This window comes from Onychomys torridus, chromosome 2, assembly GCF_903995425.1.
Source record: "Onychomys torridus chromosome 2, mOncTor1.1, whole genome shotgun sequence".
NCBI classification, from domain to species: domain Eukaryota; kingdom Metazoa; phylum Chordata; class Mammalia; order Rodentia; family Cricetidae; genus Onychomys; species Onychomys torridus.
In genome coordinates, this window is record NC_050444.1 from 146,985,844 (window position 1) to 147,043,008 (window position 57,165).

The 57,165-nt window shown below is 48.9% G+C and overlaps 2 protein-coding genes across 3 annotated transcripts; one reads left to right on the plus strand and one right to left on the minus strand.

The window, feature by feature from the left end:
* Window positions 1-8,895: 8,895 nt before the first annotated feature.
* On the plus strand, window positions 8,896-15,760 carry Tent5b (terminal nucleotidyltransferase 5B). Its single transcript, XM_036177445.1, has 2 exons — window positions 8,896-9,177; window positions 14,318-15,760. The coding sequence occupies exons 1-2, from the start codon at window positions 8,896-8,898 to the stop codon at window positions 15,335-15,337; spliced, it is 1,302 nt and encodes a 433-aa protein (XP_036033338.1). The 3' UTR covers window positions 15,338-15,760.
* A 3,147-nt stretch (window positions 15,761-18,907) lies between these two features.
* Trnp1 (TMF1 regulated nuclear protein 1) lies at window positions 18,908-25,701 on the minus strand. Of its 2 annotated transcripts, none has more exons than XM_036177446.1 (2): window positions 24,764-25,701; window positions 18,908-19,609 (listed from the first exon to the last, which is right to left on the minus strand). In XM_036177446.1, the coding sequence occupies exon 1, from the start codon at window positions 25,582-25,584 to the stop codon at window positions 24,907-24,909; it is 678 nt and encodes a 225-aa protein (XP_036033339.1). In that variant the 5' UTR covers window positions 25,585-25,701; the 3' UTR covers window positions 18,908-19,609; window positions 24,764-24,906. The 2 variants fall into 2 exon arrangements, with proteins under 2 accessions (XP_036033339.1, XP_036033340.1); XM_036177447.1 differs by lacking the exon at window positions 18,908-19,609 and adding an exon at window positions 20,783-24,259.
* Window positions 25,702-57,165: the final 31,464 nt, after the last annotated feature.

Consider the following 57,165-nt stretch of genomic DNA (forward strand, 5'->3'; position numbering starts at 1 on the left):
TTTTATCATTGTATAATATATACATATATTAAAGTACAGCCTGTACCCCATAAATATGTACAATTATGTGCTGATAGAAATATTAAAAAGAGAGCAGGGCTGGTGGGACACACCTGCAATTCCAGCACTCTGGAAGTGGAAGCAGGAGGGTCAAGAGCTGAGGGCCAGCGTTGGTTACTTCGTGAGTTCAAGGCCAGCCTAGATACATGTCTTAAGAAATGAAAGAAAAGAGGAGGGAGGGGAAATGGCTTAGTGCCCGCTGCACAATCATGAGTACCTGAGTTCAAATCCCCAGAACCCATGCAAAAAGCTGGACCTGTCACCCTAGCAGTGTGGGAGGCAGAGACGGGAGGAACTTGTTGATTGCCAGAAACACAGAAACGCAAAGGGTCTGAAGACATTCCTTTAAAAACCACAAATGACCAATCAACACTTGAAAAGACATTACCAGCTTTAGAAAAATGGAAATCAAAACCATCACGGAAGCCGGTGAGACAGCTCAGAGGCTAAAGGCTCTCAGCATCAAGTTTGACCACCTACGCTTGCTGCCTAGCTTCCATATAATGGGAGAAGGGAGCCAAGTCCTATGCCCTCCACATGCAAAGCCTTCCTCCCCTCAATAAACAAACACAGCCAAAAACATTAAAACAATGAGATACCAGGCCGGGCGGTGGTGGCGCATGCCTTCAATCCCAGCACTTGGCAGGCAGAGCCAGGCGGATCTCTGTGAGTTCGAGGCCAGCCTAGGCTACAGAGCGAGATCCAGGACAGACACCAAAACTACACAGAGAAACAGTGTCTTGGAAAAAAACAAACAACAACAAATGAGATACCATCTTGAATGACTAAGATGGCAATATTAAAAAAGACCCATAGTAACAAGTGCTGTGGAGTGGGTGGAGAAATTAGAGCCGTCCTACACTGCTCATGGGAAGGTGGATGGTGGGACTGCTTTTGGAAGACAGTCTGGCAGTTTCTCAAAAGGCTTAACAAAAATTGCCTTAGCAGCTCTACCTCTGAGAACACACCCAAAAGAAATTAAAACATGTAACACAAAAACACACAAAGAGATGGTTCAGCGCTTAGGAGCACTGGCTGCTCTGCCAGAGGACGGGAATTCAATTCCCAGCACCCACACGGCAGCTCACAATTGTCTGGAACTCCAGTTCCAGGGGACCTGACACCCTCACACAGACACACCAGGCAAAACACCAACACACATAAAATACAAATAAATAACATCATTTTAAAAGAAAGAACTTAAAAAAAAAAAGAAAGAAAGAATTAAAAAAACCTCATTGATGCATTCACAGCATTCATAATAGCCAGGAAGTGGAACCGACCCAAATGTCCATCAACTGCTGAATGGGTAAATAAAACACGGACTATCATGTATCAGTAGAATATACTTGGCTTAAGTAAAGGAAAACAGAACTGGGGTGTAGCTCAGTGTGGTGGGGAGAGAAGATGGGGGGGGGGGAATCACCTGCCCTGGAAATAAACAAGGTCCTGTTAAAGCTACACTACAGGTGATTTATTCTTTTAAATATCATGTTTTTGCTTTATTTTGCAGTTTACATATGAATCCAATATGTGGCTTTTGTCCTATGACTTTTTCTTCTAATATGTATGCTAGCAGAGACTGCTCCTACCAGCAACAAAGACAGGTCAATGCTCGAGTGGTACACCAGGCCCTCACACCTGCAGCCATTCCAATCCCTGCACCCTTCCCCTGTCACTCACAAGGTGTTCCTTGGCCAGGAATGCCAATAGGCATCGCCTGATGTTCCAACCCTGAACACACAGCTTTGAGGTCCTGGATTGAGGGTTTTTGAAACTCGCTTATGCCTGGTTCCCATTTATAAGTACTGTGATCAGCCAGGCAGTGGTGGCACACACATTTTATCCCAGCGCTCAGGAGGCAGAGGCAGAGGCAGGTGGATCTCTGAGTTCCAGGCCAGCCTGGTCTATAGAGTGAGTTTCAGGACAGCCAGGGCTACACAGAGAACCTTATCTCAAAAAACCAAAAGAGAGGGAGGGAGGGAGGGAGGGAGGGAGGGAGGGAGGGAGAAACTGTGATCAATTGGTAATGCTCCCCTTGGCAGACTTGGAGCAGACTGATGGGAAAGGTTGTCACAGGCTAGGAAAGGGACAAGATCTGTGCTCTGTCTTAGGTGGCCATGCTACCACCCAGGCTGTATTGTCTCCCTGCCAGGTGGCCAAAGAGCAGTCTGAAGTCTATGGAGCTCACAGTCAGTTCTACAGGGACTAGACGGAACAGCACCCCCAAGTCTCAAGCTAAAGGAGATCATTCCTTTAATGAGCTGTCCTCCGGAGGACACTCTGGCAGGGGTGTGCCCTGCAGGCCCTGGTGGCGTGAGCATGGATGTCATGACTGGAGTCTGCCGTGTTATCTAGATGAAGACAGCTGACTGGCCTTGACTTGTGAGATGCAACTCAAGACACTACTCACACAGAGATGTCCCTGAGATGAATCCAGAACTTTCCAGTCCAAACTAAAAGGATTTATATTCCAGTGCTATCCAGAAGCCAAGACTGAATAAAAGGACAATTGTGGTGTTTTCTGTTGTTGGTTTCCGGTTTTGTTTTTAAACAGGGTTTCTCTATAGCCCTATCTGGCCTAGAATTCACTATATAGATTAGACTGGCCTTGAACTCACAGAGATTTACCTGCCCCTACCTCTTGAGTGCTGAGATTAAAGGTATGCACCATGATGCCTGGTGCAATTTTAAAAAGCACACTCTCAGCAGAAGACACACGAGCGAGCACGTGTGGAGAAATGTTTCTAGGAAATGCCAAAGTGGCAAAGGAGACTCAGACTTTGGCCCTGCTTCCCCGGATGCTGCCCCACAGCTGAAGCTAAGAGGAGTCGTGAAAGCTGATAATCAGGTCCCCGTGACCTGGGATGTGGCATTGCTCCATGAGGGGTCCGGTGTCTGCTGAGCTCCTCCAACCTGTGCTTGTGGGCTCTGGCTGCGTCTTCAGCATCCTTTCCTCTTCCTCCTGCTGCATCCTGACCTTTGCCCAGGCCCGAGGCTGCTGGTCCAGGAGCACTGATGTTCTTCCTCCTTCATCTTTCTGTTCTCTACATCACTTTGGGGTTTCTACTTGTTCTTTTTCTTCTGCACAGGGGGTGCGGGGGGGGAGGAAGCTGTAACATGAAAGAAAAAAGAGAGAGAAAGAAAAAAGAAAGGTAAAAAAGAAAAAGGAGGGCCAGGCGGTGGTGTCACAGGACTTTAATCTCAGCACTCGGGAGGCAGAGGCAGGCAGATCTCGGTGAGTTCAAGGCCAGCCTGGGCTACAGAGCGAGATCCAGGCCAGCAAGAGAAACCCTGTCTCAAAAAACCAAAAAGAAAAAAGAAAAGGAAAAAAGATAAGAAGGAAAATTGAGGATTAGATATAGCAATGTGACCTTAACCCCGACAAAGGCAGTTTAGGTGAAAGGGTGAAACCAATTGTCTCTCTCATACTGGGACCACAGGCATGTACCACCACACCCCAGCTTTTTGGGAATTATGTCTTAATGCAGATTAGAACAATCCAGTCAATGAGAGAGGGGAAGTCAATGGAGGAAGTCCTGCCACAGGTGAGAAGGGGCCTGGGATGCTCGGGAGGAGCAAACAGGTACATCCTTGCAGCAGGAAGGGAGGCTGAATCCAAGCGCAGAGGCTGGGATGGGTGGACCAAGTGTTGAGGGAGGAAGGAAATATCCACTGGATTGGTCTGTTTTCCTAGGGAAGCGAGAAGCAGGGTCATCCCTTGAGAAGAGGACACAGGAGGAGAAGCTGGAGTTGAGGAGACACAAGACCCTGTTCTCTAGGACTGGAGAGAGAATGATGGCTGAGTCACATGGTAGGTGGTGGGCCTAGTGTTAAAGTGAGGTCAGCTGTGGAGGATTGGTCAGGGTGTGGTTTTGCCAGGTGCAGGCGATTTAAAGATGGGGGAACAAGATGGCGCAGGGAAGTAATTACAGCGATGGGCACGGACTCTGAGCTGGTTAAGGGGGAAATCAAGGACGTGATGGAGTCCAGGAACAGTGAGAGAAAGGAGGATCAGTGGATTGAAGGAACTGGTGGTGGGTGAAGACGCTGATGGCGTTGGGATGTGTATAAATAGAAGAGATGATAGGTGAGGTTGATATCAACAGTGTGCAGCGTAGGGGCACAATTACCAGTAATGACAATATCCATTACCTTGGCCATGAGGACATGAAGTAGGCTGGAGGCCAAGAGCCACAGGAAGAGGGGATGGGTGAGCCGCCACTGTGTGATCACCTGTGTGTAATTTGGCTTCCCAAAGTCACACTCCCAGGTGAGATCTCATTAGGACTTAAGCCTGCGGTTCAGACAGACCTGGGTATGAAGTCTCTCTTTCCAACTCTGAGGCCCCCCACAAATGATTTCATTTCTCTGGCCTTGGTTTCCTTTCCTGCCAAGTGGGTGCTTGCTCTTGTATCATGAGATTATGTTCTGAAATCTGATGAGGTGTGGTAAGCATAAGGCAGGGAGCATGCTCAGTGGTGTGGGTTTTTTAAGTAGCCACACATCAATTCCCAGAATGCTTTTTTCTGGGGTGCACTGTAGCAATCCAGCCTCTCCTTTCCAGTCCTCAAATGAGATGGTATGAACAGGAGAGCCTGCCCCCACTTCACCCCATCTCACAGAATAAGAAGCTGGGGTCCAGACAGGCGAAGAGATTGCTTTTTATCACTACGGCTCTATTAACACAGAGAACAGTTCCCTTTTGAAATCAGCTGGAGTCACACTTAAGAAGGGAAACGTGTACAAGTACCTGGTGGAGGCTCACCTACACCATCCCGAAGCCGACTGGACTCGAGATGCACCTAGAGTGCATGCTCTCCATTTCCCGGGACACTTCAAACTTGCTTCTAATGGAAACAAAAGCTCTTACCGAGCACACCTGTGTTCTCTCTCTTGGCTTCCTACATTCCCTGGGTCACCCCCAGCCCCAGTGGGCAAACACGGAAGGCACCAGCTTTGCAGATGGAAGTGTGGACAGAAGGGTGACTCATAGCACAAGGGTTGGCTAACTGAAGGAAGGAGATAGATGCTTTGAATTTCCTTGGAAAACTTGATCAAGTGTGTAAGAGGGGTACGACTCTGGCTTGTTCCTCAATGATTTTCAGCCTCGCTGGTCCACCTGGGGCAAATCCCTCCTGCTCTCTATACCTCACTTTCTCCAGTTTTAAAATTGAGAAGACAAAGACAGTGAATGCCAACAGCCGGCTTAGCCAGAACCTTCAGGCGGCTGGGACTACGTGGCCTGGTATCTCCCTGGCTGCCCTGGCTGTTGAGGGACAAACACGGAGAGAGAGGGCAGAAGGGGGCCCGGCAGAGATACACCATGCCAAGAAGCTGCCCTGGTCAAGCACCTCAGGGGCCACCCCTCTCGTCTGTTCTCTCCTGTGGCCCTATTTATCTTACCTTAGCCCGCCATCTGACATGTCTTGTATAGTTCTCTGTTGTCTTTCTACAGTTAAAAGTTCTAGAAGGACAAGGACTTTGCGTGCCCCATCTCTGGATCCAGCCTAGCACCTAGTACCTAGTAGGTTCCCCTGTGTATATATGTTGACTAAAGAATGAATAAATGGGGCTGGGGATTTAGCTCAGTGGTAGAGCGCTTGCCTAGCAAGCACAAGGCCCTGGGTTCAGTCCTCAGCCCTGGGAAAAAAAAAAAGGAAAAAAAAAAAAAGAATGAATAAATGAGCTGAGCAGCAATAGTGCACGCCTTTAATCCCAGCACTCGGGAGGCAGAGGCAGGCAGATCTCTGTGAGTTTGAGGCCAGCCTGGGATACAGAGCAAGATCCAGGACAGGCACCAAAACTACACAGAGAAACCCTGTCTTGAAAAACAAAACAAAATAAAAAACTGTATAAAAAAAAAACAATGACTAAATGGATGGATGGGTGTTGTGGGTCGTGCCAGGGCTGTGTCAAGCATGACCCTGTGACCTGTGCCAACTTCCAAGAGGAGGGGCTGGAAACAGTCAGGAGGCCTGAATTCAAGCCCTATACTGCCAATTAGTGGTTGTATGACTTTGGGCGCATCACTTGACCTCTGTAACCATACTGTCTTCATCTGCATATCTAGAGAAATGATCTCACCTGCTGAAGCATATTCTCAGCAATGAATGGTCACATATGTATTACGATTTGGTGCATAGTAGAGGTTTAGAAATGTTAATCCCCCCCCCCCACACCTTTTACTGGTGTAGGAGAGAAAGCGAGTGGCAGAGCTATGCTGTAGCTTTGGGGGGGGGGGGTTGGTTTCGGTGCTTGGGGATTAGATCCCAACCCTTGCAAACACTAGGCAAGTATTCTGAACCACTGAGCCAAATCCCTAGGCAGGAGAGCGTTATGGCTGGACCTCAGACACGTTCATCAGTGGCCTCAGGGGTCTCGGTGAGCCCAGGGTTCAGAGAGAACTCAGCCAAAGGAGCTGGTTTTTACTTTCCCCTTCTATGGCACTAGAGGTTGGAGCCTGGCTTCCAGCATGCTAGGCAGGCAGGCAGGCATTGAGCTACATCTCCAGCTCTCCTTTATTATTATTAGTTTTTGAAGACAGGGTCATGGGGTGGTGGTGGCGCACACCTTTAATCCCAGCACTTGTGAGGCAGGTGCTGGCGGATCTCTGTGAGTTCCAAGCCAGCCTGGTCTACAGAGTGAGTTCCAGGACAGCAACTGTCTCAAAAATTGAGAGAGAGAGAGAGAGAGAGAGAGAGAGAGAGAGAGAGAGAAGTAAAGGAAGAAGCAAGGAGAGGAGGAGGAAGGAAGGAAAGAATAAAAGGAAGGAAGGAAGGAAGGAAGGAAGGAAGGAAGGAAGGAAGGAAGGAAGGAGCAGAAGTGGAAGAAGCAGAAGAAGCCAGGGTCTCACTATGTAGCCTTGGCTGACCCAGAACTCAATATGAGTAACCTTGAGCTTCTAACCTTCTCTGGGAGGCTGGGATTACATGCTTGGTTTATACAGTTCAAGGATCAAACTCAGGGTTTCATACATGCTAGGCAGATTTACACCAATCCAGCCACACCCATCCCTTTACCTGCCTGTGTCCATCAAAAGTATATATAACAAATCAATGGGCTGTCAAATGACTTGGGGATCCAGGTGGGGAAGGCGCAGGCGCATGCCTTTAATCCCAGCACTTGTGAGGCAGAGGCAGGTGGATCTCTGCGAATTCCAGGCCAGCCTGGTCTACAGAGTGAGTTTTAGGACAGCCAGGGCTACACAGAGAAACTGTCTCAAAAAACTAACCAAGCAAACAAGAAAAGATATCTCAGGGAATAAAGGACCTTGTCACCAAGGCTGGGAACTTAAATTTGATTCCCAGATACCGCCTCCCCGCACCCCCCCCCCCACACTTACACACAGTAAAGAAATGTAAGGAATGGTGGTGGCGCACGCCTTTAATTCCAGCACTTGGAAGGCAGAGGCAGGCAGATTTCTGAGTTCGAGGCCAGCAGATCTGAGTTCAAGGGCAGTCAGATCTCCATAGTGAGTTACAGGTCAGCTAATGAGACCCTGTCTCCAAAATATAAAATAACAAAAAATAAATAAAAGAGTAAATAAATGGGTTGGGGATTTAGCTCGGTGGTAGAGCGCTTGCCTAGCAAGCGCAAGTCTCTGGGTTCGATCCTCAGCTCAAAAAAAAAAAAAAAAAAAAAAAAAGTTAAAATAGCAACCGACTTCACTGGGAAGAATACAAGAACTCAGATTCTTCCAGCGGAGCACATGGTGCCTTTTCTCGGGGGTTTCCCAGAGAGGGAACCAAGGGCAGCATAGTGGTGGGACTTCTGGAAAGAAGAAATGTGTGTTCTGGTCTGAGGCGGGCCAAGCTGTGTTCTGTCAGACTCTGGGGTGTAGTAGCTGCTTCTAAGTCCTGATTCCTCCTTCACTGTCACGTTACTCCTCAGCCTGCCTTATAGGAGGATGGGAGGATATGGAATTTGTTATATTATTAGGAGAATGAGAAGGAAAAACCCTGCAGTTATGAATCAGGGTGACTCGATTACGACTCTTCCTCCTCCCCGCGACACATATATTTAAAATCTGAAAAACAAAGTGGGCAAATTCAAAAGTAGCAATAAGTCTCAGCCTCTTTGGTCTGTAAAGAGAGAGGGGGAAAGCAGAAATACCCATCCCAGAAAGGCAGAGAGAGGATGCTGCATAGACTTTTTTACACCTCCATCAGGACCAATAACGGGCACTCACACGCTATGCGGTGATTGCTAATAACGCCCTCTCTGAGCAGATTTCACCTCAGCTAAAATGGAACATGTACGGCAGGCATGCTGTGGTTCGAAGGGCCAATCAAGGCAATAAATTGGGAAGCAGCCGTCTCATTAAACACTGCAACATTGCAGAGACCTCCCTCCTCCTGCCGCTGGAGGGCGCTGTCTCTCTAAGTCCCGGCAGGCTCGAGCCAATCGCGTGTTGCAGAAGTTCTTTAAAGCCCAAAGGAGGGAATTCAGCCCGGGAGAAGGGGCGGGGAAGGGGCGGGGAAGGGGCGTGCCTTCCAACCAATCAGAATCCCTGGGAGCCAGCACTCCCGTGCGAAGCTCTGTTGGCCAGTGGTAGGGGGTGGGATGAGAGGCGGCGGCTCCCGCTGTGCGACAGCTGCGCCGACCAATGGGAGCGCGGCCCGTTGCCTATAAGAGTCAGCCGGGCCACAGCCACCTGGCTCTAAGGTCTGTTAGTCCTAGCCGCCGTCGGAGGTGTCCCCTGGGTTTGCCTCGCCGCCCCCGGGTCCCCGCCCCCCGCCCCCAGCCTCGGCCGGTGCGCCGCCACTCTCACTGCTCTTCTCGCCTTAACCATTCCCGGGATTCTGCCGTCGGGGCGCCGGGGCCGGGCGAGTGATGCCGTCGGAGAGTGGAGCTGAGAGCCTGGAGCGGCCAGCTGCGCAGGAGGGGATGGATGCGGCCTCGGCAGTGGCCACGGCTGGGGCGGCCGGCGGCGGCGGCCCGGACCCGGAGGCCGCCTCGGACCCGGAGGCCGCCTCGGCCTCGCCGGGGCGGCACCAGAGCCGACTGAGCTGGCCACAGGTGAAGCGGCTGGACGCGCTGCTGAGCGAGCCGATTCCCATTCACGGGCGAGGCAACTTCCCCACGCTGAGCGTGCAGCCCCGGCAGATCGTGCAGGTGAGGGGGCGCTGGCAGGGTCCGGGGGCGGGCGATGCTCTGCCGCGAGACACCTGGAGCCTGCGATTGGCTCGGCAACTAGGGAATCTAAGGAACGGGAACCGGAGCCACCAGCTCCGCTCTTCCTGTACCCTATTGAGCTTTCCTGTCCACAGTCTTGGGGAGTCCCTTATTCCCTGGGAACCACTCACCACGGCCCTGCCTGGGAGATGAGGAAGGCACTAGATGGGACGTCGTCCCATCTTGCAAGCAAAGGCAAAAGATACGGGTAGCCGCCAATGAGGAGTATGTGTGCTTGGTTCCAAAATAGCTTCCTTCCTCTACTCCACATTCCTGGACCTCCTGCACCCCCAGGATTCTAAGGGCACTCTGTCCTTGTGTTCCCACAGCCCTTGGCTCAAGAAACCTTGGCTAGGTGAAACAGCTCAGAAATCCTTGGGAAGACTCCCTGCCTCCCACGTGCTTCGGCCAGACCGGAGACCCCACCCTTGAAGATAGCATCAAATTTCCATTTTAGGTGTTCCTCTTCCCTTAAGACTGGAAATGAAGACCAGTCCAAGGTTCAGACCCCAAAGCACCAGCCCCCTCTTGAGGTTCTGGCAGCCGCTCCCTCCATCAAAATCCAGCTTTTCTTCTACTTAACCCTATATGACCTCAACTTACCCTTTGGGGTTATAGCCTGAGCACTACGGTGTTCTGAAATACGAGAGGATGCCCGCTCTCACCACCACCCCCCCATTCTAGCTGAGGCCTCAGGTGGGACGGTGAGCCACCAAAGGCTACCTACCCAGTGAGGTGGAGATCAAGCTTAGGGAATCCTGGAGCTCCCCGGGAGCAGATGGTTGAGGTTCCAGAGTTTCCCACCTCTCTCCTGCCTCTCAAGCTCAACACCTAGATCTTAGGGGCATCTCCGGATAATGGAAACTAGAAAAGTCTAGCGATGCTTCCTATGTGTTACTGCCAATCATGGGCTTTACACACAAACCAGGTAAAACGGACATCCCCCTGCTACTGTATCAGACAGAGAGGGAGGGTGGCTGCTGGGGGATGGTCTCACCCTCCCTTCCTAGGAACTAAGAATGAGATGGAGGGGGTGGAGGCAGATTCTCCTGGGCTGACTCACTGGCTGTCCCAGTGCAGCTGGTTAAAGCATTCCTCGCTTGCCCGCTGTTGTCTGGATTATTAGTAAACCCGCTTTGGCTTGTTTGTTTTGCGATAGGATCTTCCTATGTTTTGCCTGGGCTGCTCTCAGATGTGTAGGCTCAAATGCTTCTCCTGCCCCAGCTTCCTGAGTAGCTGGGGTTACAGGTGTAAGCCATCACTAGGCTGGCTTTTCTCTTGAGGAAATACCCTAGTCCCAGGCATGAAGGGATGGAAAGGTGGTGCCCAGCGTGATCGCACCTCTGCTGAAACAAGTATCTAAACTGACCCTAAGGGCACAGGTGTGACTGGGCACCAACCTCTGTCTCCTAGTCATGTGAGGGAGACTGAGTCAGTGGGAGCCCATTTCATGGCTCTAAACTATGTCCTAAACTAGGAACATCCCAGAACAGGGAACTGATGGCTGTGGAGCGGAGAGGTGGCTGAGGCCCCAGGGCTAGACCAAGAAGTCGGGTGTCTGGGTTCATTGTTTGATCTCTCTGCTGGGCTTAGCAGCCCCATGGAAATGGATTCAACTACTCAGCAATATCCTTGCTGGTTCCAGACTCCCAAGAGAACACATGCCTTCACCTGCCTGTGCAGCCAGTCTGTCTCCTGGTGGGGACCCACAGTGAGCAGCTTTAAAAGCTGTTGGGATGTTAGGGGTGGGAGGAAGGGAGGAGCTTTCAGGGCTTCTCCCCAGAGTTCAGTTGTCTCATGGTTCAAGAACCGGAAGCCTTCTACCTCTGTGCTCAACAAAATCTTCTCTACAGCAACCATCTGAGCAGCTAGAAAAACACACCCTTGCTTGTGCCTGGCTAGAGGGACCCTCCTCCTCCAGCTCTGGAGACCAGGTTCTAGTTCAACTGGGCCATCCACTGTCTTTGTGACCTTGAACGAGTCAATTGCTTTCTCTGGCCCCAGAGAATTGAACTAAACAATCTGCTCTCTCCAGCTGCAGCCAGAGGGCTATGTTCCTGCAAGCTTTGCAAGTCTTCAGTCTTCCTAAGGTCGGTCTCAGCAGACCCGGACAGAGCAGTTTGGGGAACTGGGTGCCTCAGCACAGGAGAAAGGAGGCTACAGTCACTGCCCCCTCCAAGCTGTCCTGCAGTCCTTGGGTGGGGCGGTATCCGGGGACCGCCTGTCAGACTGGCAAATAGTCATACCTGAAAGAAAGAACAGCCAATGGCTGGCTGACACAACTGGCCCCATGGCCCTGATGTAGGGGTGTAATGAGGGATTGCTACCTACTCACTCACCTGGCCAGATGCCGTGCCCTGGGGTGGGCATCAGCTGGGAAGCAGACCTTGACATTAAGGGCCCCAATTAGCTCACCTGATTGGCTAGCTGGGAACAGTTGCCAAGGTGTACAAGGAAAGAGCCACATGCTGGCTGCAAGCAACTGGCCCTGCTTGGCTTAAATACATTCCCAGCCCTGCCTCCCCACCACCAACTGTGCTGAGCCTCAGTGATTCCAGGTTCATTCTCACTTTGAGAGGAAAAGAAAATGTGTGGTGGTGTACCTGCATTTCCATCACTTAGGAAATGGAGGTAGGAGGATTAATTACAAGTTCAAAGGCAGACTCAGCCAGTTTGAGACCAACTTGGGCTACCGAGAGGATCTAAAATACACACACACACACACACACACACACACACACACACACACACACACACACACACATACACACACATATATGCATGTGTATGTATATATATGAGATAGATGGATAGATAGATGGATGGATGGATGGATGTGGGGAAATTGGTTTAATTTTGACATCTGGTCTTGCTATATATCCCAGGTTGGTCTCCAACTCTCAGTAATCCTCCTGCCTCCCAAGTGCTAGGATTACAGGCATTCTCCACCCTGCCTAGCTGAAGTTTTGAAAAGGCAGGATTAGAACACAGTGTATAGTCTGCAGCTTCTGAAGCCTAGGCCTGCCTGAATGTGGTAGAGAGAGAGCAGGCTCTGCTGGTGGTTAAGGGGCCAGCTGCAGAGAGTGAGTTTAGCCTACATGACCCCCAGGTTCAATCCTCACTCAGCAGCAAAACAAAAAGACAGGCTTGGAATTGGCCATTCTTGGGTTTAAGGATGTGACTTCATTCCTGTGAACCCAAGTTTCTCCATCTATAACATAGAGATCATGAAGATCTATCCCTGTAGTTTCTTGTTTGGTTGATTGGTTGCTTTGGTCAGGTTTTGGTGCTGAGGATGGAGCCCAGAGCTCTACACATCTTAGGCATGCCCTCTTGCAGCTGAGCCGCCACACCCAAGTCCCCTCCCCCACCACAGGTTCTGCTGAGGTCCTGCATCTGATGCTTACTAAATACCTAACCTCGGTACTCCTCCCTTTCCCACCCCCATTACCATGACAACCCCTCCCGGAAGTCTTCCTGGAGGGAGCCGCCCGCCTCAGATTGCCCCATTGCGGCTTGCCTCCTCAGCATTTACATGCATTCTTCGCAGTAATTCCCTGGGAGGCTGGAGAACAACCTGCCCCAGAGCCCGCGCTGACTTGGCTTGGCAAGGAGGTGGGGTTGCAGAGTCACCGAGGGCAGGAATGCTGCCTAGTCACTTTCGGGACACTGTGAAGAAGGGTTTGGGGTTGCCGAGAAACCAAATGTCTGTATTCACCCCAGCTTCACTTCTCTCCCACGGGTGCTACTGCCCAGGGCTCTAGCCAAGAACCAAGTTCCAGAAGACTGACAGGTGTCCCTGTCATGCTCCCACGCCATCAACCCTGGGGCTCCAGGTGGAGTCCTCCATATTTTCCTGCCTCAGCCTTCAAAGTGACTGAGATTACAGGCCTGCTCTGTCACCCCCAGCTCAGCCCTGTCATTTCTGAATGGCCTCTGCTCTTGTAGTATTTGCTTCCCTGGTTCCTTGTTTAAAAATAAATGTATGTGTCATAGTCAAAAGAAAGAATGGGCAGGAGAGAAGGCCCAGCAGTTAAGAGCACTCGCTGCTCTTACAGAGGACGGGCCTCTATCCCAGCACCCACAGGGCAGCCCCACAACCACCAGTTCCAAGAGTCTGATGCCCACTTCTGGCCTCCATGGATGGAGCACATGTGTATATGCAGGCAAAACACATATATGCATAAAATTTTTAAAAAAGTAAAATCTTTTAAAAATAGCCAGGCGTGGTGGAACACTTCTTTATTCCCAGGACTCAGGAAGCAGAGGCAGGCAGATCTCTGAGTTCAAGGCCACCCTGGTCTATAGAATGAGTTCCAGGACAGCCAAAGCTACACAGTGAGACCCTGTCTTAAAAAAAAAAAAGAAAAAGAAATACATAAAAATTAAAAGATAAATAAAATTAAATCAAAATTTTAAAAATTCAAGAGAGCATAGATGGACTTGTGAATCTAACCAATGTAGGTTCTGGTCTTAGCCTGCCCACTCTACAGCATTGGACATGTTTTTTGGTTTGTTTGTTTTTTTTAATACCCCTTATCTGTTGACTGGGATAGTAGTCCTCCAAACAGATTGCCATGGGAGTGATGAGTGAAGGCATAAGGGGTACTAAGCGCCTGGCATCACACCAAGAGTTTGTCTTGCCATGTTAGGAAGGTCGGATAGCACAGTGGGAAGACCTAGACTCTAAACTGGATGCTCAGCTCTATATTTCCCAGCTGTGTGACTTTGGACAGTTCTCAGGCTGCTCTGGACTTCTATTTCCCAACTTGTGAAGCAGGAATATACCTTGCCTCATCAGGTTATTATGAAGATTAAGTGAGGTTGTATTTTAATATAAAGTGCTTAGTAAGTTCTCAGCTTGCATTTGTTATTTTTATTGCTCTTCTGAGTCATTCCTTTCAACTGGGCCCTTCTCCAGATTGGCAAATCAAGGCTTTGTAAGTTAAAAGACTTCACAAAGACACAAGCTGGTAAGAGGTCCACAGTGATGGGTGGTAGGATGATTAATCCTGGAAGGCCTTGGTGCAGACCTGAGAGGCCCAGGCACCTGACCTTCTCCCCCCCCCCCCCCCTGCAGGTGGTCCGCAGCAGTCTGGAAGAACAGGGATTGCATGTGCACAGTGTTCGACTGCATGGTTCAGCTGCCAGCCACGTGTTGCACCCCGAGAGTGGCCTAGGCTACAAGGACCTGGACCTGGTGTTCCAGATGGACCTGCAGAGTGAGGCATCCTTCCAGCTAACCAAGGCGGTGGTCCTGGCTTGTCTGCTGGACTTCTTGCCAGTCGGAGTGAGCCGGGCCAAGATCACGCCACTGACACTCAAGGAGGCCTATGTGCAGAAGCTGGTGAAAGTGTGTACAGACCTGGACCGCTGGAGCCTCATCTCACTATCCAACAAGAGTGGTAAGAATGTGGAACTCAAGTTCGTGGACTCCGTGAGGCGCCAGTTTGAATTCAGCGTTGACTCCTTCCAGATCATCCTGGACTCCCTGCTGCTCTTCAGCCAGTGCTCATCCACACCGATGTCAGAGGACTTCCACCCAACCGTGACAGGCGAGAGCCTCTATGGGGACTTTGCCGAGGCCTTGGAGCACCTGCAGCACCGTGTCATTGCCACACGCAGCCCTGAGGAGATCCGTGGCGGTGGCCTCCTCAAGTACTGCCACCTGCTGGTGCGGGGCTTCCGGCCCAGGCCCAGCACTGACGTCCGCGCCCTACAGCCGTACATGTGTTCCCGGTTCTTCATCGACTTTCCGGACCTGGTGGAGCAGAGGCGCATTCTGGAGCGCTACCTGGAGGCCCACTTTGGCGGAGCAGATGCAGCCCGCCGGTATGCCTGCCTTGTGACACTGTACCAGGTGGTCAATGAGAGCACGGTGTGCCTCATGAACCATGAGCGCCGCCAGACCCTGGACCTCATCACCATGCTAGCCTTCCAGGCCCTAGCTGAGCAGGGCCCTGCTGCCACTGCTGCCTTGGCCTGGCGACGTCCAGGCTCTGATGGGGTTGTGCCAGCCACTGTTAATTACTATGTGACCCCCATGCAGCCTCTGCTGCCCCGGGCTCACTCCTATCCCACCTGGCTGCCTTGCAACTGACTCTGACCCTGGCCAGAAAGGAATGAGCTTCATGGGGGTGGGGCAGGGTCATCAGGATGTGACCAGACACAGGCTGCCTGTGCCAGCTGGACCTGTGAACAGCCCAGACCTTTCCTGCAGGGGGCTCCTTTGGACTTAGGGCCAACTCAGGTTCTTGACAGGAGGGCCGTCTGGTCACTGCACCACACTCTTGGACCTGCATGATGTGGGCCACTGAGGCTACTTGTCTGGAAGTCTCAGTAGCAGCACCTTGGGTGGATTTCCATGGCCAGGATGGGGTCAGCCCACAGGGACCTAGAAGCTCCTACACTGGCTGAAATATGATATCATGCAACAGGAACACTCACTTGGGGTCTAGCTGAATGACTCAGAGCCTCGTGGCCCAACCTCGCTGACCATTAGGAAGGAAGAGGTCAACTAAGGCATGAGGGCAGCTCCTTGGGTGTTTGGAGGGATGGGAATTCAGTCTACTGCGACTTGTATGGACTTCTTGAGGTGCTGAGATATATAGTGGACAGGTTCTAAGCAGCCATGATAGGGATGCAACCCTTACACCTCTCAGTGTGTCACCTTCTGCCTCCCTGTAACCCCACTGTCTGCACACTCACGTTGGAGGCTGTTGGGTTCAAGGTGGCTGCCGCCGTCAACTCCCCCACCCACTTGCTTGGTTATAGGGTTTTCACATGGGGAGGGAGGCATACCCCGGCTCTTTGCCCATTTCTCTGGACTTGTGTTGCACACTCTTCCCACCAATAAAAATTGTCTACACTGAACATAACTGTATGCTTTCTCCTGGGGTAAGGATCTCCATGGCATAGGATGGCACCACCTCCCTAGGCTGTTTGGCTTGTATTGTGGGAGGAGCCAAGGAGCGGCTGTGGAGTGTCCCTACTGTCCCCAGCTTGACAACTATGAACTGGGAGTGTGGCTGGTTTCCGTGTTGCCTCAGCAAGTCTAGACCTCATGTGTTCAAGGAGATTTATATATCCATCTCTCCAGCCTGAAACTGGCCTTTGAGCAGGTCTGCCCACTCCATCTCCCCAGCAAACAAGCAGGGTGAATCTGAATGGGAATGGAAACAGGCTGGGGGACTTGGGAGGCTCCCCAGAGTCCAGGTAGGGCCTCCCTAGCAGGTGGACATGAGCAAGCGTTAGCTCGTTGTAAACAGGTCCCCTGGAGAGGGGCTGCGGTCTCTCTGAACCCAACAGTACCAGCTTTTGGGGAACTGTTCCCTCAGGGCATTGGCCACTCACCTCTGAACGCTGCCCACTGTTTACCATGCCTCTTTGATCTGGGGATCGCAAAGCTTTTTAACATATTCAGCCTCATTAGGCCCCTCTGAAGTGGTGACTTTGATAGTTCCAGTCAGGGTGGAAAATAAGCCAGCAAAGGAGACCCCAGGTCATCAGAGGGAGTCCTCACCTGCTCTGGGTTTGGCTAGGTGCCAGTTCCTTTGGCTCACGCCTCTAAATGGTTGGAAGGGTAACCGAAAAGGCTTTCCTACCCCACCCTGCTGTGGTCACCTAAGGGGCTGAGAGACAACTTATCCCACCTCCTGATTTAGCCACAATCAGGAGCCTGAACCTGAGCTGGAAACAGTGTATACACAGCAGGCTCAGTGGGCTGGGGTGAGGGTTCACCTGGATGCGCTTGGTTCTGAGAAACCCAGAGGTCCTGGTCTTTGTGTGTGTGTGCATGCGCGCTGTCTGAGCTCAACCGTATGCCTGTTATGGTTCTGGGTTTTAGGATCCCTACCCTTGTGACAGTTACACCCTAATAAGGTAAACAGTGTGCTCTTAGAAGGTCAGCAATGCATAAAAATGTAACAAGGGACTTTAATCCAGACGAGGTGCCCCTCATTGAAAGATGGTATTTGATTGAACAGACTTACAGTTTCTGGGAAGTGAGCCATGTAGCTGTCTGGAGAAAGTTTTCTGGGCCAAGGGAACTTGTCTGTGAATGTACACGTGCCCTGGCAGGCATGTCTGAAGGAGGGCACGTGTGCCTGAGGATGTCTGGCCGGTCCTGTGTGGGTGTGGGTACTCTCTGGAGCCAGTAGGCACACATGCATGGATGTGAGGAAGTGCTGGGGGTGGGGGTGGCAGAAGTGGATAGCAACATCTGTCTAGCATGATTTCTTCCATGCCAGATGCCATGCTTAGGTATGCCCAAACACTTGGGAGTTGCATCCTTGTAACAACTCCAGAGAATAGTATTATTTCCATTTTAGAGACAAAACAGAGGCCAGAGTGGTCACAGAGGTTTGTCAGACTCCAGATGTTGCATCCCACCCCTGTCCTGTACTTCCACACAAAGGACAGTAACAAGTCTGTCTCCTGTGCCTATGTGGCAAGGCTCAGGCTATTTTCTGTATGACTGGCAGAGTGTAGTAATGTGCCAAGACATACATTTTCTTGATGTATCTGTGCCAATAGTCATGGCTTGGGGTGACTGTCTGGGGCCTGTTGTGGCAACAGTGCACCAGTAAGCCTGTGGGTGTGGTGCCTTGTTTCCGGGTGCAAGAAAAACACTCTGTACCTGACACTGTTCTTGTGGGCCATCTAGGGATGCTAGGATGCGTAGGCAACAGGAATTTGGAATCAGGACAGCTGAGAGGAGAGTACATCCTTTAACTGCTGTACCAGCAACCACCCACCTTCCACGTCCCTACCAGTATACAAGCCAGAGGGCCAAAGTCACAGTGACGGAGACCCCCAGGCAAGTGCACCGTCTGCTGGCTCCTCCAGATCCACTACCCCTCCTTCTGCTGGGGGGCCCTGGGGAGGCGGTTGGATGGCATCAATGGTTCCCTTGTTCCTCAGTTTCCTGGTGTTTTTGACAGTGAGAGGCCCCAGCAGGATCCTGGAAGGAGAGGGTGTTTACTCTTCCTCCTCCTCCCAGGCTGTCACGGTTCACACCCCTCAAGCAATGGCGTCACCTTTAACACTTGCCTCCAGGAGGCCCAACAGTGGGGGCTTCCATTCCTGTCAATCACTTTCAGGAGCTCCCTCGGGAACCCAGGGCTTTCCATATTCTAGGCAAACATCTTATTACTAAAGTTACATCTCCAATCCTTTTTTTTTTTTTTTTTTTGAGATGGGGTATTTCTGTGTAGCCCAGGCCAGCCTTAAATTCTCCCATCTTCCTGCCTCAGTCCGAGTGCTGGGATTACAGCCATGTGCCACCAGTCCCGGCTCCCCTTTATTAGTTTCTTAGGTACATCCCACACCTGTAGAAAGTCCATTTTAAAAAAAAGCTCTTCCCAGTTTAATGTACCTGTCTCCTGACTACCTCAGTAGTCTCTCACGGGCTGTCCTCATCCACCACCACACCGCCACAGTATCCCAACCTCTGCAGGAATCACTCACATGCACGGCTACCTCTGGGCTTCCTCACCACACCCTTGTTACAGAGACACTACCTGAGGGTCAGTTCTGAGCCAAGTCAGGGGACAAATGGGTCTGTAAGCCCGGCCCCAGCCCAGACTGCCAAACCAAACAGAAGCCCTCCAGAAGCCGTCAACTGAAGAGGCATGACCCACCCAAAGGAAAGGCACAAGGACACTGGCGCTGTGAACCTCCAAACCGCACGTTTCAGCCTCACATTATTAAGATTTATTCTTCCCGTGTGTGTATATAGTTGGGGACTGAGTCGGTATACAGCCACTTTACAGAAGCCTCTAAGTCTCAGGCGGTGTGAGTAAATGTGCCTCCTTCCCTCACCAGGGTATGTGAAGTGGATTTCCTTTGTGCATTTAACTTTGCTTGGAAGTGTGGTTGCCGCCACCTCATCCTGAGAAAGAGGTGTCCCCCTAGGAGGCAGCAGCTGATTGTCTGCAAGGAGCCACAGGTATGTCCTCACTCACAAGGGGAGGACAAGGACAGTGGGTGAGGGAAATGGGGTTTCCTACGCCAGTGATTTGCCTTACATAGGCCTTCTGGAGCTATGGACATAGAAGTGATGATGGGGACCCCAGCCACACTGGGACGCGTCTAAGAACGAGGAGTCTATCTTTAAAAAGAAATCGGGCCATGTGTGCTGCGCTCTTGGCTAACTGACACCGGAACAGGTCTCTGTATAAGCAAAGTCAGATGCAGTGTATGGAAAGCAACTGAGAGCATAGCAAGATCCCAGGCCCTTGCCTCAGGAAGGGCTCCTGAGAGGAGGGTGCGGAGACTGGGCACAGTCAATCCTGGAAGTCTTCCTGAGGGCGGTATCCAGAGGAGGAGCAGATGCAGAAGTCCAGACCCATAAAGTGGAGGCACTGGGGAGCTGGAAGAACAATGTCAAGAGCCTTAATTACCTTTTCCAGAAGCTGCCCTGCCCCTCCCAAACCTTCCACATCTGTCTCCTCCAGGACTATCCTGGGGTTTGCTGTGGAAAGGGGCTCGGAGAAGCAGAGGTTCCCTTGGGTCTTTGTCCTTGGCTGGGATCCCCACTAGTCTGAGCAGCTGGAATGGAATGTTCCAGGAATGAAGGGCCTGCCCTCCCCCACCGCTCCTCTCACGGAGCTCCCCAGGGCTGTTCCAGAGATTCCCAATATGGTGAAGCTCTAGGGCAGTGGTTCTCAACCTTCCTAACGCTGCGACCCTTTAATACAGTTCCTCATGGTGTGGTGACCCCCGACCTTAAAATTATTGTCGCTGCTACTTCATGACTGTCATTACTGCTGCTGTGAATTGTATCTGTTTTCCGACGGTCTTAGGCAATCCCTAAGGGAGTCGGCTTGTCTGCTCTTCTGATGGAATGTTCTTTGGTCTTCTCTCCTGTCCTAGGCAGAGTGGCTCTACCGTTCACAGAGCCCCACTATGAGGCACTGAGTAGGACTTCCTATACCCAGAAGTTAGCTCTTCTCTAGTGTTCCTTGAGCTGGGGAGATGGCTCAGAGGGTAACATGTGCTGCTCTTGTATAGGACATAAGTTCAGTTCCCAGCACCCACATCAAACAGCTTACAAATGCCTGTAACTTTAGTTCCAGGGGGACCCCACACTTGTGTCCTCCAAGGGCACCTGCACATACACACACACACACACACACACACACACACACACACACAAACATAATTTAAAATAAAAATAAATCTAAAACAGAAGATTTCAAGCCGGAAGGTGATCATCCACACCTTTAATCCCAGCACTAGGGAGATAGAGGCAGGCAGATAAGAGTTCAAGGCCAGCCTGGTCTATAGAGCAAGTTCCAGGACAGCCAAGGCTACACAGAGAAACCCTGCCTCAAAAAACAAGACTTAAGGCCTGGCAGTGGTGGCGCACATCTTTAATCCCAGCACTCTGGAGGCAGAGCCAGGTGGATCTCTGTGAGTTCGAGGCCAGCCTGGACTACCAAGTGAGTTCCAGGAAAGGCGCACGCAAAGCTACACAGGGAAACCCTGTCTCGAAAAACCAAAAAAAAAAAAAAAAACCCAAAAAACAAGACTTAAAAAGGCAAAGTCATTGCTCCAAGCTGAGGCAATTCAATTCACCCAAGATCAAATTTCAGGTCTGTTTTGTTCTACTTTGGGCCCTTCTGCCTGTCACAGAACATGTCACCCTTCTCTCCTGCCACCCAGGCTCTTTGCTCCCTTGGTACTACACATCCTGCCCAGGTCTTCAGGAAGGGAGACAGCTGGAGGCAATCATCAGCTGTGCACACAGCCTTGAACATCCTTGGCCCACCCTTGCCCTAAGCCAGGTATGTTGAGTCAGCTTGACTCACCCCCCAGAACCCAGACAACCTGTGTCCAGTGGGGGGGGGGCAGGGTACAAGACACACTTTGCCACCTCTCCAGCAACTCATACCTCTCCTAGGACTGAACCCACTAAAAACGAGAACTCAGAGAAGTCCCCCCCAAAAGGTGCTGTCATTAGCCCACTGAACTTACAGGTTCTACACCTTTGAGGAAGCCATTTGCCCACCTTGGCCCTCAGACTCATCGGTGGCCATAGGGATAAGAGCCTTGCTTTGCCGAGTGTTTGAGAGAATGTGAACAATGGGTATAGAATGCTTAGCATGGCGCCAGCATGAAGGAAGTGGTTCATTTATCCCAGAACTAAGGGTTCTCTTCTCTCATCACTTCTGACCAGGGTGTAGTCAAGGAATAATGGGGGAAGAAATAGGCTGGGGATTTCCCACATTTCCCAAACACTTCCTCCCCCGCCTAGAGTCTCTCCAGCTGAGCCGCCAGGGCACCTGAGTGTTTCCCATGGAATCAAGCTGTCATCGGCATAAGACACTGCCCACTTCAGGTCTGGGACACCTGAGTCTAGACCTGTCACTTCAGTCCCCTTGGTCGTTGGGTGGTGGCAGGACCCAGTTCTGTCATCAGTGCAACAAATCCGTAAACACAGAACTGACTGGGTGGGGACAGTCAACAGTGGAAGCCTCTTTCCAAGAAGTCTTTCTTACTGGATTCTCTCTTTGAAGTCGGGGCCCCCTCTGAGCCTCTTCTAGAGTTGTGCTCCCAGGGGTGATGCAGATCAGAGAACCCGTCTCCTCACGCTGGAAGCTATCACTGGAATCACTGGACCCAGGACAGCCATCACTGCTTATTCTGCAGACCCTTACAGCCAGGAAGCCTCAGGACCACAGGGAAGGGGTAACAGAACTGGGCTACCCAAAACAGACCACGCTCCAGGCCACGCCCCCAACTCTCAGGGAGCAGCTCCACACTGCCCTCTGGTGGCATGGCTAAGCTAGCTGCTGGACCAGCCAAGAAGCAAAGGGGCTATGTTCCTCTCCTCTCTCTGTTTACTGAGCACCCAGATTCACTGGTTGATATAGTGTCTTCATTGCACAGATCCCCAGGGTTCCTGAACACGCCCAGTCTGCAGGCTTGCGGCCATCAAGAAAGTATTCATTCAGCCAAAGCTACACAGTGAGACCTTGTCTCGCACACACAAAAATAAAAGTGTTCAAGAAGTCGGGAAGTCATGTGGAAGAGTGCTTTCTGCTCAGGGTAGAGTAATATTAGCCAGACTCTAAAACATAATTCCCAGGGTCTGGGGATGTAGCTCAGTTGGTAGAGTGCCTGCCCTTCATGGACCAGGCTCTGGGTCCAACACCAACACTACATAAATACAGCATGGTGGGGCATGCACCTGAAACCCCATCATTTGTGGGGTGGAAGCAAGAGATCGGAAGTTCACAGTTGGGACCAGACAGGTAGTTGAGCAGGTAAAGATGCCTCTGCCAGGTCTGACCACCTGAGCTCAACCTCTGGGACCCACTTGGTGGGAGACAGAATGGATTCCTGCAAGTTTTCCCCTGACCTCAACCCAGCACTCTGGCACATGCATGCCCCTCACCCACCCACAAATAAGTAATGAATGTTTAAAAAAAAGTTCAAAGTCATCCTCAGCTATTTATGGAGGGTAAGGCAAACCTGTCTCAAAAAATAAAATTAGAAAGTAATCTGGGCCCCAATTAGGTCCCCTGGGATGGTGACATCCAGGGAAGGTACCTGGAGGAGGTCTGGAGAGCAAGCCCTTCAAAGGGGGGACCCTCTGCTGCATGTTTCCTCCTGAACCCCTGAAGTAAGTGGAAATCAGTCTGCTAGGTGAGGAGAGATTGGATCCTGACCCCGGAACTCTACACAGGGCCCTGGGACAGCCAGGCAGGATGAGAAGGTGACTTTTATTTGGTTGAAAAGTACACAGCAGACTAACTATATAACCTGAGCTTCAAGTCAGTGAGCTCTGTGTGACTTGGCTCACACTTTTTTGGGGGAGCAGCCTGGCATCAGGAAGGGGAGTGGAGGGAGGGGCCGTAGCTGCCTATGCCCCCACCTACCCATCCACCTTCTCCAGCAAGTGTCTATGTATCCACCCAACCCACCTCTAGATCAGGTCAAAGCTGATTACAGTGACTCCCAGAGACTAACCGTGATGGCAGAAAGCACTCTGCCATTAGCTAAAAGCGTCTCCAGATCCGGTGCCATCCCTGCAAACCAGAAACCAGGTGGTCCTGGCGGCAGTCCAGCGCTGCAGCCTGAACACTGGCTATGTCATCGTCCTGTGCTCGCTGGACCTCAGCACTCCAGATGACCTGAGAGGCCTCAGTAAGTCCTCCTATCCGGGGAGGCCAGGGCATGCCAGAGTCCCCACAACACTGGTCCCAGACAGGAAGTCTGTTAGGTTTGGAGGGAAGGCCTGATGGGGGTAGAGTCAGCTGAGGACCCCTGCCTATCACAATATACCTGACTCGCAGGACTAAAGTGCTGTGACTGTGACTAACATCTTCCTCCTTCATTCCCTTCTCAAGCCCGACAGGAAGGACAACAATATTCAGGGAATAGCTCAGAGAGGGGGCAGTACTGTTCTGGACCACTGTAGACAGGGTCCAGAGGTCAGCTCTCCCCAACTGTCTCTAATACAATGAAAAGGACACACACACACACAGGCCTAGGTCCACCAGGGGCTCTCTCACTCTCTCTGGCATGTGACCTTGAGAAATCCCTTTTCCATTCTATAAAATGAGGACTTTAAATTAGCTCCCGGGACGAGGCAGCACCCATCTGTAGGTGTGATTTAAATGAGTGAAATACCCTACCGTGACTTACTGTGGGGAAAAAAGAATCCTATGCCCCACGGTAGCTTCCCCATAGCTCTCCTGAGAGGCTGATATACCCACGTTACCACTGACGAGGGGGCTGCCACCAGATGCAGGGAGCAAGGCTGCGGCCAGCCCAATGGGTAGGGACAGAGGAATGGGGGCCTGAAGGGCATCTCATCAGGAAGAAGCAGGTGGCATTTCTAGGCTGTCCCTTTAAGGCACCCATTTCTGGAAGCTGATGCCATGCCTGCCCCCTTGGGGCTGTTAAAGACTGTCACCTGGCTCCATCCTGGCAGAGCCATCTTAGAGATGTGTTGGGAAGGACTGCTAGTTGAGCAGGTGATAAACATTCCATTCTGGTCATCTCCATCAGGCTACAAACACAGGTAACAAAATTATTAGGAGTATGAGAAAAGCTGTTTTCTTAAAACAGATAGGCCTACATCCGATGAGGACAAATCTTCAACCTCTATGGGATTCTGTCGTCCTCAGCCCCTCCTTCCATCCTGGGGCCTTATTCTTCCCTCCCCAAAGAGGTGGAGCTGAGCTGTGTAGAAACCAGCAGCATCAAGGGCAGGACTTCACTTGCGGTCCCAAGGGACCCGGGAGAGACCACACACGCGCGCAGGTGAGGGTGGCAGAGGCCGCGAGTTTACAGCAGGCTCCAGTCTGCACCCAATCCTTCCTGAAGCCTAACACCCTCCACGAGTTCAGCTCTGTAAGGGGGCTTGGCACTGCCACCCAACCCGGCATGAGAGAAGCAGCCACGACAGTAACGGACAGTTCTATCAGGGCCCCAGAGATGCGAGATCCCGGGCACTGCACCCCTAGACACTGACTCACCGTACCCCACAGAGCACCCGTCAACACCACCTCACCTCAGTCCCATTTTCAGGGCCCCCCCGGCCCCCAGACCGTCTCCTCCGCGTAGAGGACGCCGTCCAGCCAGCCAGCACCCAGACCTGTCCATCCGTCCGTCCTTCCGCCCGTCTCCGGAGCCCAGGGGTCCGGGGTTCTGAGGTCAGCGCTGGGGGGAGGCGGGGCCGCGGGGCGGGCTGCGGCGGAAGGGCGAGTCGGGCTCGGGGCAGTGGCCGCGCCGCAGCCGCCCGGCGCCCCAGGGCACGCAGCTCCCCAGGCCGAGCGCCGAGGCCAGCAGCGCGGGGGGACGACCCCGGCGGCCGCGGCGCGCACCCTTCTTGAGACGCGAGCCGTGCGCCGCCAGGTAGAGCTCGGCCTGGGCCACGCCGCCGCTCAGGCGGCTCAGGCTCTCGGCTCGGTGCGCCAGGCGCAGCTCGGCAGCCAAGAAGACTCGGTGCAGCTGCAGCACCCGGCTCTCCAGCTCCGACACCAGGCGCCGGCGGCCCTCCACCTCCAGCAGTCGCCGCCGCGCTTCGGCCAGCTCCAGGGCTCGGCCCCCCGCCCCTGCCGCCGCGCCTGCGCCCGCGCCCGCCGCCGGTCCCGCGGCCCCCGGGCCCCCGCTAGCACCCTGGCGCCAGCGCTGCAGCTCCTGCCCCTCCGCCGGTGTCTCCGCCGCCTCGGGCAACGGCGGTGACGGAGTGGGTGTCGGGGTCGAGGTCGGCGATGGGGGCGGGGGCCGGAGGGACGGCAGGGGCTCCCGGGGTGGCGGCGGGGGGGACCCCGGTTCTGCCGTCCCTTCCTGGGCCCCTGGGCCACAGGCGCTGATGCGGCAGCCCGGCATCCCCCGCCCCGCGGCGGTCCCGGGCTCTCGGTACGCAGGGACTAGATGCGCCGAGCACGAGACGAGGGAGAGGCGGCCGCCGAGCCCACACCCAGGCCGCGCGCGCCGCCCAGCCACTTATAGCACATGGGCGGAGCGATGGGCAGCTCAGCCAATCCGAGGCTTGCATGTCCTCAGTCGGCCCTGCCCTCCACCAAGAAGCGGGTCGTGTCCCCGTCGTTCCCCCCACCCTCCCCCAAGAGCCTCAGCTTCCCGCTCCCTCTCCCAGGTTGGCCCTATTTGGGCATCACCCCAAATTCTGGGTGGATAAGTGGCGGGTCACTTTCCTCGCTTGGACTCTCACAGCAGTAAACTTCGAAGTGTTGCTTAAAAGTCATACATTTCAGTCTCCACCCAGAGGAGGGTTTGGGCTGAGCGTCACCCCCGCCCCCTTTCTCCGCTCGCACGACTGTGAGAGCCTGGCCTAGAACTCAGCGCTCAGGGTCTCCTGGGCCACACGGCTCGCTAGCACGGCCTCCCCCGTCATTCTGGGGTTGCGGGGTGATTAAGGCAGAGGGACGACTGGCGTCCGTCGAAGGATGGACGTATGATTGGATTGGTTGCACAGCACGAAGGCACTCGGCTTTCAAAACAAATGCCACAGCCGCTGCTGCTGGGTCCGCCAACCTTTGTGGGGCCCTTGGAGAACCCCAAGGTGTGCCAAATTATTTTTCCAGCTCCACCCCTGCCTGTGTGTGCACCTACCAGCACACAAGACACCTCCCCAATACCTTTTACGTGGAGGGGAAACTCAGAAGAAGCCGTGATGCCCTGCTCAAGGTCACATTGCGGGATAGCGGCTGAGGCTGGACGGAAATGAACAAGCTCAACCATTCATCAGAGCCCTTTGATACTTGGGTTCCCCCCTCCCCCAGGCGCTCGACTCCTGTAGCTAGGACTGTAATCATCCTGGCTCTGCCCAATTTCTTTGCCCACAACAGAAGTAGCCCTGCTGTTGCCGCATTGGCCCAGACCCCAGTGACCCTGCCTCCGATGTTTGAATGAGCCATCAGAGACCGGAAGGGTCGGTGGTGGGAGGGGTCAAGGTCCGCAGGGCGAGAAAGCAGCTCTGAACCCCATTAGGAAAGACTGCAGCTGGCCCCCCGGGTTCCAGAGGACCTGCCAAAGGTGTGGCCAGCATCCTGAATCTCAAAGAATCTGAAGAGGAGTCTGGCTAGCGGAGGAGGAGAGCCTCGGGCCCTCCCTTCCCCTGACCTTCTCTAAGTGCTTACAGGCAGGCACCTTTTGATTGAATTACTGCGGACCGGTGGGCAGGACCACAAGTCTCCAGAGACGCAGCTCCTGGAGGGAGGGAGGGAGGAAGGGAGAGAGGGTGAGGGGAGTTAGATTCGGAGAAGAGGGACGGCTCACAGGTAGCAAAGGGTGTTAGAGAACTGAAGAACCTCTCATTGAACAGACAGACTGGGGTGATGACTCCTCGAGGGGAAGAGGAAGAGGCCGTTCAGCCCAATGAACTAGCTCAATGAGTTCAGCCCAGTAACAGGACCCAAGGCTTCTGCGGGTTAATCGATGCCTAGGTATAGAGACAGCGGTGGAGGGGGGGTGGCGGCACAGTGGGGAAAGGGAAGCCCAGAGCATGGGAACTCAGAGAGTCAGAGGGGTTCATCAAGAATGTGGGAGAGCGCTCGCCTACCAAGCACAAGCCCCTGGGTTCGATCCTCAGCTCAAAGAAAAAGAAAAAAGAAAGAAGTGAGGGAGGCTCAGGAATTGCCGGGTTGTCTCCAGCAAGAAGGAATGCCCTCCCTCCCCCAAGGTGGCATCCTAAATATGGGTCTGTTTTTCAGATCAACAACTTTGGGTCTCTCGGTGCAAAAGCACCCCACCCAGAGAAGCTTGACTGGTGTTTTCTGCATCAGGTAAGTATCTGCTGCCACATCCACAGATGAATGCAGGTGAGGGATGGACAAACCCTTATTACGCCACCCTCCACCCCCATTCCTTTATGGTGGCACAGGCCGGTAATTCCAGCATTTCCAAGGTGGAGGCAGGAGGATCAAGAGTTCAAAGCCAACCTGAGCCACATAAAACCCTGGCTAAAGAGAGAAAGGCCAGGAATGGCAGCCCATGCCCTTCCTCCTAGTACTTGGCAGGCAGAAGCAGAAGCAGAAGGATCTCTGTGAATTGGAGGCCATCTTGGTCTACACAGTGACCTCCAGGGCAGTCAGAACAAAACAGAGAAACTGTCTCAAACAAACAATAAAGATGGAGAGAGAGTGAGGAGGGTACAGTAATGGCAAGGCTATCTAAAAATCAGTAATAAAGAACCATATTTTCTATTTATCTAAAATTACATGTAAGTCTATGTATATAGACATACCTACATATATACATACATAGTTTAAATGAAAACTTCCCACCCGGTTTGACAATGCTACCCAAGAGCCAGAGACTATCAACAAAAACCCCAATCCTAAGCTTGAGAAGCTCCTTCAGAGTGTTGGTCAGGAGTCCCAGGGACTCCTAAAACATTGTAGGCTATATGGCCTTTGCCCTTGGGGTTGAAGGTAAGTCACTATTCTGAAGGCACTATCTGACCTGAAATCCTCCTGCCTGAGAAGTAGCTTTCATGGTACCAGAAAGTCCCATGCAAGCTTGTGAGGAGGGCAGAAACCAATAGTCCTGTCCAGCTCTGATGCCTAAGAACTATTAACACTAAGGGTGCAGTAGTCACACACTTATCTTGGCGATAAGCAACAGCTTTCTGGAAACCTAGCCAAATACCTCAGGCTAGTGAGGTCATAGACCATTGAGGAGAATCTACAACTGCCATTTTACTAAACCAGCATAATTTCCAACTGCATTCTAAATATTTATCCTTCCACCCATAGATAAGTACAGTTCTCCCTCCTCATCAAAGAAGCTTTTCTTTGCAACAGAGAACCACAGCTCATGAAGATGCCCAGAACAAGTGATTGTGTGGTGGTGCCCAGCCCCAAATGATCCATCTGCAACACAACCCCTGACCTAAGGCTTGGGGACCGTCCAGGAAGAGGGGGCAGGCCAGTTATAAGAGCCAGAAGAGGGCTGGAGAGATGGCTCAGAGGTTAAGAGCACTGGCTGTTCTTCCAGAGGTCCTGAGTTCAATTCCCAGCAACCACATGGTGGCTCACAACCATCTATAATGAGATCTGGTGCCCTCTTCTGACCTGCAAGTATGTATATGCAGACAGAACACTGTATACATAATAAATAAATAAAGTTTAAAAAAAAAAAAAGAGCCAGAAGAACAGGAAGTCTGCTGGGAGATTGCATCCCGCAGAAATGCCAGGGACTCTACACGCATGAAGTCTCAACAACATGGCTGCCTAAAGAAGACTAGAACAAGAACCACATGGGTAGACACTAACATGAAAGACAGAGATCTCACAGGGTCCCAACTCTAGGCAATGAAGGAAAGCTGAGAGAATCAGACTTCCCCAGAGAAGTTACCCAGTGCAACTGGTCAGCTCTGAAGTCATATACATATACCATTATACAAACTGAGCAGTTGTATTTATATTTTTAGGAATATATGTAATATGTATTATAAATATATATTTATAATGTAATATAGTATATTACATAAATGTGTTATATTTATATAGACATACATATAAACAATTCCAGAAAAAGAGGCCATGAGTTTGAGAGAGAGAGCAAAGGGGATACATGGGTGTGTCAAAGGGAAGGAAGGAGAGAAATGATGTAATTATATTTTAATTTCAGAATATAATATTTTTAAAAATACATTTTGAGTATTATATGGCAAGAACCTCCCTCGGGGGCTGCTGGGATGGCTCCACAGGCAAAGGTATCCATTTCTAAGTCTGACTGTGTGAGTTCTAAGCCTGGGAGCTATATGATGGAAGGAGAGAGCCTACTTCACAAAGTTGTCCTCTGACCTGCACACCCATGCAGTGACACACAATAGGCACACAAAATAAATAAAAATATAACTTCTTTTTAAGAAAAAGGAGTGTATATTTGGGGAGCAAGACTGAACCCCACCATTGGTCAGATCCAGAAAATCTCTCAGATCTGGGTTCAAAACCTCCACACACTTCCTTCCAGAGACCTAGGGCATGGGTCTCTCTAAGGAGAAGATGATCAGAGCATGTCTACAGGGCCTGGAAGCGAGACTCAGCAGTCAAGCTGGGTTCATTCCCCAGCACCACATACAAATAAAAACAAGCCAGCTGTGATGGCTGCTGCCTGCTGTCCAGCAAGTGAGAGGTAGTCAAGAGGATGAGATGTGCAAGGTCATCCTCAGCTACATAGTGAGGGCCAGGCCAGACCGGGCTACATGAGACTGTCTCAACCCAAATAACCAGCTAACGCACTAACTAGATAGAGAGAAAGATAGGTAGGTAGATAGGAAGAAAGGGAGAGAGGGATGGAGGGACGGAGGGAGGGAAGGAGGAAGGAAGGAAGGTAGATAGGTAGGTAAGTGTTCACTGAATGGATCAGTGTTCTCTCTCTTTACATCATCCCTTAGACAAGGAGGTCAGACTTTTCTTCCTAAAAGGAAACTAAAACCTCTCAAAGTCATCTACTTGAGCCGTGTGACGGCTCACAGCTATAATCCCAGGGCTCAGGAAGCTTAGGCAATAAGAATGCCATGGGTCAGAGGCCAGTATGGGCAACATACTGAGTTCTAGGCCAGTCTAATCTATAGTGTGAGACCTTGTCTCAAAAAGGTGAAGCCCAGGGCCAGCCAAATGACTCATGAGCTAAAAGTACTTTCAGCACAAGCCTGATAACATGAGTTTGATCCCCAGAACTCACAGTGAAATAAGAGAACCAGCTCCTGAAAGCTCCCTGTGTGCCACACTCACACACACACACACTCACACACACACATACACCATACACAGACATGCAACAATAATAATAAATAACAACTTCTTTAAAAGATTTATTTATTTGTTTGTTTGTTTGTTTGTTTATTATGTATACAGAAGAGGGTGCCAGATCTCATTACAGATGGTTGTGAGCCACCATGTGGTTGCTGGGAATTGAACTCAGGACCTCCGGAAGAGCAGTCAATGCTTTTAACCTCTGGGCCATCTCTCCTGCCCACAACTTTTTTTTTTTTTTGAGCTGAGGATCGAACCCAGGGCCTTGTGCTTGCCTGGCAAGTGCTCTACCACTGAGATAAATCCCCAACCCCTATAAATAACAACTTTTTCAAAGTTAAATTTTTTAAAACCGGGGCCTTACTGTGTAACCTTGGCTAGCCTGGAACTATTTAGACCAGGCTGACCTTCAATTTAGAGAGATCCTCCTGCCTCTGCCTCCCAAGTGCTGGCATTAAAGGCGTTTACCATCACACTGGGCATGCAATATTTTATTCCTGTCCTCTGAGGTATTATATATATGTGTGTTATATATTATATAACATATATGATAATATATACATAATATGTGCATTTGTTTTTTTCATTATTGAGGGAGTCTCCTTTCTATACTAGTTTTCCTTATTGCTGGACTCCTTTGACATTTAGTGAGTGTACATGCGCGTGTGTGTGTGTGTGTGTGTGTGTGTGTGTGTGTGTGTGTGTGTGTTGCTATATGTGAAACTTGGGGCATTGTGAACACTAGGCAAGAGTTCTACCACAGAGCTATACCGCCATCCTCGTAAACATTTGCTTGAACTGGAAACAATGGAAGCAGGCACCATCAGAACCGAGACATCCACTCTGCATTCATTCATTCATTCATTTCATTTTCTCTCCCTCCCTCCTCACTTTGACGATCTCTTCCTCCGCTGGGCTGACTGATGGGATGGGAGGTATGGTCATAATGGGAAAAGCCCTGCGGCGGTGACTGCAGGGGCCGGGGCACACACAGGGGATTGAATGGCAGTTCAGTACCCTTTGTACCTGCATGGGAGAAACGCAGAGTGCAGGAACACAGTGCCCAGTGAGGCCAGCTGGGGAGGATGAGGTGCAGGAGGTGCTATTTCAACTGAGAAAGGCAGGGTGAGTCAACGTGAATAACAGAGACGCGGTGGGGGCAGGTTCAGGGTAGGAGTACCACGTGCAGACCAGCAGAGATCGAGAGAAGGGTGCCAGTGCCCACATTCTCGCCCTCTTGTTTAACGCCACACTCCCAGGAGTGGACAGGGATCACAGCCAACCACCTATTAGCACACTGCTAGTCCAACAAGCTGAGTACTTTGAATGAGGAAGCTGGGGGCTGAGGATGTGGCTCAGGTGGGAGAGCCTTTGCCTAGCTAGCATGCCTGCGGTCCTGGGTTAGAGCCCAGCAACAACCAAACACATTAGCCAGGTACAGTGTGTGGCACAGCCTATAGTCCCAGCATTCGGGAAAATGTCTCACCATGCAACTCTGGTGGCCTGGAATTAACTACGTAGACCAGCAGGCTGGCCTTGAACTCACAGAGATCTGTCTGCCTCTGCCTCCTTAGTGCTTGGATTAAAGGCGTGTGCCACTATGCCCAACCTGACAAAGTGACTTTTAATCATTGTTAAAGCTCTAAGAGGTAAAATTGTATTTATTTACTGTGTATGTTTGGTTTTTGTTTGTGTGTGTGTGTGTGTGTGTGTGTGTGTGTGTGTGTATACACACGCACACGCGTGCTTGCACATGAGTATAAGTGGTGTGTGCACGTACCACTGCCCTCATTTGGAGGTCAGAGAACAACTTGTAGGAGTCGGCGGTCCCCTTCCACCATGTGGGCCGCAGATTGAACTCCGGTCCTCAGGTTTACACAGCCAGTGCTTTGCCACTGTGTGATGCTAGCAGATCAAAAACAAAAACAAATTTCCCTTGTGTTTGCCTTTTTGAGGCAGGGTCTAGTAACCCTGGCTGCTTTGCATATGCTAGATGAAGCTGGCCTTGAACTCCTGACCCCCCACATCCCCTTTCCTAGTGCTGAAAGGATCATGTTTGCAACCAGGCCCACCTAACTCGGAAATGCTTTTTTGGCTATCACGACCATTACATTTTCTCAGATATTTATAAAGATTATAGTTTTCTTGTAGGAAAATAGAGAATAATAAATTAAAGTAGTGAATAATAAAAGTAAAAAAACAAAAAAGATTGGGGATAAACCAGTTGCTAGAATGCTTGCTTAATATGCATAAAGGTTCAACAAAACTGGGTATGGTGACAGGATGGTACACACTTGTAATTCCAGCTCTTGGGAGGTAGAGGCAGGAGGATCAGAAGTTCAAGGTCACCCTTAACTACTTAGGGTTGATTCTGTCTCAAAACAAGTATTATCTCACAACAAAGAAATAATGATGAAGGTTGGGGATTTAGCTCAGTGGTAGAGCGCTTACCTAGCAAGCGCAAGGCCCTGGGTTCGATCCTCAGCTCAAAAAAAGAAGAAAAAAAAAGAAAAAAGGTGAGAGAAGAGGGGAGCAGGGAGCTTGTTTGGACGGGGTTCGGTCCTTCCCTGGCCCTTCAACACTGAGGAAGCCACCTTCTCTGAACTTCCGGGTCCTATCTGAGATCTGGAAGGGCCTATGGCACACACAAGGACTGGACGATTTGTTCAAGACCTTGTGGCTCTTCCTGTCTATCTGGCTCAAAGCCTGTGGTCTGAGTTCAGGACACTGGAGGCAAAGGGGCCAGCAGACTAGCCTCCAGAGTCCCACCCAGTATGGACCAGTCTCTCCCAGGTGTACCTACAGGAAAGGGGTTGTGAGGGGTGGGATGTGGCAAGTGTGGCTGTGCCCTGGCCAGGTCCCTCAGTCAGCAGAGCATGGGCTAGGACAAGGGGTCAAGGCCTGGGGAGTTTGCTTCTATTCCAGCCTAGAAGATTCGAGGCCCCAGCACAGCTCCAGGCCCCTCCCCCTTTTGCATCTTCCTGGCAAGCTGGCCTGACACCCTCGAGGATGTGATAGCAGTTTAATAATTTAGCAGATGCAGACCAAGGTAGCAGTTCTGAAAATAAGGCTGCCCGGGCCCAGCCTCCAGCTCCCCTTTCCTGTAATGTCCTCCAAATCTCTGGTTGCTCTGCACACCTGTCAGCACCCCCACCTGCCAGTGGACATTCATCCTTCCTCCTCTCCCCGATCCCCTCCTTTCTCTCCCCTGCTCTTTCTCCATCTCTTATGAAGAGCTTTCAATCCATTAAGGCTTAAAGGACTCCTGTCTCAGGCTTTACTCACAGTGGCCTGAGCGCGGCCCTTCTCTCTGGGCCTCTGTTCCTGCACTGGTAATATGAAGCCTCCGGTTCCTAAATGTCAGGGGGAGGAGGGTACTTGGACAGGAGACTGGGTGTCTTCCCAGCAAGCCACAAGTACACCGCCAATGTCATCTAGCCCACAGCCTGCAGCTGCCTGCTGCTGCTGCATCCAGAGAGCTCAGGCTTTCTTTGTTTTTAATCCTTTCTGTGATGAAAAGTCTGCCCTACTTATTTTTCCTGGAATAAAGGGCTGTGACTGTTCACAATAGCGGCAGCAGGTGCCACATGCTTTTGATAGCTTGTCACATTTCTGACAAGGAGATGTTCCTCCCCTCTGCAGGCACTTCTCAAATGCCCCAATAGGATTCCGGGAGGTTTTTTGTTTTTGCTCTCTTCCCCCAGGGAGGGCATTGTTTTTTATCCACTCTTTGTTTGGCAGTGCTGGGCATCATCGAACCCAGGATTCTGCATGGTGGGCAGGCACTCTACCACTGAGCTTCCTCCCCAGGCAGAGTTCCAGCTTTCACATCACTAGAACAGCCTGGTGTTGAAAGATAAACAGGACAAAGGGTGATAAAATGCCTCCTTTCTTGTATTCATTCAACAACCCAATTAAACACTTCCTGTATAAACAGCCACTGTGTGCTGCTAGCAGTTCCCTGTTGGACAAATCTCACATCTCAGAAGTAAAAAAAAAAAAAAAAAAAAAAAAAAGTAATAGCAATAACAAATCCTGGGACACGTGCTTTAAAGATAATGAAATATCTGACGATATTTCCTGAATGTTCCCTCTGGGCCAGGAATGGCTCCTAGAGATGTTGCTGTGTGTGGTGTTCCACAGGTAAAACAACTGGAGACAGAGGGGAGCGATGGGTGTCCCACCCAAGGAGTGTTGGAGCCAACCCCAGGTCATCTTTGCTTCCCCGGGGAAATCGGGGAAGAAACTAGTGACTCCATAGAAAAGGGAGTCAGTGACGGCTTCCTCTACAAAGGTGACATTTAATCTAAGACCTGAAAATCACCATGGGTAAACTGGGGAGGGAAATTTCTCAGGAAAAAAATAATAATAATTATATATATATATATGAAGTGCAAAGACCTCGGGGGCAGAAAGGTCAATGTGCTCATTTATCTGGTGAGCCTGCAGGGAAGTGCTGAGCTCTGCGATGGAGCCTGAGCTTTGGCTGTTACTCTGCAGGCTGAGCCATTAGGTTGGGGATTGACACGTTCTGATTTGCTTCTAAAAGATGAAGCTTTGGCTAGGTAGCGTGAAGAGCCTGGACTGGAAGGGGGCAAGGGAGGGGTGCAGGGGATGAGCTAGGAGATTACTACAGTAATCCATGGGAGAGGGGACAGCATCAGCCCTAATGGCAAAGGGTGGAAGGGGATGGGTTAGGGTTCAGTTTGGAAAGGAGGGGACTTGAGAACGGATTAGTGAGGGTGGGGGTTGGGTGGGGGCATGATCTCTGGTTTCACTGGAAAAACAGCAGCTGGATTATGGTGTTCTTGGTAGAGAGGAGCACAGGGTTGGGGGAGAAATCAAGGTCAAGAATTTCTGTTAGGGCTGGCTGATGAGATGGTTCCACAGGTAAAAAGTGCTTGCGTGAAAGCCTTATGGCCCAAATTCAGTCCCCGGAACCCACCCATGTGAAGGTGGAAGGAAAGAACCAACTCCGCGGTTGACCTCTGACCTCCACATGGACATTGTGCCTTGCATGACCCTATCCCTGGGAGAGAGTGAGTAGTGTCCACGATATGGGCTAACTGGGTGGTATGCAGAAAACAGCAAACAGCTGTGCAGGAGGGGCTGGGATGTGGTGGCGCCCACCGAAATCCTAGCACTTGTTACTCCAGAGACCACCAGACCCAGGTCAGAGCAGTGGGTCTCAACCTTCTTGATGCTGCGACACTTTATTGCAGTTCCTCGTGTTGTGGTGACCCCCCCCACCATAAAATTATTTTGTTGCTACTTCATAACTGTAATCTTGCTTTGCTACTGTTTGTGAATAGTACATATCTGTTTTCCGATGGTCTTAAGCAGTGTGTGAAAAGGATCATGGGATCCCTGAGGGGTCTCAATCCACAGGGTGAGAACCATTGCTCTACACTGTTTTGTCCTGTCACACAATAAGGAGCTAGAAGGAGAAAGATTTCAAATTTGAAGGAAGCCTAGTTTACACAGTGAGTTCAGGTCAGATGAAATTCTTGAGTCACTGGGCACCAGAAAAGGAGTATCTGGCTTCCAAAATGGTGTTCATGATGGACCAGTCTAACCTGGAAGCATGAAACCCAACAAAAGAAATAAGGCAATGTGTTGCATGAATCCTAAAGGTCTTATAATGAAAACCTGGAGCCAGATATCGGGGTAAATGCTGAAAGATCAGAGAGACAAAGGAACCAGCCACAGCCACCACCTCTCACCTGGCCAACTCCTCAGCCGAAAAGAGAAAATCCTGTCTCCATGAATCCTCAGACTGAATGCTTCTGAGTCCTCGGCCAAAAGGGTTCTCTTCTCTAGTTCCTCACATCTTATATTCCTTTCTCCACCCAGCCATTTCACTTCCTGTCTCAACCTCCCTAGTGCTGGGATTCATGACGTGTGTGCTTCCCAAATACTGGGGTTAAAGCTGTGTACCACCACTGCCTGGCTCTACATGGATCGATCTCATGTAGCCCAGTGTGTCCTTGAACTCACAGAGGTCGATGGATCTCTGCCTTCTGAGAGCTAGGAGTAAAGGAGTAAGCCACCACTGCCCGACCTCTGTGTTTAACTCTGTGGCTGGCTCTGTCTTCTGATCTTCAGGCAAGCTTTATTTCTTAAATTACAAATATCACCACAGCAATATGGGCCAGTGAGTAGGCTCCAGTAGCACTGGACAAAAGCCTGACCACCTGAGCTTGACACGTGCCTCCCAAATGCTGGGATTAAAGGCTTGATCCCTTGATCTCCAAACAGAGAAGACAACGCAGCAGGTATAGTAGCTAATGTCTATAATCCAGGCACTTAGGAGGATGAGGCCAAGAGTTTGAGGCTAGCCTTTAATACATGGATTTTTCCAGCCCACCCTGAGCTGCAGTGTAAGAATCTGTCTCAAAAAAGAAAGAAAGGGGGCTGGGCAGTGGTGGTGCACGCCTTCAATCCCAGCACTCGGGAGGCAGAGGCAGGCGGATCTCTTGTGAGTTTGAGGCCAGCCTGGGCTACAGATCGAGTTCCAGAATGGCCAGGACTACACTGAGAAACTTTGTCTCAAAAAAACAAAACAAACAAACAAACAAACAAACAAACCTCTTCACAGAGCTTGATGTGGCCATCTTGAACTCTCAGCCTCTGTATCTGCGAGAGACCTGGCCAAGACTGGACCCATTACCTCTCCTTCATAGAGGAGAGGGTTTGTGAGGCTCCGCCTCTCTCTGAGGAATAGAGACATTTTCTTCAGTGGTGTAGTTGGTTGTAAGTCTCCCTGTTCCTTGTGGTTGCTCCTATAAGCACCCCTAATTAAGCGCAGTGGTTACAAGACTCAACTAGGATGGAATTGTCTATTTGGGTCCCTTTGAACAAATGGACTTCTGTTCATCTCCCCAAGCAAAGTTCACAGATCAGAAATAAACACTCATATAAACCTCCACCACCACCTCCATCTTCACCACTACCTCCACCTCCACCACCTCCACCACCACCTCCACCACCTCCATCTTCACCACTACCTCCACCTCCACCACCACCACCACCACCTCCACCACCTCCACCACCACCTCCACCACCCCACCACCACCTCCACCAAAACCTCCATCACCCTACCACCACCTCCACCACCCCACCACCACCACCACCTCCACCACCACCTCCACCACTGCCTCTACCACCACCCCACCACCACTTCCACCAAAACCTCCACCACCCTACCACCACCTCCACCACCCCCCACCACCACCTCCACCACCCCACCACCACCACCACCACCTCCACCTCCACCACCACCTCCACCTCCACCTCCACCACCTCCACCACCACCTCCACCACCTCCTCCACCACCTCCACCACCTCCACCACCTCCACCTCCACCACCACCTCCACCACCACTCCACCACCACCACAACCACCTCCACCCCACCCCACCCCACCACCACCACCCCCTCCACCATCGCCACCACCTCCTCACCACCATCCCCTCACTAACCCCCCACCATCCTCTCCACCACCACCACCACCACCACCACCACCACCACCACCACCACCACCACTACCCCACCACCACCACCACCATCACCACCTCCACCACCACCACCACCACCCCACCACCACCTCCACCAAAACCTCCATCACCCCACCACCACCTCCACCACCTCCACCACCACCACCACCACCCCACCACCACCTCCACCACCTCCACCACCACCACCACCACCACCACCACCACCACCACCACCACCTCCACCACCACCACCACCACCACCACCACCACCCCACCACCACCTCCACCACCTCCACCACCACCACCACCACCCCACCACCACCCCCAACCACCACCTCCACCCCATCCCACCCCAACCTCCACCACCACCTTACAGAAAAAACCAGGTAGTACGTCTTTAATTGATGAATCAATCGACACAAAGCACTATGTCTCTCAGCTGTCAAAACAGTGCTGGCTAGGAAAACAAGCTAGAGCTGGAGAAATAAACCAGAGTGATGCCACAGTGGCTGGTAGATGGGACCGATTGCTGTCTCGTGAGGATGGCCGTGAGGAGCCTCCTTGAGGTGACCTTGAACTTAATGCCTCATCTGACTAACAAAACCAGAGCCCAGAAAAGTCCATTCACTCAGCTCCAGCTTGCCCGGCAGGACAAATGTCAGGCCTTGTAACCCCTTCTGTTGTCCCGGATTCTCAAACTTCACTGTCTTCCTGCCCATCACTGCCCCTGGGATACAGTACGGCCAAGTCACACCCACAATTCCTCTGTGTGTCCCCTGTTACTCTTCTCTTTTCTTACATGTGCCCTGTGAGGACCCAGCATCAATAAGATGCCAACTGTAACACTTTGGTCAGCGACACTAGATGGGCTTCTGCATTGTAGGTAGGCCTTGCCATCTGCCTGAAATGCTTTGACAGGCAGTTGATGATGGTGCCAGCCCACAGCTCTACCCCGCCATCTGCTTTTAGGTCTGGCATTTGCGGCCTCCTCTGAGACTAGCTGAGCCAACTTTCCTTGACATTTGATGCTGATTCAGACTCCTTCATGACAGGGGATGGAGACCACACCCCACTCACTTCGCTCCATGCATCCTCATTGCTTATGTGGCTGCAGGCTTCCAGCGGCAGTAGTGAGCTGTGGGAGGCTCTGGGAAAAGACAGTGCGAGACTGTGAGTTGTCCCTGAGGGCTTCGGTCGGCTGGGGTGGCATGCTGAGTCTAGGAGTACCTTGGTACACCCATGGGATCGATCAGGCAAAATAACGCAGGTGAAAATTTCTTTCTTTGTTATTAGACAGGGTCTCGCTATGTAGTCCTGGCTGTCCTGGATCTCGCTATGCAGAGCAGGCTGGCCTCGAACTCTCAGAAATCCAGCTGCCTCTGCCTCTCAAGTGCTAGGATTAATGGTGTGCACCACCATCCCTGGCTGAAAGATTCTTAAAGCAAGAGTAAGACCGGAGGCTGGAGAGATGGCTCAGAGGTTAAGAGCACCGACTGCTCTTCCAGAGGTCCTGAGTTCAATTCCCAGTCAACCACATGGTGGCTCACAACCATCTGTAATTAGATCTGGCACCCTCTTCTGTGTGCATAGTAAATAAATAAATCTTAATAAAAAAAAAAAAAAGAGTAAGACCAGGAAGATGGTTCAGTGGGTCAAACACTCCTCCCACAAGCATGAGGACCTGAATCTTCAGAGCCTGCCTTAGCTGAGTGCGCTAGAAGGTGCCTGGAACCCCAGTGCTCTGGTGGTGGGGTGCTAGTGGTCATCTAGAGGACTGTCAAGCCCACTCCATGGGATGGACACTGAACTTCGAAAAAAGCGAAAGACCCAGCCTTAGAGAAAGCTAAAGAATAACTTCAGTGCCAACAGCGCCCTCTGGCATGGGAGGGTCCCTTAACTGGGAGTCTACTAAATAGACCTGGGTAAGCCCTTCACAGGGACTCCGGGTCCTCCCTTCCCGCTGCTGCTTCTGTTTGATACCCACACACGCCTGTGCCTTCCTGCTAAGACAGTCCAGTCTAGTCCTATTTTTATTTTGTTTTTTATTATACAGTGCTAGGCATGGAGCCCAGGGCCTCCCCATGCTAGGCATGTGCTCTACCACTGTGCTACATCTCAAGTCCATACTTCCCCTACTAGATAGCGGCCTTAGTTTATTTGTTTTGGTTCTGAAAACAGTCAAGGCAAGGATGTCCTTGAACTCCAGATGCTCCTGCCTCTGCTTCCCACGTTAAAATTATAGACTTGTGCCACCATGCCTAGCCCAGATAATTTTTTATTTTATTTTTTCAGTTGATACAGTAGAATTGGTTGCTTATTTATTTATTTTTCATTTTAAAATTTATGTATATGTGTGTATGTGAATTTTGTTTTTGTTTTTGTTTTTTGAGACAGGGTTTCTCTGTGTAGCTTTGCACCTGTCCTGAAACTTGCTCTGTAACCCAAGCTGGCCTCAAACTCACAGAGATCTACCTGTTCTGCCTCCCGAGTGTGGGATTAAAAGCATGCGCCACCACCGCCTGGCCCTGTCTGTGTGAATTTATGAATACTATGTGTCATGCATGTCTTCAGTGGCCAGAGGGCACCAGCTCACAAAAAATGACATGAGATTTATTATTAATTATGAAAGCTTAGCCTTAGCTTAGGCTTGTTTTTAACTAGCTCTTATAACTTAAATTAACCCATTTCTATTAATCTACACTGTAGCTCGAATTCTAATTGGTCTTAATAAAAACCCAGAGCCAGATATCAGGGTAAATGCTAAAAGATTGCCGGGCGGTGGTGGCACACGCCTTTAATCCCAGCACTAGGGAGGCAGAGGTAGGTGGATCTCTGTGAGTTTGAGGCCAGCCTGGGCTACAAAGCTAGTTCCAGGGAAGGCGCAAAGCTACACAGAGAAACCCTGTCTCAAAAAACAAAACCAAAAATGCTGAAAGATCAGAGAAATAAAGCAGCCAGAGTTACCTCTCCCCTCTAAGACTCCTCAGTCTGAAAAGGTCCAAGTTCCTGTCTCCACCCCACTTTATCACTTCACTTCCTCTCTCCATCTAATCATTTCACTTCCTGTTTCCTTCTCCCAAGTATTGGGATTAAAGGTGTGTGCCACCACTGCCTGGTCTCTAGTGGCTAGCTCCACACTCTGATCTCCAGGCAAGCTTTATTTGTGAGAGCATAAACAAAATATCACCACACTATATGCTGCCATGTGGCTCGTAGCTTTTACCTCTCCTCCTGCATGTCCTGTTTCCTCACCATCTCCTCTGGTGTCTCTCCCACACCTAGATTCATCTCTCCTTCTGTCTCTGCCCAGAAGCCCTGCCTAACCTCTTCTTACCTAGCTATTGGCCATTCAGCTCTTTATGGAGCCAATAAGAAGGTGTCTTGGCAAAGGCACATCTTCACAGTGTACAAAAAGTCATTCAACAACATTCTCCCTTTGTGTCTAAATAAAAAGGAAAGGTTTTAACTCTAACATAATAAAACCAAAACAATAAGAAAACTTATCAGAAAAGACTTACACTCACAATGTCCAGTCCATTTGCATTTGGCAAATTCAGAGAAAATATTTCATTATCTATCCTATCTTGGTGAGTCCAAAGTTTTGTACGTAATTCACTTTTTATCCTAACTTGCATTAGCAACTCAAAACTATATTTTTAGTCCTGAAAATATTCTTCTTGATAAACAACTTAAGCTTTTATGTCTCTCAACCCTATATATATTTTATACCTCTTTTGTGAGTTTCTTTCCTGAATTTGAGAATAAGAAAAACTGTAACTATAAATATCTAGTCCAAGCCCATCAAAGACTTGAGAAGAATATAATATTACCTTGTAGACAGGAAGTGCAGAGCAAGCAACTTCCAAAACTATAGAAATGGCAGAGACATCTGGCTGCCTGGACAATCAGCCAAGGTTCTTCTGTAACATTGAGGCATCCATCTTTGACCTACAGGCTTAGAATATCTGACAAATTTTCTTATGAAGCAGGAATTTTGAAGGATTCTCTAATCTTGTCTTGGCAAAGTTCAGCAGTCACCTACTTTTGTGTTCTCCTTGTCCAATTTGTACAGCATACTTTCAGCAGTCAAGGCAAGAGCAGTTTCTTGCTCAAATGGCTAACTTTGTCACATTGAAAACAAACACCAGGGCTGGAGAGATGGCTCAGAGGATAAGAGCACCAACTGCTCTTCCAGAGGTCCTGAGTTCAATTCCCAGCAACCACAACCATCTATAATGAGACCAGGTGCCCTCTTCTGGCCTGCAGTCATACATGCTGTATACATAATAAATAAATAAATCCTGAAAAGAAAAAGAAAACAAACACCATATGGAGGCTCTTCAATGCCTATCATCTTCTTTTGAAGTTAATTGGTGCTGCCAGAAACATGTGTTTCACTATCATGAAAAGCCTTATGTTATTAAAACATTTTAAATGCCATATTCTGTAAGTCTTTGAAGTGCTTGAAGAACATCTATCTAAAATATATCTCTGTATGACCTTAAAAACATACTTAACATGACCACAAATTTGATTGTTATAGATGACTAATTACTAACCTATATTTCTTTATTATCCTAAATAGCTTTCAAGACTAAAACTTTACATTACATTTTTTAATGAGCTGTATAGGTACAATGCCTTAAACAAGAATATAAACATATACAGTATAATGAAAATAACTTTAAATTTACATCAATATACAAAAATGCATACCAATGTGAATTATTTGAGACTAGTGGTTGTTCAAAAGTAGACTCAACAATCTACCCTTTTATTCCATCATTTTATACTAAATCCCCCTTTTTTCCCTTTAGAAATAAATCCCCAAATCTAATCTCCTTTGTTCAGCTTTTTTTTCCTGACCATGACCAATAACAACTTGTAACCAACCCCCCTAAATGATGACAAACATTCATAACCCATCAAACAACCAAAAACTACCACTCCACCTCTTGGGAAAGTGGACATCATGTTCTCTAGACTGCTTCCTGCAGTCTGGGAGTGACGGCATCTTTGGGGAACCTGAGAAAATTAAGATAATGGTTGAGTCCTGGGAAAACTAACCATAACATTTATTCTCCGGTCTCTGTGCAAAGGGGAGACACAAGGCTTGTCTCCAGTCCTGGCTAGAACAGTCTGTGAGTCTGGACCATCTCAACCAGAAACCTTGAAGCTGTTCTGGATGCAGAACTCTGAGAAAACTGTAACAGAGGCACTCTGAGAGGCTGGATCACTTGGGCCATCTGTTTTCATTGGTATCTGGTCCCCTTGTTCTGAAAACACACAAACCTTCAAAGGTAACATACAGGGTTGGGGATTTAGCTCAGTAGTAGAACCCTTGCCTAGCAAGTGCAAGGCCCTGGGTTCGGTCCTCAGCTCAAAAAAAAAAAAAAAAAGTAACATACATATCTGCATTAACACTGTGTGTTGTACATAAGCCAGCCAAAGATAATTTTTATTTTATGTTTGAGCAGGTAAAATATATGTCACCTGTCTTGTAGTTTTTCTAGTTTTATTTCTTTATGCTTGGAGCCAGGATTTTCAGGATTGATCTCTATCAATCTTGAGTGAATCCACAGCCTTTCATTTCCTGTGGAAACAAAAGCATAACTTCTTCCCCAAAGCAATACATTTTCTGACTTCCATTTTTAAGCCAAGACATCCCTAAAGTACCCAGGCTGGTTTAATCCCACAGTTCAGTGTCTCGTCAGCATCATATTCTGTTTATTAGCATTCAAAAAATTTAAAATTAATGAAGCACCATATAAGGTCCAAACTCCCTGTGTTATAATATTTTCCATCCTTACATGGCTTTTTTTTTTTAAGATTACTCTACTCCATTTTAAAGACTGTATTATTTTTAAACTAGTTTTTTTCTATGACTATCTATACCCATTTTCTTTTTTCAGCATCTGAGCACATTTTTTAACATACTATACCTTTTTAGAGGTTTTCTGTGTCTGGACCTGGCTTTACTAAGCATCTTCAGCATTTTCTGACCATGTGAGACAAATCTTAAACTGCTAGGCCAGTCGCCCTGTGGCTCAGCTTAGCCCATGGCACTGGCACATGGTGCTGGAGGCAGGCTCCAGCCTGCAGGCAACAGCCAGGAGCCAGTCCTCTGTATGCCTCAGAGCACCAGCCCTCCTGAAAGACTGCAGGACTAGGAAGCTACATCTGGCCCCTTGTCAGACCTTCTCTTGGCTTTTTCGGGTCCTATGTTTGGATATTTGAGCCCCCACACACTGGATGCAATGTGTAAACAGATTTTTCTTTGGTCCACCAGCTCACAAAAATATGACATGGAGACTTATTATTAATTATGAAAGGTCAGCCTTAGCTTAGGCTTGTTTCTAACTAGCTCTTATAACTTAAATTAACCCATTTCTATTAATCTACGTGATGCCACATGGCTCATGGCTTTTACCTCTCCTCCTGCATGTCCTGCTTCCTCTCCGTGTCCTCTGGCATCCCATACCTAGATTTATCTCCTCTCCTTTCTCCACCCAGAAGTACTACCTAACTTCTTCCTGCCTAGCTATTGGCCATTCAGTTCTTTTTGTTTTGTTTTGTTTTGTTTTTTTCTAGACAGAGTTCCTCTATATAACAGCCCTAGCTGTTCTGGAAATCACTCTGTAGACCAGGCTGGCCTGGAACTCACAGAGATCCACCTGCCTCTGCCTCCCGAGTGCTGGGATTAATGGCACGGGCCACCACCACCTGGCTGGCCATTTAGCTCTTTTTTTTGTTTGTTTTGTTTTTGTTTTGTTTTGTTTTCAAGACAGGGTTTCTCTGTGTAGTTTTGGTGCCTGTTCTGGATCTTGCTTTGTAGACCAGGCTGGCCTCGAACTCACAGAGATCCACCTGCCTCTGCCTCCCGAGTGCTGGGATTACAGGCGTAAGCCACCACCGCCCGGCCCATTTTAGCTCTTTATTAAACCAATCAGAAGGCATCTTGGCAAAGACACATCTTTACAGTGAACGAAAAGATTGTTCCACAGCAGACTGAAGTTGCAGGTGACTATGAACCACCTGATGTGGGGGCTGGGAACCAAACCCGCGTCCTCTGGAAGAGGAGCAAGTGTTCTTAACCACTGCACCATCTCTCCAGCCTGCAAAAGTTGTCTTTTGACTGCCACATGATTGCCATCACACATGCACACACACACACACACGCACGCACGCACGCACGCACGCACGCACATGTGCACGTGCACGCACACACATACAAAATAAATAAATGTGATTTTAAAAAATGAGGCTTAAGGAAAAATAAGAGTGTAGTGGGTAGCCATTCCAGCCTTGGCCTGGAAGTTCAAACCCCCAATGAGGCTTCGGTAATGGTCACGCCTACAAGGCGGGGCTGAGGGAGGACGCTGAAGACCCAGGATCAAGAGGAGAGGCCTCTCTTGGTTCCAGGACCCTGGACGCTGGAGGTAGACTGAGCAGAGTTCTCCAGAGAACACCGCCGGACTGCGCCATACCTTTGTCAGACCCTGCAACCTATCCCTTCATTTGTAAGCTACCCCACAAAATAAACCTCCCTTTTAACTATGTGTAGTGGCCTTAATAATTTCACCAATATAAGAGCATGTGTCCACTAACCCAGATGGAAGCTCAAGGGGAGCACAGTGTCAAGGTACAGCTGGCATAGGCGCTCAAGCCACTGCAGCATCCATTGGGCTTCTCTTGGTTTCCCAGCTCTCCTTGCTCATGGGCTTCTCCACAGATTCTGCTGTGGGTCTGCCAGAGTCTAGCTCTAACCTGCTCCCACCTATCCAAGGGTTTTCGGGTAGAGGAGAGAGAAATGAGGAAATGATAGAAAGAGACGGTAAGAAAGATAGAGGCACAGGAAAGCTTTGGGAGGGTCCTGGGTCAATACCCAGTGGCCCAGAGCTTTATTCCAAAGGGCTTTTTATAATATGACAAGGGAAGAAGCAAAAAGACCTCCCCCTTGCAAGATCAAAACACACCGCACAGCCAAGTGTAGACCCTTCCAAACACCTAGAAACACGCCCCTGGCCAAATCATCCCATTATGCAGCCCTGCTGGGTAAAGCAAGGTCAGATTCTCTGGCCTTGAGTAAGGTCTCACCAGATAGCCTTTGTGGGCCACCACACACTTCCCTGTGGCCACAGGTGTAGAGATCCTGTAGCTAGTTTATAGTCCACTTAGTCAGCAGCTCCTAGACAGAGAGTTTCTCTTGTACATTAGTTCCAGAAAACGTCTTTGTATAGCTTCATTGGCCAGTTCTGCATGACAAGCCCATTCCTGAAGTAGGACTTTAGTGGGCCCCACATGCACTGAGTATTTTAGAGAGGTGGATCCTCTCAAAGGCAGGACAAATGGGGTTAGGGTGTATGTACCTCAATTGCTCAAGACCCTGAGCTCAATCCCCAGCACCATATAAACAAGAAGGAATGGTGCACACCTGTAATCCTAGTACTCAGGACATGGAGGCAGGAGGATCAGAGGTTCAAGATCATCCTCAGCTACACAATGAGTTGAAGGTCAGTCTGCAAAATAAGAAACCTGAGTCAACAAAAGGGGGTTATATTACCCCTCTGTTGCTGGGATAAAATTCTTTGACTGAAAGCTACTTATGGAAGAAAGAGTCTATTCTGGATTAATGTTTGGGAAGGTGAGTCACATCTGGATTAAGGTTTGGGAAGGTGAGTCACATCTGGATTAAGGTTTGGGAAGGTGAGTTCACAGTGGTGGGAATGGGAAGCAGGCAGGAAGGGACAGGCATGGCATCTGGAGCAGGAAGCAGAGCACTCATTTACAGGGAGAAGTGATAAGACAGTGTAGTCACTCTGTAGACCAGGCTAGCCTCGAACACTCAGAGATCCGCCTGCCTCTGCCTCCTGAGTGCTGGGATTACAGATGTATTCCACTATCCCCAGTTTTTGTTTTTCCTCTCCTCAAGAACACTCACCTTTTGGTTTTACTGCTTCCCCTTGGCATGCCTGGATGGGTAATGTTGCTGTTCTTGTACCTTGGGGCTGTAATAAAGTAAAAGAACTATATCTGCACAGACTCTGCAATATAGAGACAATAGATAAAAGACACTATCAAGTGACTAATGAGAGGGTAGCATGCACACAGTGTCAAAGGGCCAGGGCAAAACATGCTACTCAAAATAGCACCTAACCCAGCCAGGCAGTGGTGGCACACGCCTTTCATCCCAGCACTCGGGAGGCAGAGGCAGGAGGATCTCTGTGAGTTCAAGGTCAGCCTGGGATACAGAGTGAGTTCCAGAAAAGGTGCCAAAGCTACCCAGAGAAACTCTGTCTCGAAAAACAAAAACAAAAACAAAACAAAAAAAACCTAACTTAAATGTAGGCGGACTTTGTTGTCCTGCCTGCCAGCTCCCAAATAACCACACCGAGACTCGTTATTAGTTATAAAAGCTTGTCCGATAGCTTAGGCTTGTTTCTAACTGGCTCTTATAACTTAAATTAACCCATTTCGATTAATTTGCATTCAGCCTCAAGGCTTTATATTACCTTCACTCAGTACTGCCCATGCTGCTTCCTCTCCTTCTGGCTGATGGCTCTCTGCACCTCTGCCCTTCTTCTTCCCAGCATCTTCTGTGCCTGAAAATCCTATTGGATATATATACCTATTGGCAGTTCAGCTTTTCATTAAACCAATCTGAGTGACACATCTTCATAGTGAACAAAAAGATTATTCCACAGCACTTAAACTCATGAGTTGACTGGAGAGATGGCTCAGTGGTTAAGGATGTATGGTGCCCTTGCAGAAGACCAAAACTCAGTTCCCAGCACCCATGTTGGTTGGTGGCTCAAAATCACCTTTAAGTCAAGTTCCAGGATATCTAATGTCCTCTTCTGGACCCCATGAGCACCTGCGTGCGAGTGCGCGCGCACACACACACACACACACACGTATACACACTATTTAACAATTTTTAATCTTCTAAAAATATTTATTATTTTAATTTTTTAATTTCTTAAAATTTATTTAGGTGCATAGTATTTTGCTTATGTGTATACATCTGTGTATCATGTGCCCAGCAGAGTCCAGAAGAGAGCTTTGGAATTACAGAAAGTTGTGAGTTGCCATGTGGGTGCTAGGAATCAAACCTGGGTCCTCTAGAAGAGCAGCCAGTGCTCTTAACTGCTGAGCCATCTCTCCAGCCCTTAAAAATATTTATTTAATTTTATGTGTATGCATGTTTTGCCCATACATATGTACGTATGTGCTCCACGTGCATGCATTGTACCCATGAAGGCACAATACTTTCAAAGAAAGTATAAAATTCCCTGGAACTAGAGTTATGAATGGTTGTAAGAATGGGTGCTGGGAACTGAACCTGGTCCTCTGCAAGAGCAACCAGTTGGCCGAGCGGTGGTGGCGCACGCCTGTAATCCCAGCACTCGGGAGGCAGAGGCAGGCGGATCTCTGTGAGTTCGAGGCCAGCCTGGGCTACAGAGCTAGTCCAGGTCAGGCTCCAAAGCTACAGAGAAACCCTGTCTCGGAAAAAAAAAAAAGAGAAACTGGTTGTTTTAAACCACTGAACCACCTCTCCAGTCCCAACATTTTAAAATATCTTTTTAAAAAACTCATGAAATGTTTATTTCTAGAATCTGTTCTGGGTTTTGTTTTGCTTTTTTGTTTTGTTTGTTTGTTTTATGTGTTGCTGCTGTTTTGTTATTCATTGTTTTGGTTTGGTTTGGTTTCTTTTGAGACTTGGTCTCGTGATTTAACCCTGGCTGATCTGGAATGATGCCTATCAGGCTGGGCTCAAACTGGTAGCATCGTGCCTGCCTCCACCTCTTGGGTATCCTGGGATTACAGGTGTGAGCCACCATACTGGGCTTTATTTCTGAATTTTCTCTGTGATTCCATAATTGACCACAGGGAACTGAAATTGTGGAAAATGAAGCCGCAAGCAGGGAAAGGCTTGCGTGCTACCATTTACAGATATGTCAGAAGCACGGAGAAGTTCAGTGATTTAACCAAATTCACAAATCCAGTAAGTAATAGAGCCGTGCAGTGTAGGGCCCTCTGTCTTCAGAGTTCACACTGTAAACAATGTGCTGTCTTAACCGAAGCTGAACTCTATGAGAAATGCCAAGGTTCAAACCTGTCTTCACACAGCCGCTACATAGGCGCACACCTAGAATTCTAACTCAGAGCCTGAGAGCCAAGTCTGGGCATTTCCACTGTTGTGTGCTGCCCCCTAGTGCTCCTATGAGAGAAGTACAGCAGAAGCAGGCAACCCCCAAGGGAAATTTGCAAAGCCTGATTATTGAGCCCATTCGTCATCCACAGTCCCCTGAGCCCCCAAATCTCTGTGTGTCAGCTTCAAAACAGTCATCCGCGTGTACAGTTGTAATGTGCTTGACTACCTCACGATGGCCCTCAAACCCAACAGGTCCAAGCTAAGTTAGCACCCGAAGCTCTGTCCATCCAGGTGCACAAAGCCAAGTGCCTGATCTAGAGACCAGAGAAGGGGACCAGAAAAACATAGCAGAGCAATGATGGTGAAAACAGAGGGTCAGGACAATGGCCTCAGGTCAAGGCCATCAGACCAGATGAGGTCAGGGGGAGGCCCTGGTTACAAAGCCAATGCTCCTAGGTGGATGGGATGGGCGTGACCTGGAGGGTCTGGATTCCACATCTGACACTGAAAAAAAAAAAAAAAGCAAAGTGATTTCAGTGCTGTGGTGTAGAAAGCTCACCTAGCATGTGCAAGGTCCTGGGTTTTATCTCTAATACTAGAAAAAATTATTTTAGTTAAAATAGAAAGGATGCTTTTGTTAGGAATGTGTAGCTCAGTTGGTAGAGTGCTCATTTGCATTCATGAAGTACTAGGATCCATTCCAGTGCATATGACAGGTGGGTTTTTAATCCAGGCACTCAAGGTGATCAGAAGTTCAAGGTCATCCTCAACTAAATAGAGAGTTTGAAGCCAGCTTAGGCCACCTGAGATTCTCTCTATTAAAAAAAAAAAGTGTTTGATGTTTTATAAACTATAAAACACTTAGGGCTGGAGAGATGGCTCAGTGGTTAAGAGCATTGACTGGACTGTTCTTCCAGAGGACCTGGGTTCAATTCCCAGCACCCACATGGCTGATCACAACTGTCTGTAACTTCAGTTCCAAGGGATCTGACACATTCACACAGACATACATGCAGGCAAAGCACCAACACACATGAAATAAAAATAAATAAAACATTAAAAACAATACCCGCCAGGCGGTGGTGGCGCACACCTGTAATCCCAGCACTCAGAAGGCAGAGGCAGGTGGATCTCTGTGAGTTCAAGGCCAGCCTGATCTACAGAGCTAGTCCAGGACAGGCTCCAAAGCTACAGAGAAACCCTGTATCGAAAAACCAAGAAACAAACAAACAAACAAATAAATAAATAAAAACAATACTCAAGGAGAAAGGGTGTTAATCTGGATCCTTCCCCAGAAGCCTCTTCCTTGTCTTACTGAATTCTAGGCCAATGAGACACTGTTTTGTTTTCAGGATACCCTCTTATGTTCTGCTTGCTTTAATGAGAAGTAAAATTATGCATATTCTTTTAGTTTTTGCTTGTTTATTCACATTTTTTAGTTTTTGAGATGGGGGTCTCATTGTTTAGCTCAGGCTGGCCTTGATCTCAAGATGCAGCTAGGGCTGCCCTCAGGCTTGAAATTCTCCTGTTTCCAGCTTTCTGCACACCTGGCTTAAACCATTTTTTATTCATTTTGTCGTGTGTGTGTGTGTGTGTGTGTGTGTGTGTGTGTGTGTGTGTGTTTGTGACACAGAGGCCAAAGGAGATTTGAACTCAGGCCCTGACAATTGTGCAATCAGTGCTCTTACCCACTGAGCCATCAGTCACCACAGCCCCCTTAAGCCACTTTGAAGCATCAATTAAACTGCAATAACTACATTTATAGTCTTATGCAACCTCTATTTCAAAAATGTTTTCATCATTCAAACAAGAACTCTGTACCTATGAAGCAATAACTGCCTGTGACCTCCAACCTAGCAATGAATAACATCTGCTCTTTCTGCCTCTGTGAAAAATTCACATTCACAAAAATGACTATTCTTAATATTTCACACATTCATTTTATTTTCTTTTAGGCAGCACTGGAAATTGAACATAGGGCCTGATGCACTTTGGACAAACATACTACCACTGAGTTATATACCCAGATTTCAATATTTCATATTAGTAGAAACATACAGTGTTTGTCCTTTTTTTTTTTTTTTTTCTGGTTTGGTATGTTTTGTTTTGTTTTGCTTTGCTTTGCTTTGTTTGGTTTGGTTTGAGACAGTTTCTCTGTAACAGCCCTAGCTATCCTGGAACTTGCTCTGTAGACCAGGCTGACCTCGAACTCAGAGATCCACCTGGCTCTGCTGGGATTAAAGGCATGTGCCACCACACCTGGCTTCTAAGGCATGCACCAGCATTGCCAGGTTCCACACAACACTTGTGATAGTCAATCTCCTTTGTCAATTTGATGAGCTCTAGACTCTTGAGGAAACATGCCTCTGGGCATGCCTAAGAGAGGTGATCTTGATTAGGTGGACTGAGGTGGGGACACCTGTCCTCTGTGGATGGCACCATTCCCTGGTTAGGATACTGAACTGTGTATTAAAAAAAAAAAAAAAAAAAAAAAAAAAAAAAAAGGAGGGAGGGAGCTGAGCACCAGCATTCACTGTTCACAGTGTCTGAGAAGCGGAGACACTGTCTGCCTCAAGCTTCTGCTTCCATAACGTCACCGTGATGGGCCGTAACCCGGATCTATAACATATACCCTTTCTCCCTAATGCTGCTTTCTTAGGTTTTCTGGTTTGTTTGTTGTTTTGTTTTGTTTTTTAATCACAGCAACAGGGAAAATAATTAAAACAACACTCTGTGAGGAAAATAAAATCACCCCCTGTTCTTTTGAGACAGGGTCTCACTAGATAGCTGAGGCTCACCCGAAACCCATGATCCTCCTGCCTTCCCCCACCCCCGCCCCCCGAGTACTGAGGTGATAGCAGTGTGCCCCCCACACTCAGTCACTTTCTCATTTATTTAGCTGGGCATGGCAATACACACTTTTAATCCAAATGCTTGGAAGGCAGAGGCAGGTGGAACTCTGAGAGTTTGCAGCCAGCCAGGACTGCATAGTAAGACCCTGTCTCAAAAACAACAGCAACAGGGTTTGGGGAGATGGCAGAATTAAGAGCAAGTACTGCTCTTCCAGAGGAGCAGCACCCAGGCCAGGCAGCTCACAATTGCCTGTAACTACAGCTTCAGGGGATTCCAACTCATCTGGTCTCTGTGGTCATCTGCATTCACATGCTCATACCTACACAGACATACACCACACACACACACACACACACACACACACACACACACACACACACTTAAAAACAACTTTAAAAATTTAAACCACTACCAAGAAAATTCATTTACCTATTGATTTAGTCATTTACAGGGTATGCCATGAAACACATTTGCAGTCAGAGGACAACATACTTCCACGGTCCTCTCTCCATGACTGAAATTCAGGTCATCAGGCTTGGCTGCAAGCACCACTGCCCACTGAACCATCATCTGCCCCATTGCTCCTGTTTGTTTTATTTATTTATAAAATAGGCTGAACTATAATAATTTGCTATTTTTTTAAGTCAAAATAGCCCAAATAACAGAAACATCTTACAATTCAGCCTAATATTATGCCTAACCATAGCAATTCTGGTTGGTTCTGGGCTCTCGGGAATGGACTCATTTCATATGGAATCTTCTAGCACATCTTTCTGCTCTCTACTTGTTTCCTATGCATGCCTTTAATCCCAGCACTCGGGAGGCAGAGCCAGGTAGGTCTCTGTGAGTTCGAGGCCAGCCTGGGCTACAGAGTGAGTTTCAGGACAGCCAGAGCTACACAGAGAAACCCTGTCTCGAAAAACAAACAAACAAAACAAAAAAACAACAACAAAAAAACTTCTCTGCATGAATTTTCTGCATTTCCTTATCTCCTGTCCGTGGTGTTTGGATTTTCGTTTTGAGGCTACCATGAACAATGTTTTTGATTGATTGGTTGGTTTGGTTTTTGAGACAGTCTCCTGTAGCCCATGATGGCTTTGAACTACTGATCATCTTGCTAGGATAACAGGCTGTGGCAGTTAAATGGCTTCTTCCTTCCTTTCTTCCTTGCTGTGTGTGTGTGTGTGTGTGTGTGTGTGTGTGTGTGTGTATGTGTGTGTGTATGTGTGTGATAATCCCTCCCTCACAAATACTTCCCATATTCCTTTTCCTCCTGTCAGTGGTATTTGTGTGGTTCTAGTTTGGGGCTACCATGAACAAGATTTCTGCCTCGTCGATTAGTGGAAGGTTGAGTAAATACGATACAGGTGAGGGGTTTAGCATGGACCTTAAAGATCCTCCCTAACGCTCCTGTCTATCAGCACTGTTGTCCAGTTATGGAGAGCAGGTAGTCGGGGAAGAGTAAGCCTTGACTTCTCGACACCCAATACTGTCGCCAATTATGGGACCTTCCTAGGGAAAGCAATGATCACTGTGCTTTTTGGTCTCTCCTCATCTCCCATGGGTCTCTCAGGGCCACACAGCCTGACCAATGTCTTCACTCTGCTCAGGGCCCAGGGTAACTGCCCCTGAGGTACCATTTTCTGTGGTGATATTTTGTTGTACTCTAATAAAATTTGCTTGAAGATCAGAGGACAGAGCCAGTCACACAGTTAAATGTAGAGGCCAGGCAGTGGTCTGGGGGGCACACATGTCATTAATCCCAGCACTAGGAAGGTTGAGACAGGAAGTGAAATGGCTGGGCCGAGAAAGGCATATAAGGCTTGAGGAGACAGGACCTAGAGACCCTTTCAGCTGAGGACTCAGAGACATTCAGTCAGAGGATTTGTGGAGTTGGCGAGGTGAGAAGTGGCTGTGGCTTGTTCATTTGCCTCTGATATTTCAGCATTTACCCCAATATCTGGCTCTGTTTTTTTTAATTATAAGACCATTAGGATTCATGCAACAACTGGCGCCCAATGTGAGGCACAAATCCACGAAAAAGCCGCTTGCCTGTGGCTTTGCAGCCACCAGCTTATGCAAGAGCTATATGAGACCTGAGTCTCCACCCCACCTGGGCCGGAGTTCCTACCCTGCCAGCTAAGGTTTTGTTGCAGCTTCTCTGCAGCAAACTCCAAAGGTTTGGGGCCCAAAAAACCACAGGAGTTTTTGCACATTTTCCCTCTGTAAGACTCCACAAGTGCAATCCCAAGCCCAGGTTCAGGCTCAGGCCCAGGCCCAGGCTCAGGCTCAGGCTCAGGCTCAGGCTCAGGCCCAGGCTCAGGCTCAGGCTCAGGCTCAGGCTCAGGCTCAGGCCCAAGCTCAAGCCCAGACCCAGGCCCAGGCTCAGGCTCAGGCTCAGGCTCAGGCTCAGGCTCAGGCTCAGGCTCCAAACAGGCCAGAATTAGCTGCTTTTCCATGATCCCCTGTGCAGATGGCTGGATCTTTTGCTTCTTTTCTTTCTTGGTTGATTTTGGCTTCCCTGGAGCCCTCCTTGGGCTGCTGCCACAATAGGAAACTGCCTCACTTAACCGTCATCTGAATCATCATTGTCAGCTGATTTGGTGAGTCAACTGGGATTTCTTAAAAGGGGGAATTAGTTAGAAAAAAAAAAGACAGAGAGAGTTTTTTTCCCCACATTAAAAAATGGGAGCCAGGCAGCAGTGGGACAAGCCTTTAATCCCAGCACTCAGGAGGCAGGGGCAGGTGGATCTCTGTGAGTTTGAGGCCAACCTAGACTACAAGAGCAAGTTCCAGAATAGGCTCCAAAGCTACACAGAGAAACCTTGTCTGGGGGGGGGGGGAGAGGGAAACATTTTTATAATGGAGGGAGTTTGGTCTATGTTTGATAATACAATTGACAGTCTGAAAATGGAACAATTAAATGAGAGGATAATTAACTTCAATGGGATTGATGTAATGTCAATTATAAACATTATCAGTTTGATCATTCTTATTTTATCCTTAAAAAAGTTGGTTTATACAAGTGCTAAGTAGGTTGATATGAGTGCGAAGATACAAGTCTTAGAAAATCTTATTAAAACAGATCATAGAGATATTCAGACCCAGATAGTGGAATTTAAGGGAGAACCAATCTCAGCATTGTGTTATTAGGCTACAGAGAAGCTGCTTAAGGCTTTCAAATAGCCAACCTTAATTTCTCCAGTAACCTTATAGGAACTGCCAAATGATAGATATCCATTCCCAAGACTGTGTAAGAGCTGAATGGACTCCTATGCAAATTTTAGATTTGAGGAGATTCAAAGAAGTGATAGTCTCATATGGTATGCATTCCCATTTGTGAAACAGATGTTAAACTCATGGTCAACTTATAATAGAATTATCTCTCAAGACTGGAGAGATTTGGTTACAGCAGTCTTAGAGGCTGGTTCCCAATTACAATGGAGGATCTGGTGGAAAGATGAGGCTAAGACCATTGAACAACAAAGTAGGGCTAGAGATCTTGAAATCTCCCAAGATCAACTTCTTGGGGAGGGCAATTATGCTGAAATACAAAGATAATCTTTATATGATGACCATACCCTGGCATTATGCCACATGGCAGCCTTGAATGCTTGGGACAGAATTGAAGAAGTAGGAAAGAAAATTGAGTCATTTACTAAGTTATACAGGGTCTAAAAGAAACCTTCACTGATTTCTTACAAAGACTGACTTCAGCAGTAAATAGAATGATACCAAATTCAGAAGCTAGACGGCTAGAAACTAAGCCAAGTTAAGGCTGGGCACTCATAAATAAGAATAAGCCTCTGTGTGTGATTTATTTGGGAGCTGAACAGCGGTCCCCCAAAAAAGAGCAAAAACCTCCAACAACAACAAACTGCTCAGGACAATTTTGAGATGACCAGCTGAGATGATCCAGCCTCACAGACTGCTATTGCCAGGACTTGAGAGAAGCCCTGCACTTTCCCATTACAGAGACTGGACAACAAATAATGCAGCTGCCTTTCCCAGGACTTGACAGTTAACCAAAGTTTTCTTTTCAGGACCCCCTAATGATGCCTTTGCCCTTAGACAGCAGGAAGTAAATTTAAGAACAGGACACCCACATTCCCAAGAGGTGGGGTGGGTGTTTTTTTGTTGTTCAATGAGTTATAGATATTTGTCATTGTTTTGGTGGTTGATTACAAGTTGTTATTGATAATGGTCAGGAAAAAAGCTAACAAAGGAAATTAGATTCAGGGTTCTTTGGGGGAAAAAAGAAAAAAAAAGAGGATATAGATATGATAAGATAAAAGGTAGATTATTGAATCTACTCTGGAAAAAAAAAAAGAGAATGTAGCTAGAGATTTCTCCAGTCCCACCTGGTTCCACAGTCCCACAGCTGCTTATAAAATAATCACTCAGAGGCTTATATTAATTACAAACTGTATGGCCTATAGCTTCAGCTTCTTGCTAGCTAGCTTTTTCATCTTAAATTAACCCACACTATAAATAAATCTATAAATCTGGATGTTGCCATGTGACCACAGTATTACTGATCTGCTGACATCTTGTTACCCCTTCAGGCTCATGTGTCTCTCTCGACTCCGCCTTCTCTCTGTATCTCTGCTTGGATTTCCTGCCTAGCTGTAAGTTTTCTTGCCATAGGCCAAAACAGCTTTATTTATTATCCAATGGGACCCACACATATTCACACCATAAATATTTTACATTGGGTTGGATTTTTGTATGTTGTATACAAATTGTGTATATTGATACAAAATAGAGATTATTTTTGTTGGAACATATTGTACATATATTTCTACTCTTGTTCAAGGTACCTATACAGTTCATTTAACAATTTAATGCGAATTTCTAGTCCTTGAAAGTTATTATTACCAACTAATTAGGATATAAAGAAATGCACGTTAGTAGTTAGTCACCTATTACAATCAAACTTGTAGTCAGGTTAGGAGACAGGAACTAGAGGGCCTTTCAGCTGAGGACTTGGAGGTTCAGTCAGAGGATCTGTGGAGTTGGTGAGGTGAGATGTGGCTGTGGCTTGTTCCTTTGTCTCTCTGATCTTTCAGCACTTGCCCCAATATCTGGCTCTGGGTTTTTAGTATAAGACCATTTAGGATTCATGCACATTTGCACACACTGATAAGAAGTGAACTTACCAGCCAACCAGGAGCCCCCTAGCT

What these genes read in the sequence shown, in the direction of transcription:
- Trnp1 (XM_036177446.1), bottom strand. Translation starts at nt 25,584, where the DNA reads ATGCCGGGCTGCCGCATCAGCGCCTGTGGCCCAGGGGCCCAGGAAGGG.
- Tent5b (XM_036177445.1), top strand. Translation starts at nt 8,896, where the DNA reads ATGCCGTCGGAGAGTGGAGCTGAGAGCCTGGAGCGGCCAGCTGCGCAG. An exon ending in AGCCCCGGCAGATCGTGCAG is followed by an intron (nt 9,178 to 14,317) that starts GTGAGGGGGCGC and finishes CCCCCCCTGCAG; the next exon opens with GTGGTCCGCAGCAGTCTGGA.